The sequence below is a fragment of the Pinus tabuliformis genome, chromosome 2_2 (assembly GCF_031772625.1).
Source record: "Pinus tabuliformis cultivar Carrire ecotype Pingquan chromosome 2_2, CPIR1, whole genome shotgun sequence".
In the NCBI taxonomy this organism is placed as follows: Eukaryota; Viridiplantae; Streptophyta; class Pinopsida; order Pinales; family Pinaceae; genus Pinus; species Pinus tabuliformis.
This window is the reverse complement of record NC_142300.1, coordinates 1189179801-1189245062: the sequence shown is the minus strand read 5'-3', so window position 1 is coordinate 1189245062 and position 65262 is coordinate 1189179801. Positions and strand designations below refer to the sequence as shown.

The 65262-nt window shown below is 37.3% G+C and overlaps 1 protein-coding gene and 1 pseudogene across 2 annotated transcripts; one reads left to right on the top strand and one right to left on the bottom strand.

The window, feature by feature from the left end:
- Positions 1-6372: 6372 nt before the first annotated feature.
- On the top strand, positions 6373-8932 carry LOC149197752 (3-oxo-Delta(4,5)-steroid 5-beta-reductase-like). Of its 2 annotated transcripts, none has more exons than XM_089405945.1 (3): positions 6373-6511; positions 6682-6735; positions 7624-8932. In XM_089405945.1, exons 2-3 carry the CDS (start codon positions 6715-6717, stop codon positions 8776-8778), a joined length of 1176 nt encoding a protein of 391 aa, XP_089262071.1. In that variant the 5' UTR covers positions 6373-6511; positions 6682-6714; the 3' UTR covers positions 8779-8932. The 2 variants fall into 2 exon arrangements, with proteins under 2 accessions (XP_089262071.1, XP_089262072.1); XM_089405946.1 differs by having other exon boundaries at positions 6417-6511; positions 6699-6735.
- A 47548-nt stretch (positions 8933-56480) lies between these two features.
- Positions 56481-56895, bottom strand: LOC149197751 (nucleoside diphosphate kinase 1 pseudogene; annotated as a pseudogene).
- Positions 56896-65262: the final 8367 nt, after the last annotated feature.

Genomic DNA, 65262 nt, shown 5'->3' with positions numbered 1-65262 from the left:
GGGCAGTGTACTATCAATTACTAGAAATTCCATTATGAATATTCCTTGCATGCAGAAGGAATTCTTTCTTCCTTGAGGATTACGCAGTTACTTCTTTTTAAGTTTTGTGAGTGTGATGAGGCCAATTCACACATGTGGCTTCACTGAACCCCAAGAAAAACTGCGCAAGGAAATAGGAGGTTTGGAGGGCTTGAGGAGGACATATACTATGTCTATTCAGTCTGTGAGTTGTATTGTTTGATTGCATAGAGAGAAAGATAGCTTGTGAGCTGATCCTTTTGTAACTTGAACAAGATTTCCACTTGTATGATAATATAAAGATTGGGGTTTTAGGCTGAGGCTTTCCCCGGGTTATTTCTTCTGTGTTATGTGTGATTGTTTTCTCATTCTCAGTTATATGTGTTCTCTTGATCTTTCTCAATTCGATTAAGGTTCCACAAAGTGTTGTAGAAGTAGATCTTATTTTGTGTTTTAGTATATTGCATAATCTATTGATCTACAGTGGAAATTTCTAAATGCCTTCCTCCTTCAATACAACAAAACAACATTGAGAAGAGCAACAAATTGATACTACAATGGTGGCTTGACCACCTGTTAGAAATACTGAGGGGGGGTGGTGAATCAATATTTCATTCTCAATCAATTGTTTCTTAATTTATACTTTTGATTTTCAAATTCATTTAATCCATTATTCCATTACCAACATAATGTATTATGATATGAGAATATTCAGTAAATTAAGAGAAACATTAAACATAAATTGCATGTAAACCATAGAATGAAACACATCATCAACATATTAACACATGGGAACACTAGATTTTTAGGTGGAAACCAAATTTTGGAGAAAACCACCGCTGCCATCAACTTTGTCTTCTTTCTTATTATGAATAAAACATTTTTACATCTTATACTGGTGGAGACTCTTACCAGTACACAAGATCCTATTGGCAGGAGGCTACAAGCCCCACAAATTCTCCATATATGACTGGAAGGAAGATACTACTCCCTGGTCAAATTTGTATGTCCCTACCAAAAGGAAGCTACTACTCCCTCACTGATGGCTCCAACCCGCAGCAACTTTATGGACCACGTTTTAAAATTTGCATACTAGATACACTCGACTCTAACACACATCAAAACTTGTAGGTCATGTTTCATCAAATTTTCAAACTAGACCTACACCCAACAATATGCTCAATTTGAATAACTAAACACCAAGATACCAATAACCTCTATGAATTCAACCAGTGATCAACCAAGCCAAATCTTTTCCAATACCAAGAAGGACTCTAACACTGTTAAATACCAAGCCACATATCAAATCAAATTCTTTTGTCATTAACTAAGTCAAATACCATGCTCATCAAGTACCAAACCTTACACTATACTTAAATCAGTCATCAATATACTCATCCCTCATTAACCAATCACTAACTCAATGCAACCATAACTAAAAAATTGCCCTTAAATCATCTCAGATACATCAGGCCTTTCAAACCAAAACTCTCTCTGAATATACATAGAGATCTTCCATTCTATATGTAACATCATTGTGTTTATATAATGCCAATAGAAGCAAAAAATAGACACATCACATCATATACAAGATTCTGTCATACCATTCTCATGAACCAACAAGAAATATTCTCATACATGAATAAAGAATAACACTACCATTTACTCAACACATATTGATCTCAAACTCAATAAAGTAGACCCTACAAGTTAATGACAATGTTCTACATACAACAAGGCACTGTCACATAGGTCTCTGTTGATCTCGACATACATCATTCAAATCACTACAAGCATATTCAATCAATGTGCTCAAGTACTAATAATCAAGCATACTAGTTCATAAAGAAAACAGGGACAGATTCATCATGTAAGTTAATCACTGAAGCATATGGATTGTGTTGAAATCCTAACAACAAGTAGAAAAATTAAGACTCTTTCATTGCAAAACCCTTCAATAGTCAAGAAATGTAGCAACAAACACAAGTAGCATCATCAATAGGAAACCTTGAAGACAAAAGACTAACAACAAGATTCTTCACATCATATCTATGAGCCTTTGTCCTCTACCCTACATACCACTCCTATCAGTCAAAACTCTCTCAAAATTACACAAACTACCATCATGGAACTTATTAGGATTTCAACCATCTCTAAATGAAATTCACACACTTTTGTCATATCAAGAAAGAAGGATAAATCAACTCCTTAAATAAGATCTCTACAGAAAGCAACAAGATAAACACTTTGTCTTGCACTAGCACACAATTCTACCCTCTTCAACAAAATAACCCTTCACTACATACATTGTTCTCTACATCAAAATTAGATCTAAGACAATAAGGTTATCTTTGTCCAACAATACCCAAATATTTGCAATAAGTTAATGCAGCAATAGTGAAAATAAGGTATGAATGTGACCCTTCTCCTACACAAATTGATCTCTTCCCTAGCTCTATGTAAACCCTTATCTATAACTATAGTGGAGATATTCAATTAAAAAACCTTGCAATCAGTTAGTTGTTATATACACAATCTCTTTCATGTGCATCATTAAATAGATCAAACAAATCTTTGTAATTCATAAATCAAAAGAAACATTCTCTATCTCATACAACCACTCTTCTCTCTGCATTCTTACAATCAGATTTGCAACAAAAACGTGATGTTAGGCCCTTCAAATATTCATAAAATAAATATATCTTGAAATAATAAGCCAAGAATTGAATATATCCTTCAGGTCTCCTTTAGATATGTCATTAAAGGATATATTTGAGTCTCCTCATGCACCTTGGTGTACACTTGTACGAGATAAATCACAAGAAACTCAAAGAAGGAACACACTATCTGCCCAAACTTCTTCTCCTTTTATAACCTCTTTCCCTTGATAATACCAAGAGAAAATCCCATGGATTTGTTGATAGGAAAATTTAACAGTATCAAATGGACCTTCTCGAAGATTACCTTGGGAAAAAACCATGGTTTTGCCCTAAGTTTTTCTTTTTTTGTGCTTACAAGAAGTGACGCACATCTCCCCTTCAGAAAGGGTGTTATAACATATGTCTAGAACACACAACCCGTGTTATCCTAAGGATTAACGCTCCTCTAGAAAAGGTAACCTGTGTTACTATGTCTCCATGTGCTGAAAGATTTCAAAACACAGTTAAACTTTGCTCAAACTTTCTCCAACTTCTAACATTCCTTTTCCAACACATGAGGGTCCTATCAAGCTTTGATAAGGCTTAAATAACACCTCACATACCTCAGTAAACCTTCTCCAACTAGCCATCTAAGTCTCCTTAGTTGTCTTCACCTTCAAGCAACTCCAATCATTATCCATCCTTCTACAACTGATCCAGACCTTGTGCAAGTTTTTTCAACTTATATGCAATCATAAAGACTTATTTGTAATAATTAGGACACCTATAATACCTTTCCTAATCATGCTGGGAAATATCCTCCATCCATGAGCCAGCTAGGCACATCAACTTTGCATGCATACCAACAATGTCATATTGTGACAAAATCATAATGGCATGATGGGACAAAAGTGTGACAAAACCATGGCATAATGGACAAGTTGACATCAAGTACAACACATTAACCATAATGTTAACACCATTATCTATCCAAACCAAACCAAACTTATAAAAATGCCCCACATATAAACCAAGCCAGAGGAATTGAACCAAAACAAATGAGAATAACTTTGATTTAGACTAAATAATTGTAACAACAGACTGCTCGCACCAAACATCAAACAATATGATATATTTTGAATTCTATAGTATGAGTATTCAAGTTGGTTGTGATGCCAAATTTATAGTGCTCAAGCCATGAAGGGCCAACCAATTTTGTTCTTGGGAATTTGGAATTTTAATATATTTGAATGGTTGGGCCGACATTCCATGTAACTAATTCACATGATCTGGACCTTAGAGTCTCCGAACAACTTGTTGATGACATCATCATGATGTCAATGGTCCACATGGAAACCTAAGAGGGTTACCACATGTCCCCCAAATTTAACCTCCTTTTTATTCCAAAACTACTATTGATACTTCCACGTGGTAGCACCCAGTGACGCCATGTCTCACTATGTTGACATTAGCGAATGCCATGTCATGTCCCAACAAGACCTTGCCATGTGTCTTTATTTGATTTGAAGGTTAAACATTGTGCTATTTCTCTTTGATCTCATCGTTGATATGTTGGAAACACCAGTGATTGACCTTGAACTTGCATGTCGTTTAGCAATATTAAATAGTGTACTATTTCTTGAAACCATGGTTGTTGATATGTTGAGTTGACGGTGGATCCACTCCAAACACTCACGATATTTAACATATTAATATTTTGGGTTTGACCCTATAGCTTAGCCTTTCAATTTTTGCTCCAAACTAATACTGATTTTCAACATGCCATAACTTCTCATCTCGGAGTAGTTTTTTCTGAGCAAAACATACCATTAGAAAGTATCAATGAGCACTATGAAACCATGCTATTTGTAAGAGCATTTATTATCTTAGCTTCATCAAAGACCTAAATAACTTCAAGCACCAATGTTCTCATGTAATGAGACGTGGCGAAATATCAAGTTGTCATCTTGCTTTACAAAGAGTCCCACAACTTCATTGATCAGCATGAATCGTGTTGCTACTATTGTCCACACATCTCCTTTGATATCTTGTTGTCATCAATGGAAACACTATGTGCAACAATTTTAGTCCTCATTCTCAAGGTACTTGATTTTATTATTTTTATGGTCAACAACCTCTTGGTGGAGTAAATCCTTACCATGTTGGGTATTTATGTCCTAGGCAAGTATGTGGTCATTCTTTGGATGAATTACCTTGGACATTGTTCTCTACCTCTTCAAGATCAGATTGTTAGATAGTGACTAATCACTGTTATACTCTTTGTACTCAATATATTGGCACACATGTCCATGTTAAAACATTACATCCATACAAATGGACATTTTTTTCTTTGAGTTGATATTCAATGTATTGGTAGGTGTTCATGTTAAAACATTAAATCCATACAAATGGAGATGGAAATTAGATTTAGTAATCAACAAGGCCGCATAGCTTGCATTCCTTGCAGCTTAGTTTAATAAAATATTTTAATACCATGTCATGTTGTATGTTCTCCAAACAATAATAAAATTGTAAAATGAGTTTTTTAGTTTTTTTTTTTTGAAGGTGGAAAAACCTATCAAACTCAGTTGTCAAACCAACAGTGAGGACAACCATCTCTGGCTGCTATCCACGAATGTCGGTTTGACGCATCACTGTTATCAAGAAAAACCACGCCACCTGTAATAACCCACTGGTGGTCCATAAGGGAGCAGGCTATCACTCGTGCTAGATGCCTCTGGTCTTGGGCCGTTAGCCTGTTTCTTTACGTCCGAGGAAGACGAGCTCTTAGCCAAGCATAAGCAGTTTTACCTCCAAGCCGGTAAAATGAGTTATATGAATATTCGTTTAAATTTTTTTTAATTAATTTTTTTAATATAATTAAATTAAACACTTTTTGGGTAGATAAAGGTTTTATATATATATATATATATAATTGACATGAAAGAGAATGATAACAAGTTAATAATTATTTATTTAATATTAAAGATGACAATTTTTTTATATAATGCTCATATTATAGTACATATGTCATGTCATTAGAGTATAGATTGATATAATAGAGTTGTACAAATTGTACACATGTTATTTTTATATATTTTTTCAAATTATTTTTTTGTAACTTAAAAAATAAAACCCATAAAAATTGACTAAAAATTGCCTATTCAATAGTTTACACCAATGATAAAATGCAATTTTTGAATTTAATTACAAACCATTTGTGTTTATGGGACATAGTAATTAATATATAATGTTATTTTTCAAATTATTTATATTTATTGTACATAGTAATTAATAATATAGTACACAAAAGTCAATTATTGTCATCATTACACAATAAGAAGGGAGAAATTTCAACCAATCATATTTAAGATAAATAGAAATAAATTTTATTTAAAAATAATAAATTTAATTTCATAATGTTAAATTTTGGATAGATTTTAAATTTTTTTAGTCAAAGAAAAATTAATAACAACTCAAAAAAAAGTTGGATACTTTATAGCATAAGAATCACAAGTATAACCAATAAAGCGTAAGGCAGTTAATAAGTTAATTGCAGATGAAAATTAGACTTGGTAATCAATTTATGAACCTAACATGTGGGTGTCAACCCTGAAAACAAAACGAGGAATCTAGACAGTGTCCGTAGCATCTAGACTTGGCAACTAAGTCGTCCCTAACGCGTAGAAATGCTTATAAATCCTCGTCACTGGTCTTACAAATAAGTGAAGATCCCTAACGCAGTATTTGTTGCAGAAAAGTGAAGATCCCTAATGCAGTATTTGTTGCAGAAATCCAACAGGAATCTCTGCGCAGCTGCCTTCATTTCTGAACCACAACGCTAATTTCTTCTGGTAATCGTATCTCATTATGCTCATTGTGATAACGTGGAAATTTCAGAATTGGTTCACTGTTTTACATTGATTGGTTCAGACTCCACTAACATGACCTATAATGAGTTTGGTGGGCAAGATTTAATGAAGTAATGTATTATGGAACTTCGCTTTGATGTCTGATTTCGCAGATTGGTGTTTGGCATAGTGTGTAGCGTGTAACAATGAGCTGGTATTCCAGGCAGGCAGGTTCACTTGGCCATCTCTCGTGTTAACCTATATCTATTTCAGTTTATATGTATTTTTTTTGTTTTAACTTTATCATAACTTCGTTGGAATTGCATGTTGATTTATCATTGTTATTTAAAAGAATCACGCTATTATAATGGTAGGAATTGCATGTTGATTTATCATTGTTATTTAAAAAAATCACCCTATTATAATTATTGGCCGGTAGGTTATAAAAACAAGCTTTCATCTTTGCCAAATATTTTGAGGTCTTTAACTTTTAACTTATTTTTTACATCTCAACAAAAAATATGTTTTTAACCAAACAAACACAGTTTTAGAGCATACTGGTTAGTTTTTGTTAAAAACTAATGTTTTATTTTGCAATTTTCTCTATTACTAAATATTAAATTTGTTTAAATTATTTGATTTTTTTTAATTTAGTAATTTGTGTGATAGTAAGTTAATTAATTAATTTATTTTTTAACCCGATCTCAATCACCGCCCAATACCGATATTGTTTGACTTTTCTTTTGTGAAAAAAAATGGTTGTGATTGGAATCTCGTTTAACTGCAGAGGGTAGTGATTGAAATTTAATTTTAAGTGTACTAGGATGTATTTAAAATGGACATTACCCTAAGGTTTATTTTGATATCCATTTCTAAATTGCAATGAAAATGTATATGTTTCGTTTATCCTTTTCTCCCGAGTCCACACAAATGGCACATTTATTAAATAGTAGAATTTGGAAAAGGTGTCTTGAGCTTCAGAGTTTGCACACATAAGCTTACCAACTTTCGGTGTTTAGGTGGGCTACTTTGCTGCATTGGGGATTGCACTGTTGCTTCATTATATTGTATGGCTGCACTTGCATTTTTGGTAACACTTACCTATTTCAATGCAGAGAAAATTTGAAACCAAAGGTGAATGTTCTGAAGAGAAATTGGGGAAACAACCACGAGTGGCACTGGTTATAGGGGTAACAGGAATCGTGGGCAATAGCTTAGCAGAAATCTTGCCTTTGCCTGACACTCCGGGTGGACCTTGGAAAATTTATGGAGTTGCTAGGAGGCCGAAGCCAGATTGGTCGCTAGATACTCCAGTTGAATACATTCAATGTGATGTTTTGGAGAGAGAACTCACTTTGGAAAAGATTTCACCATTGAAGGATGTCACCCATCTTTTCTGGGTTGTTTGGGTGAGCAGGAAAACAGAGGAGCAGAATTGTGAGGACAATGGAAGAATGTTAAGTAATGTGTTAGATGCACTCCTGCCCAATGCAGAAAATTTTCAGCACATTTGTCTTCAGACTGGGGCAAAAAGCTACTTGGGTCCATCTGATGCAGTGGCCAGGAATCGTAATTTTCAGCAGCACGAGCCGCCTTATCATGAAGAGCTTCCTAGGTTACCTGTGCCCAATTTTTATTACACTCTGGAGGATATTGTTTTTGAGGCTGCAAAGAAGAAAGAGAAATTAACATGGTCCATTCACCGCCCCACAATCATATTTGGCTTTTCTCCTTGGAGCTTAATGAATGCTGTATGCACACTCTGTGTTTATGCTGCCATTTGCAAACATGAGGGGCTGCCCTTCAAATTCCCAGGCAACACAATTGCATGGGAACAGCTTATGGATATATCTGATGCAGATTTGATTGCAGAGCAAGAAATTTGGGCTGCAACAGACCCTTATGCCAAGAACCAGGCTTTTAATTGTACTAATGGAGATGTGTTTAAATGGAAACGCCTTTGGGGAATCATAGCAAAAAAATTTGGTCTAGAGCCATCACCATACGAAGGTGAAGGCTTTAGACTGGTTGAGGTTATGAAAGACAAAGGTCCAGTCTGGGATGCAATTGTCAGAGAAAATAATCTCCACCCAACAAAGATGGGAGAAGTGGGAAACTGGTGGTTTGCAGATGCTATATTAAATCGTCGCCGGGAAATGGTACATAGCATGAATAAGAGTAAAGAGTATGGTTTCTTTGGGTTTCGAAATACAGAAACTTCTCTGGCACATTGGATCGACAAAATGAAGGCATCTCATTTTGTTCCTTAAGCTTGATCCATATCTATGTCTCCAATTAAAACCTAGTAGAGGAGCTACTTTACCAGTTCATTTAGAGTTTGGTTTTGTGATTCAGGATGCTTATGCTATATTCTGAATGTTCATTTAAGGCATAGTTCTAGTGGGATGTGTATAATTTGTGAAATTAGGGTTTTGAAAATTTGCTTGATGTTTGATGATGTGTGATTTTGCAATGGACTCAAATAAAGAGCTGGTGGAAATAGTTCTTTGACTTTCAACAAAAGCTGAGTTTCTTCCCTGTTTATGATCTAATGTAGACATTCATAATACTTCTCTGCAACTTTAATAATGTTGTTTTCTCTGAAAAAAATTAATAATGTTGTAGATACATCCAGATGAATATGTAAACATAAATTGCGTCAAACGCAGCGATTGTGTTGCTTTGAAATATCAACTCAGAGTACTGTTCAAGATATCAACTCAGCCTAGATCATTCTCGGTCTCTTTGTATTACATTTCTTAAGAGTACCAGATGCAATAGTCATAATTGGTAAAATGATCTACTCAGACATTTGCGGTCCATATTGCAAATGGCTTTCGCTTTTAAATGGGAAATGTTTCCGCAAACTTAGTTTTCGCTATTCACTTTTGCGGTAGTCCGGAGGAAGTGTCCCAAAAATATGGAAATTCCAGTTATATTGAGAGAAAATCTGGCAAGGAATTTTGTAAATCCAAGTTATAGTTGTTAAACTTCAAAATTTTAAGTGTCTAAAATTTTTTTATGGTGCTGATCCATTTCCACCATAAAAACAAGATTCAAACACTACCTTTACAAAAAAATTTGAATTTTTTACTCAATTTCCTGCCACTCAAATGACGTTCTCCTCCGCCTCGATAGACGACTCCTTCACTTTTAAGCTATAACTTTTCACTTTTAAATGGGCAATGATATCTGAGGTTTAAAGTTAAAATTGCCTTTCACTTTTATGTGGGTAGTGTTTCCTAAAACATAGTTTTCGCTTTTCATTTTTAAATCGGTAATGACTTCTGACGTTTAGACTTCAAAAAATTGGGAGAGGTGTAATGTGGGAGGCCAATGTGGAGGGTAAAACATGGGTGGGATGCCAATGTGGAGGGTAAAACAGAGGTGGGATGCCAATGTGAAGGGTAAAACATAATTTTTTTGGGTAGGGTTCTAGAAATATTTAGGCTGACTTTACACCATTTTTATTATAATATTTTGTAATTGAATAGATATTTTTTTCATAAGTATGTGAATTGGTAATGCAGTATGGAAAGAAGAAATTGCTTAGATCTATTTTAGATCTGAATTTAAAGAGCACTGAGATGATTAAGCCTGAATTAATATGGAGCATATATTTTTAAGTATTATAAGTTTATGTTATTTGGAGCATATATTTTTAAGTATTATATGTTTATGTTATTTACTCTAGAGTTCAAGTTTTTTAAGGAGTTGGATCTATTAATACATTAAAAACACATATAGTAAAAAAAAATTAAACAAAAAGTCCAAGGACCATGTTGGTAGTAAATTTTAGTTGAGATGGAGTAGATATTTGTAACTACCATAAGTTTATCCTATTTACTCTAGACTTCTAGTGCCCTAGAGTTTTTCATGAAGGATTCATTAATACATTAAAAAATTTATATAGTAAAAAAAAAAACCATTTTAAACAAAAAAAAAATCTAAAATTCTATTGATTTTAGCCAAATTGACAATTTCATCCATTACTACTAATTAATAAAAATAATTAAATTTGAAAAAAAATTATATTTTTCATCTCAATTTTATAATTTATATTTTTTTAAATTTAAGTACAACACATCTCTACATTACTCAATAAGTCACACATCATTTCTTGAAAATCAAATGCCAAACGTACTCAATAAGTGGGATAGCTGCAAAACAACATAGTCATTGTCTCCTTTGGTAGTTATGATATTTTTTGTTCATGTCAATCTAAGGCTTGAAATTTACTTGAAATCATGTTATCACCATCATGAAAGTATAATATAATTCAAGAATATAATATAATTTGGAAATAAAAATATAAGACAATATTTTGAGATACAAAATATAAGAAAACAACTTAGCCCCAATGGTTAACTCAATTGGTGGAGTTCTCATTGCTAAAGCACCTTGCCAAATGAGAGATCACGAGGCCAATTCTCCTCGACGCCCTCATTTTAGGCTTTTCTTTCCTAATACACCTATGGGATGTGATCCCTTCTTTTATCTCCCCAATTAATCATATTGAAATATATATTATTTTAGTTTTAAATTTACATATTTTCAAATGAAATGTTTATTACATTTGAGGATATTCTGAAAATCTACAAAGTTCAGGCTAAGGGGTTGTGATGTCCCTGATTTATAGTGTCATTCAATGTCCATCACAATATTGTATAACAACAATTGTTGGTTTTGGTTGCAACTCCACTTATTTACTCTTTGTATCTTAAAAACAAATTAAATGGAAAACCCACAATTTTGGTCTTCCTGATAGTCTTTAAATGTTTTGAAGGAATCTTTTTGATTGGGGTTTTCAGGGGTATTTCTGGTCGCATACATTTTCTTAATATATATGCCCCTTAATGGGATAGACATGCTTTCTGGGACATATTAGATGCATGTGGGATTCTTAAGATTGGTTTGATGATCATTGTTGGGGATCTTAATGGCACTCTTTCAGGCAAGGAGTGTTAGGGCTCGAAATCTCAGGTTGATCCATTAGGAAGTTACCTACGAGGCCTCTTCATTGGTAATAATCTGTTGGATGTTCACCATTTTCCCCTGGCTCTGACATGGGTGAATGGCAGATCAAGTTCATATCATATTGGGAAGAGGTTGGATAAATTTTTTATTCATGAGAATTTATTTGAGACTTTGGGGAATGTGAGATCATGGGTTTTGCATGAAAATATTTTTTATCACTCGCCAATCCTGCTTCAATGGCATGGGGGATTAAGGTGGAAGGGGCTCCCTTTTAAATTCAAAAGAATTTGGCTTGAGGATGAAGACTTTAAAAAGTTGGTTAGGGGGTCTTGGACTTCCTTGGAAACTCTAATTGATGATTCAACAATGAGACTTATTTCAGTCAAATTAAAAAGATTAAAGAGTAAGGTTCAAATTTGGGAGAGATTTAAAATGCATAAAATGAAGGAGGATTGAGTGAGGATTGAGGCAGATATGGCATGCTTGGCAGTTAAAGTGGACCCTCGAGCCCTGTCTCCTCTACATCTTTTGTGCATGCAAGAGTTGAAAAGCGAGAAAAGGCATATTCTAAACATTCAGGAGGCAACTTGGCATCTCAAAAGTCAGACACTTTGGATTAAGGGGATCTAAATACAGGTTTCTTATAACAATATGCCTCTTAGTGGAGGAAAGGGAATTCTATTTGGGAGATAGAATATGCTTGATGTGACAGGGTCTATAATACCACGGAGATCCAGAGGGAGGTGGTTCTCTATTTCGAGAGCTTATTCGTTGTTCATTCAGGCATGCACATTCACGATCAACTATGGGGGTTAGAGGCCTTCCCAGACACGTTCTTTGTAGAACTAAATGATGAAGTGGGAAGGCCTGCTTCCATTGAAGAGGTCTCTGTGGTACTTAAATCTTTTGCAAAGGATAGATGTCCTAGTCCTCATGGCTAGACAGTTGAACTATTATTGTACTTTTTTGATGTCATGGGATTGGATATTTTGAATATGGTAGAGGAATCTCGTATCTCATGTAGGATCTCTAGGGAAATCAACTCCACTTTTATAACTCTCATCTTGAAATCTTCCCACTCGACTTATTTCTCAGTTTTTTTCCCTATCTCCCTTCGCAACATTTCTTATAAGTTGATTTCTAAGATCATTATCTGCCAGTTAATTGTAGCCATTTTAGCTCATATCTCTGCCGAGCAGTTCGGTTTTCTCCCCAACCTGAAAATTCATGATGTGGTTCCCATTTTAGAGGAATGTATGCACTCGATTCATATAAGGAAAAATATACTTTTCTTATGAAATTGGATCTCCATAAATCCTATGATTGTGTCGATTGGACTTTCCTAATATTGACTCTTATAAAGATAGGGCTTTATGTGCTAAATATATAATGGGTTATGGCTTGTGTGACATCTACAAACTTTGTTGTTTTGATAAATGGTTCCCCTTCAAATTTCTTTTGGGCTGGTAGAGGACTCTATCAAGGTTTTTCTTTATCCCCCTTACTATTCATTCTAGTTATGGATGGTCTAAGATTGAAAATTAGGGAGGTGCGCAAGCATGGGGTTTTCTGTGGGGTTCAGGTAACCCGTAGAGTTGTAATCACACATTTATCTTTTGTTGATGATGTTTTAACCTTTGGGCAGGTATCCTGGGCAAGGTGGAATGTATTACACTATATTCTTTTTAGATCTCGTGTTGCTTCTGGATTATGTACCAATGGTAAAAGGTATGTTTTGGTACATTTTTTTGGAGATGTGGAGGAAATCGACAAAATTGCCAAACTTTTTGGGGTTGCATGGTCTAGAATTTGGAAGATGGTCTTTCATATCCGGGTTTCAGATTGAAACCAAACAATTACAAAATTTTAGATTGGCATTGGTTATTGGAGAAATTGTAGAAGAGATTATCTTTATGGTCATATCATTGGCTATTCTTGGGGGGTAGATATACACTTATCCAATCTATTCTGCAACAAATTTTGGTGTATTGGATGCATCTTTTCTTGCTCGATTCAAAAATAATTCTTTGGATTAAAGTTATTTTGTCATACTTTCTATGGTTTGGTGCTAGGTGGGACCATAAATTTCATCTAGTTGGCTTGGACACCATTTTGATTGGCAAGGAGTATGGTGGATGGGGTTTGTTGGACCTAAAAATTTTTGGGTGGGCACTTTTAACCAAAGTCTGTGGAGAGCTTTTTCTAGCAAATGTTTTTGGTAACATATTATATCTCGCAAATATTTGAAACACAAGACATTATTTTGGCAGACATGAGCAAAATTTCAATTCATAATGAGTTGTAGAGAGGTTGCGTTACACATCATACTAGGCTATAGAGGCTATAGAATGAGCATATCATCTCAATCAATATTAAAGGGAAAAATTATTTTATAAAATGGGTATTAATATAATAAACAATATATGAAGAAACACAAATGGGGTTCCATAGATTATATAAAAATAAAACATACAAGAAAAAGAATATCCAATGCATTAAAATGAGGCATGCTACACTCTATATCCTTTGCAATATACACTATAAATTTATGTTAGATACATCACCATTATAAACTAAAATGTGTGAATTTTTTCCATGTAAAGGTCATGTTGGATGAAGTCTACAAGTATTGGCTATGGGCTATCCTAGATCCCTATTATGGATTTGTCATACACTATCCTTTTAGTTCCCATTCTCAAGGTGCTTTGTTTTATTGTCTGTATGGCCTAACTATTGGTGGTATAACTCCCTACCATGTTGGGCATTTATGTCCTGGGTAGGTATGTCGGCATTCTTTGAATATATCTACTTGGACACATGACTTAGGGGAACCCTTAGTTAATTATGTTATTTCTATGTAAAGGTGATCACATTATGTAAGGGTGGAAACACCCATATTTAGCACACCTATTTTTATTCCTCACATGGACCATGTTATCTTATGTATGCACACCTTTGGCCTTGGTTATTTTACATCATCATTTTTACATGGAAATATCACAATTCATGATGCATTTGCACTCCTTGAGGCACCTTCATATTTTCCAAGGAAAGGAAAGATGTCTATTGGACTCTCCAAGGAAAGTTGTGTCATCTCCAAGTCAAAGAATTCAAAATGCCTTCCTCAAAGTTTCATTTGAAGCCTTATTTCTTCTCTAAAGGAGCATTTACTTCACTTATGACAATTGTGAGGGTAAATTTGATGATGTGGCATGTACTTAAAGTGACGTAGAGATGAAAACATGGATAGAAATGATCTATCAAGATTGAATGACCAAGGTCAAGTATGAAAGCCTATAAATCAAGGTTTAGTTCATTAAAGAGAGTAGGAAGAAACCTAAAATATGAAGTCATCCACCTTCAAGATAGTTGATGGGGGTCAAAAGGTTAATTCGAAGAGGATGTTGAGTAAGAAAGGGAGATGTTCATCCTCCTAAGGAATATAAAAGTTATTTCAAGTCACTTCAAGTCAATTTCAAGGGAAATTGAACTTCTCAAGCAATTTGGCTTTCCTCTATGTTTGCATCACTTTTTTTGTTGGGGTTTTTATGAGCCATTTGCGAACTTGGAGAGTCATTCACATTATTCATGGAAGTTCCTTGAAATATTTTGGATTCAAATTTGTTGCTTTCTTTTTAGTTTGCACCTTCAACTAGAACTTGTAAGTGTGGCAATCCTTGTCTTGGCTATTCTACTTCTATTGCATCACCTAGTTCAAATGCATGTGGAGAAATTTGATTCCTATGTGTTCCCTTATCTAGATCATTTTGTGCTTTATCTTCAAAGGATTTAACTTCACTTGAAATATTTTTTTTGCTTTGTGACATAATTAGACAATTTGTAAGCCTTGGATTCTTCACTATAGCAAAAAAATACACATTTTTCACTTATGTCATCTAATTTTCTCCTCATTTCTTTTGGAACATTTGCATAGTCTACACAACCAAAGACTCTCAAGTTTGATGCACTTGTATTCACACAACTCCGGGCTTCAAAAGGAACTCTATCTTTGACATTTTTGGTTGGTGTTCAAAATATAAAATGAACATGCTACTGCTTTTGCCCAATACTCATTTTAAAAATTATGTGCCTTCAACATGTTTCTTGCCATATTCATGATGATTTGATTTTTTTTTTTTCTTTCTGCTACTCCATTTTTATATGGAGTGTACCTTGTTGTAAATTAACTCTTAATACCTTGATCTCTGCAATACATTGCAAACTCTTTGGAATCATATTAAAATCCTCCATCGTATTTCAATACTTTAATTTGCTTGCCACTTTGCTTCTCTGCCATGGCTTTGAATTGCTTGAATTTTTCAAATGTATCAAAATGTTTTTGATGAAGAAGACCCATGTCATTTTGTTGAAATCATAAAAAAATGTTACAAAGTAAAAAGTTCCTCCTATTGACTTGGTTTTGCATTGGACCTAAAAGGTCCATGTGTATTAGTTCAAGTGGACTTTTGACTCTATGGCTGGCAGCATTTGGAAAATTGTTTTCTCGGTATTTGGAAAGGATACAACATTCACATGGATTATGATGGACATCTATCATAGGGATACCTAGAACCATAGACTCCTTTTGAAAAAGATCAAGACTGTTAAAAGCTAAATGGCCATATATAAGATTCCTTAACCACATTTCATCGGAACTTATTACAAATTGAGCATATGATAATGAATGTTTGACATTTCTCATGACTAGAGGAAACATCCTATTTATGGTTATTTGGATCCTTGCTATGGCTCTTTGACTAGGTGGCCTATCAAGAATTGTGTAGGGAAGACATTTAAAATTGACTTCAAAACCATTTTGACTCATTGCAAATTATGTTTCGGACATTTTACTTAATAGGCATCATGGATGTTCTTTTCATTCTTCTTGGTTACAATTATAATAATACATTTTCCTAAGGCATTAACAAAGATGATCATCACCCAAATTAATCTTAGTTTTATCTGTTTCATCAAAATTGAAAAAAATATCTTTGTTACTTATCATATACTTACTACAGCCACTAGCCACTATTCAATAACCATAGATCTTAATTGTTGTTTTCATGAGTTGTTGGATAAGAAAGAAATATTGAAGATGGTATTCCTTCATCAGTTCTTGAAACATTTGCGTTTCTTTTGTTCAAATCATTTTTATGCTTCTTGCATTCACTTTCAAAATGATCGTACTTTTTACAATAGTAGCATTGCACATTTGACTTGTTCAATCTTCCTCTTTCGTTGTTGTTTTTTCCTCTTTATCTTTGATTCTAAGGATGATAATATGGGTATTCAAGTAGACATGTCACATATTTATGTTGCTAGGATATCCTCTTTCTCATTTTCCTTCGCATCTGCTACCTCTTCCCCTTCCTCTACTAATTGTGGCTTGAGATTGAAATGCATTTTTTAATAAGTCATTTCTACCTTTAATTCTTGACTCATGATTCAAAATTGAATATGTGTTAGGGTCCAACCCTAACCCCCTTATTTATGTAATAGGATCGAGTCATAGTTATAGTTAAGTAAAGAGTCAATAAAGCCCATATTAATAATTGTAAGTGGTTAACCCACATTTAATGAAGGGACCAGAGTTAGTTGCAAATGGGCCATGGTATTAGATAGATGGTATTAATAAGAAGCATGGTATTGCCCCATGGTATTGCATGTATGAATCCTATATAAAGGATAGAGACTCCCCTCGAGGAGCATCGTGTCTTATTTTGTAATTGAGCTTAGCTCTATTGGAGGTTGCCCCCTCGAAGAGGCAAGTGAACATTGCTTTCTAAATAATAAAACACTTGTTGTTATTTCTCATTGTTCTATGTTATGGGTATATTTCTTCGCATATTTAGTATTCTGGTATCGTCTTGCAGGTTAAGAGCATAACAAGTGGTATCAGAGCACTTTCCAGGGCCGGTGGGATCTCCAATTTTTAGCAATTTTTTTTTTTTGGCTAGAGACGTGTTCTGGCGTCTTTAAACCACGGGATCTGTCGTTGAGCACATAAACCTACGACTTTGGGGAGGCATGCACGCAGGAAATACAAGAGGTGGTCACGATTGTTGGACTCCCTTGTAACCCCTATGGGTACCCCTTCCAGTAGTAGCACATTAGACAAAACCACGCATGGACTATCTTCCAAGTACCCTCTGGGTATATCGGAAGCTCCCTAGCTCCCTTGAAACCTCACCATAGATAAACCGTAGGCCATCTTGCTACTACAATACACCGAGAACAACACTCGGAGAGATTACTCGCGTGTACGATAGGGTAGTCGGGTTGTACGACTAAGGGTACGATTGATCCTCCTTGGTTAGTGCCCTGAAAAATTGGGCCAAGTACTACTGTCAGACCCTTATGTATAATGCAATCTATAGTACCTGACACTCCTGGAGACCATAGTTCCCTTCTCTATCTCTGAATCACGCATAATCTTTGCCAAATCAAATCTCGCATGTGGGGTTTTGCGCAGCAGTAGCAATCAGTTCCGCCATTCAGATCTATCAGATCAGCCATTTAGATCTATTAGATCCATCAGATCCGCAGTAGCAATCAGTTCCGACATTCAGATCTATCAGATCAACCATTCATATCTATTAGATCCATCAGATCTGCCATCCAGATCTAGCAGTTTGGGCCCTGTAGCCGTCACAACAATCAGATCCGCCATTCAGATCTGACTAATTGTGTTGGTTCCTATACCTAGGCGTGATTTTCGCAGGACTTTGGGTAGCATTGACATTTTTGGGATTCAGCTACTACAGTATTCCTAAGCAAGGAGTAAAACTTCATTCGGAGTAAAAAAAAAAAAAAAAAAAAAAAAAAAAAAAACTGAGACCCCCCGGGACGCTTATTGGAGACTTAGCCCATAAGATCAGGTCGACGAGCTGAGCAAGGAGGTACCATTCAATTATTAGTGCCAAAAATTTCGAGCGGTCCCAAATTTCAAGTACATCGGATCGGTGCATGGTACAAACTAGAGCTCAAGGTATGGCCAATGAGAGGATTGACACCCTTGAATCACAATTGAAAGATGTCATATTGCAGCTGAAGAATTTAAATGAAACACTCTCAAAGGGCAAGGTGGAGGAACGCGCGGAGGCATATATTGGCAATGAAAACATTGAGGGCAAGTCTAGCCAGTCTTTTCACCTCTTTTGCACCCACCAACAATCCCATCCGTGACCACCCAAGCTGGACATGTATAAATTTGATGGCTCTCACCTGGCCGCATGGATAGCACAAATGGAGAAATATTTCACACTGAGTTACATCCCGGATGATGCGACTCAGCTTAGTGTGGGTATGATGTACTTGGACAATGAAAGATGGCAATGGTGGCAATGACATCAATGTTGCTATGGAAGGCCCTTAACTTGGTAGACATTCAAAAAATCTCTTACGGATCGCTTTGACCAGGAATCTAATTTTTTGGGTTGTATCACTAAGCTTTGACAGACAGGAACAGTGAACGAATATATTACAGCCTTTGAAGCCATAGCTTTTCGCACTGGAGGTCTACATGATGAGTTCTACGTGGAATGTTTTGTTAGTGGTCTCAAAGAAGCCATACAAGCCCACGTCCGACTGCACCACCCTAGCTCATGGATGCATGCTTGTAGGATAGCTCGTGAAGTAGAACGTGCATTAGCGGCCCAGTCCAATCGCCCAAATTTCATCGCCAAAGGTTGCCCCATACAGGCTCAAAGCACTACCCAAACACTCAAGGTTCAAAAGGTGTCACCAGCAGAAATGGGAGAAAGAAGAAAGTAAGGATTGTGTTACTACTATGATGAGAAATACTCCCCCGGGCATAAATGCAAGGAGCCCAAATTCTTTCAAATTGATGCTACTAATCATAGTTCATCGGAGGAAGCCCCACCACTTGAGGAACCAAAGGAGGAAGAAGAGGACAACCAGCAGGACAATGTACCTAAAGAACCAGTTATCTCGCTGCATGCTTTGGTAGGGATTTCTTCTCCCCAAACTCTCAAAATCAGAGGTTTTATTAAGCATCACCCAGTAGTAGTCTTGATTGATAGTGGCAGTACACATAATTGTATCCATCAAAGAGTCACGAAAGCAGTGCATTGTTTTGTCTGAGTAGTTTCTAACTTCCAGGTCCAAATTGCTGATGGGGGGACAATGAAATGTGAAGGCTGCTGTGAAAATGTCAAACTTCAAATGGTGGATTATCAATTAATGACCCACATGTTTGCCATACACATGGGAGGGTGCGACATTGTCCTAGGTGCCGAATGGCTTCACACACTTGGCCCAATCATAATGGATTTCTAGGAGTTATATATGAGCTTTAAGCAGAACAACCACACACATACCCTCCGCGGACTCCAGGCAGGAGCTCCCTCTATCATCAACTCAAATCAAATGGAAAAATTGTTACAAAAGGGCCACCATGGAGTTATAGCCCAATTCAATGCCATCCAGGCCTTCGAACCCAATTCTCTTCATATTCATCCTGAGATGCAACAGATCTTAAAGAACAATCTGCCAGTCTTTGACAAGCCTCATGAGCTTCCACCCTCAAGAGGGGAAGATGATCATAGCATTACTTTGGTCCCAGGGGCCTGACCACCAAATGTGTGCCCATACAGATATCTATTCACCCAAAAGAATGAAATTGAAAAAATAATCAAGGAACTCTTGGAATCAGGCGTCATTCGTCCCAACATTAGTCCTTATTCATCGCCGGTGGTCATGGTGCTCAAGAAATATGGGGAATGGCGTATGTGTCCAGACTTCAAGGCCCTCAATAAGTTGATGGTCAAAGATAAATTTCCCATCCCAGTTGTCGATGATTTGTTGGATGAACTAAATGGGGCTCAATTCTTTACTAAGCTCGACCTTCGCTTGGGCTATCACCAAATTCGCATGAAAGAAGTAGACATTCCAAAGACTGCTTTTTGAACTCATGAAGGCCATTATGAGTTCCTGGTCATGCCATTTGGTCTTTGTAATGCCCCATCCACTTTTCAGAGCCTTATGAACCACCTGCTCAAACCATATCTCAGAAAATTTGTCCTTGTTTTCTTTGATGACATCCTCATCTACAGTCGCACCTGGGCCACACATCTTCAGCATGTAGATCTACTCTTGCAACTGCTCCGCAAGCATAAATTATTTGTCAAGATGTCCAAGTGCTCTTTTGGCATGGAATAAGTTGATTATTTGGGCCACATTGTGGGGCGTGAAGGTGTCAGGGTGGACCCCAAAAAGATCCAGGCAATGTAGGATTGGCCTCAACCAAAGATCTTGAAGAGCTTTAGAGGATTTTTGGGTCTCACAGGCTACTATCGCAAATTTGTCCGCAATTATGGTCGCATTGCTAGGCCCCTCACTCAACTCCTCAAGAAAAATTCATTCCTTTGGAATGATGAAGCACAACAGGCCTTTACAGCTCTCAAACATGCCATGTGTTCCACTCTAGTCTTAGCACTACCCAACTTCACCAAATCTTTTGTGATTGAATGTGATGCTTCTGGTACGGGTATTGGGGTGGTCTTAATGTAGGAAGGTCAACCCTTGGCCTTCACGAGCCAACAACTAAGTGGGAAGAATCTGGGACAATATACCTATGAGAAGGAGATGATGGCCATCTTACATGCAATAGATACTTGGCGACCATACTTATTGGGGCGATGTTTCCAAATCCGCACAGACCATCAAAGCCTTAAATATTTTTTGGAGCAACGCCTATCCTCACCACAACAAAATAAATGGCTCGCTAAAATGCTGGGATATGATTATGAGATAATTTACAAGAAAGGGTGCGAAAATATTGTAGCAGATGCATTATCCCGCCAATTTGAGGAGGAAAGTACCCTGCTTGCAATTTCCCTTCCCATTCCGGAATGGATTGGAGAGGCTCGCAAGGAATGGTTTTCACATCCCTGGCTCCCCCAACTCATTAATCAATTATAAGCGGATCCAAATTCCACAACACGCTACTCGTGGCAGGACGAGATTCTTCGCTACAAGGACAGAGTCATAATATCACCAACATCCACCCTCAAAAGCCGCATTTTGGCGGAGTTGCACTCATCTCCCACTGCAGGACATTTAGGCTTTTAGAAGATGTATGCTTGCACTCGGAGATCATTTTTTTTGACAGGCATGAAAAAGGACATTCTTACTTTTTTAGCTGAATGCGATGTCTGTCAGTGCCACAAAGGAGAAACAATTAAATCCCGAGGCACATTACAGCCATTGCCCATCCCGGCCTCAATCTGGATGAAGGTTTCTATGGATTTCATTATGGGTCTTCCAAGTCAGGAAACAAGTCAGTCATCATGGTGGTTGTGGACAGACTTTTTAAGTATGCTCATTTTTGCACCCTACCCCACCCTTTTACACCAACTTTGGTTGCTCAATCTTTCATGGATCAAATCTTCAAATTTCATGGCATGCCCACTTCCATTGTGTATGATCGTGACCTAATCTTCACCAGTAACTTTTGGCAGGAACTCTTCAGGCTACAAGGTACCTAACTACAACTTAGTACTTCCTATCATCCACAAACTGATGGTCAAACTAAAGCAACCAACAATTGTCTGGAGACTTACCTTAGGTGTTTCACAAGCAACATCTCTAGGTACAATGGTTACCTCTAGCCGAATGGTGGTATAACACCAGCTATCATGCCACCACCAAAATGACTCCATATGAAGCAGTTTATGGTCAACTCCCTCCTTCCCCTACTTCTTATATCAAGGGATGCTCGAAGGTACAAGCAGTGGATCAACTCCTACAGAACCGCACAACCATGCTAGCCCACCTTAGGGAGAATCTTCATCAAGCCCAAAACCGCATGAAGCAACAGGCAGATCAACATCGCTTAGAACGCCAATTTCAAGAAGGGGATCAGGTATTTTTAAGGCTGTAACCATATAGGAAAACATCACTCAAAGACAAGGGTTGTCAGAAATTATCTCCAAAATTCTACAGACGGTATCAAGTACTTCAGTGCATTGGAGAAGTCGCCTACAAGCTAGCTTTTCCACCCACTGCAAAAATCCATCCAGTATTCCATGTCTCATGCCTCAAGAAAGTGATTAGGAACCATTGCAGAATTCAAACCAGTCTACCTGGAGTGGATGATGAAGGGTCAATCTGGCTCCAACCTGAATAGGTTATTGACACACGAGAATGGCACCTGCGTGGCCGCACGATAAAGGAAGTCCTCGTCAAGTGGAAAGACACCTCTACGGAAGATGCAACCTAAGAACCAACCACTATCCTTCAGCAGTGTCCGCAGCTTCAGTCTTGAGGACAAGGCTATTCTTATGGGGGAGGGCATGTTAGGGTCCAACCCTAACCCCCTTATTTATGTAATAGGATCGAGTCATAGTTATAGTTAAGTAAAGAGTCAATAAAGCCCATATTAATAATTGTAAGTGGTTAACCCGCATTTAATGAAGGGACCATAGTTAGTTGCAAATGGGCTATGGTATTAGATAGATGGTATTAATAAGAACCATGGTATTGCCCCATGGTATTGCATGTACGAATCCTATATAAAGGATAGAGACTCCCCTCGAGGAGCATCATGTCTTATTTTGTAATTGAGCTCAACTCTATTGGAGGTTGCCCCCTTGAAGAGGCAAGTGAACATTGCTTTCTGAATAATAAAACTCTTGCTTTTATTTCTCATTGTTCTATGTTCTGGGTATATTTCTTCGCGTATTTGGTATTCTGGTATCGCCTTGTAGGTTAAGAGCATAACAATATGTCATTGCTTCATTTGAAAATTGGGTCAATTGTTTACTTTATTCTATGGTTGTCACAAGAATACCAAATGAGGTGTTAGACTTGAGAATTTTTTCAACCACCTTTTGATCAGTGAGACTCTCTCCATGAGCTCTAAGTTGATTTACCACCCCCATGACCTTAGTCATAGATTAATCCTCTTATTCAACATCTCTTATTTGCAAAGTTTCAATTTTCTTCCCAAGAATGTAAAACATGGAATTCTTGACCTTGTTTGTGCCTTGGTATTCCTTTTCTAAAATAGCCTAATGTTGATGGCATTGGTTGCTTTGACAATCTTAAGAAATATGGAGTCTTCAACTCCATTGCACAAATTCCATCGTGCTCGTGAATAATTTCTTTTCTTTTTTGTTGCTACATCTCTTTGGGCACTTCTCATTATTGTGATTCTTCATATTTTGTGGCTATTGCTTCCCAACAATTCAAATTCTTCAAAAAAACTCTCTATCTTATTGCCTACATTAGATAGTTGGTTCCATTTAGTATGAGACCTTTCAAATTCTTCAAAAAACTCTTTATCGTATTGCCTACATTAGATAGTTGGCTCCATTTAGATGAGACCTTGTGAGTTTTGATCGCTTGTGGAAACCATGACTAACTTCTGTAATATGTCCCCCTTAGTTTGGATTGGAGAGCTACTCTTTGATTTTGAAATAATAATAATAATAATAATAATACTCAAAATACCAAAACACCCCATTATAGTAATCAAAACACTTTCCACCAATTCTTTAATTTATTTTGCAATAATCATTCTTTGATTTTGAAATAATAATAATAATAATACTCAAAATACCAAAACACCCCATTATAGTAACCAAAAAGCTTTCCACCAATTCTTTAATTTATTTTGCAATAATCACTTTTTTATTTATGAAAGAAACAAATATCCTCTATATATATATATATATATATATATATATATATATATATATATATATATATATATATATTTTAAACCTTAAATTTTTTTATTTTTACTTTTTTTTCCTAAAAAAAATAAATAACTAAATCACGGACTCCAAAATAAACCACTTTTACCAGGTAAAAAAAAAAAAAAATAGTGTTCTCTCACCTCTTCCTTTTTTTGATTCGTAGAACACGGCTTTGAAACATGAAACAAATGAACCCAAAAATGATTTTGATTTTATTGTTAACCAGAAGGATTCACATGTATGTTTCTCTACAAATTGTGGAGTTTGGGTCCAGTTTTTTCTTCCTTATATTGCAGAGCTTTCGCATAGATGGCGGCCCTTCCTGATTTCTTTGTGAGAGTAAATAGTGGCTCTTGCAAAAAAAAATAGCCCCTCTTGACTTCTTTATACGATGGTGTGTCTTCCTTCAGCGGATGTGGCTTCGGGAAAAAGTGTTTCAGCGACTTTGCATTTTTACAGTCTCGACTGTTTCCTAAATCATGGTTACAATGCTTATGGATTCAACAACAGTGGATGGTTCTTGATTCGATATTTATCTTGCTTGTGTTGGCCCTTTGATACTTTGATACAATAGTTGGATCCACAAAAACTTTATGCTACAACACTTTATCAACTAATTATGGTGGCCACTCCTTCTCTGGGCAGCGGCCAGATCTAGCTACAACTCTCCCTATGCGTAAGCAGCCCTGCAAACTTTTTCCTCGCAAGATTTTATTGGCAGATGGGCAGATCTACCGATCGGCTCCATGCCAAACCCAAGACAAAAAAAAAAATAAAAAAAATAAACTGGATAGATGGAAGCAGTGCTTTGATACCATATTGAAATTAACTGGCACATTACACAAATGAAGACAATACAAATACACCACGGTATAAGATATAAGATGATGAAGCTATAAATTAGCAAAGTTATAGGCAGTAGATGTTTTATAGATTGATCGAGTATTTTGTAGATGAGTGTTGAACTTAACTTGGTCGTGGTTGCAGGGCGCGGCCCGTTTCTTTTGCCGCTCGACGGTGTCTTCCGGTGCATGTGTGGGGTTCGCTTGCTTCGAGGTGGCCGTCGTTTTTAATGAGTTGGTTTGCAGCCATTTCAGATACTTAACTGATCCACTCTGGGTTTTGCTTCCACAACTCCTTTGGTGGCCTTGTGCCATTTTCTTCAAGTTTTTATGCTAGGGCTTTTTACCCGTTTTGTAGTGCTTCGATGCATGTTTTGCGCTTTTGAGAGATGCTCCTTTTGAGGTTTTTATTGGCGGGCTTGCGTGTCCTCTTTCATTTTTTACAGTTTTTCCGGCTTAGGGTTTAGGGTTTTGGTTGCTAGCTTCGATTTACTTACTGCATGTTTGATTTTGTTTTTGAAGTCTGTAGGAGTATCTCTAGGCCTTTTTTGCTAGTTAGAGTATTGTAGTGCTTGTTATAGTATCTTCTCGCTTTCATGGGGTGAGATTATTTTGGGTTGCTAGAATAATAAGTAGATGGTGGTTGTTGGGTTATATCTAATGTTCCCTATGTGTTTCTTTAATGGGCTTGCACGCCTTGTATTTTATTGTCAATACTATGTAATGGAGATTATATTGTTACATATGCTCTATGCATGTCTATGTAAACATCTTTTTATTTAATAGAAATTTGTTGGTTTTTTTCTTCGCGAAAACTTAACTTTAGTGTAGATTTTAGAAATATTTTAAAATATTTCAAAATAGAAATATGATTTTTCTAAAATTTCAAGACTCTAAAAATTTAAAATCAAAATAAATTAATATATTTTAATAAGATGATTAAGTGAGCTCATGAATTGTCCATGAATCTGAATAAGAGCTCTGCAACTAGGTTTTAGGGTTTGATCAAGCTTCACATTCTGTAGCCATAGATTCAGTGCCCATGGCACCCCCATGGGGGGATGGGAGTGGAAGCAGACCCACTTTCAAAAACATAGTCGCCAATTGTTCAGCTCAGCTACATACGCGTAAGTTTGGCAATGCTACATTCAACCAATCAACCATCGCTTCACATGTTGTAGGTCCAAGCAAGTTGTAGTCCTGCAATCAACCCATATATCAGGCATGAAAATCAACTCAACCAACAATTCGATGTCTCTTGCAGGCCAAAGAATTCCCCCTTTTGGAAATTTTGCCTACAAAGTTGGGCTCAACAGTGGAGCATACGAAAGAGCATGCAATTATTTGCAAGTTCATAGGACCCTCGCCCTCAAAATGGCTCCTCATTAACTGGATTAAAAAAAACTGGACAATCAAGGGAGAAGAAGAACTCAAACTAGGATCTAGAGGTTTTTTCACGGTGGTCTTCAACTACATGGATGATTGGGATCACATTTTCCAAGGAGACCCATAATTCATGAACTTGGTAAGTGTGTTTATGCGACCATGGGTTCCAAGATTCAATCCTGAAAAGGAATATTTATCCTTCCTTCTGGTCTAGATCTGATTACATTCCCTCCCTCATGAATATTGGGATCCAGAAATAGTAGCTCACATAGGCAAGAAAATAGCGCAATTCTTCATGATGTCAGATGCCACCAAAAAAGGAATATGTACTTCATATGTGTGGCTTTGTGTTTACTTGGATATCACAAATCCTTTCATGGTGAGAATCCTTCTGAGTTGCAAAGACATAGTTTGGGAGAAGCATATTGATTATGAGTAGATCCCCTTCTAGTGTCATCATTGTCATGCCTATGGCCACATATTTAGGGATATCCCTACAAAGCCACCCTAACAACCTGGCATAGGAAATGCATTGGCTACTCAGCCTCCGTCGTAGGATGGATTCACCATAGTGACAGGTAGAAGAGTTCTTGCATGTAGATGAGGAGAAAACTCAACCTCACAGGGTGACCAAGGGACAAATTGATTTACAATCCTCCAACACCCAGTGGAGGAAAATATGTCGAGTTAGGAAGCACCATATTCATATCATCCTTTGGGACCACCCTCTCAAGAATACATGCCAAATGAAAAATTAGATCTAGTCCCTCGTCATCAAGGGCCATGGTCAACAAATAATACATCCGATCTAGAAACCCCTTCTCCCATGGAGGAAGAGGATCTGGTGGATTCAGATCTAGAAAATATGGAACTACAACAAATTGCGAAAGAATGGGAGAATAAATATCCTACTTCTATTTGAGAGGAACAAATTCAAATGATTTCAAAAGTGTATCTCAAGCATCAAGACTTGTTGCTCCATAAGGTAATTGCACGTGATACCATGTCTTCTCTCTCCTCTTCTTTTCATCTCAAGGGATCAAGTGCAATGCCCCTCAAGACTCCTCCATTGTAGCCAAAGAACCTAAGAAAAAAGATTGTAAAACCAACAACCAACTCCTTCAAGATCTAGGAGAGTTTCTGGTTAATTTGGGTAGAGTTCCTCCCATGACCGCGCTCTTCCCTCGTATTTCTAAATCTAAATGAAGAAGGTCATCTCATGGAATGTGCATGTCCTTAATGGTAAATCCAGGCAAAAACTCTTAAGAAACCAAATTTCCAAAGAGAAACTCGATATCTTAATTCTTCAAGAGATGAAATGCACTCATAATAGTCTTAGTCAACTTGTCAGCTCATTATGGAATAATTGTAGTTTCATAACCCAATGTGCTATGGGTGCCTCCACAGGCCTCACGATACTGTGGAATCCATCCATCATCACCCTTGAGGATTCATTTTCTTTTCCCTGAATTTTGACAGCTTGCTTCCAACCTATTGGTTCCTTGCAATCTAGCTTCACCTCGAATGTCTATGGCCTCAATACTCCTCTAGAGAAAAAAAATTTAATTTCCAATCTTTCTATAATAGCTCGCTTAGCCCACCTGGAATAATGGATCTTAGGGCCACACTTCAACTTGATTTGTTCTATGCAAGAAAAGTAGGGAGGGGTTAGAAGGTTGGAAGAGGAGTCTTCGCTCTTCAAATCCTTCATCGAAAATTCTAAGATGGGAGATATTGAGACTTCCTATGGTGTCCACACTCAGAATAATAAAAGGGGAGGCTTATATCAGGCGGCCTTAAGGCTAGATCGATTTATCATCTCTTAATCAGTTCTTTTACCAGGGATCAACATGAAAGCATCCATTCTCCCAAGTCATGGATTATATCACTAGTTGATTGTTCCTTTGCTGGGCAAGACTTGTTCAACCCATAATAAAACCTTTTGGATTGAAGCCTTTTGGTTGCACCATCCGAATTTCCTTTCAATATGGAAACTTGGTGGCATGAATCAACTTCCATTTTTTGGCACATAATGTTTCACTTTTAGTAGAGATTAACATACATAAGGCATAAATTGAAAACATGGAATGTCACATACTTTGGCAATATATTTCGAGAAAAGCATAAGCTAGAGGTAAAAATGAAGGAGGTTCAATAATCCATCATTTAAGAGGGAAGAACTGAATAATTTTCAGCATCAGAAAGAGTCTTGAGGCAGAAATTAGAAGTAAGATTGGTACAGGAGGAGATTCTTTACAAGCAGAAATCAAGAGTAAAATGGCTAAAAGAGGGAGAAAAAAATACAAATTTCTTCCATAAATCAATGCTCACTATAGGCAACAAAATTGAATTCACTGCATTTTTTATCATCACAACTGATATATGGAAGAGCATGAAGACATCTCAAGAATCCTCTCTCGACACTTTAGCTCCCTCTTTATAGAGTTGATTTATGATAGGAGAGTTGACATACAATCGATCATTGAGCCTATCCCCAAGCTTGTCACTAAGGATTAGAATGTGATGCTTCTAAAAGAAATCACTTTCCAATAAGTGGAAGAAGTCATCATGAGCATGCCAAGGGATAAAGCCCCAGGTCTTGATGGCTTCATAGTTGAATTATTTTAAGTTTGTTGGGTCATTCTAGGAAGAGATGTCTGGAAAGTAGTAGAAGACTCATGTAGCTCGTCCTCTAAGATTTCAGCTTTTGATGCCACTTTCCTTTCTCTTACGCCAAAATCCTCCAAGGCCTCATGTTTGGTTGATTTTCATCCCATATCCCTCTATAACACCATATATAAAATCATCTCTAAAACCATCGAAAATATAGTCAAGCTACTTCTTCCTTCTCTAATCTCCCCTAAGAAAATTGGATATGTAGAAGGAACACAAATTTTATATAGTATTATTCTAGCTCAAGAGTATATCCACTCATTCTATACCTCTAAGCAACCAGGAATGATATTAAATCTTGACATGTCGAAGGTTTTTTATAAAGTCAGCTAGAAGTTCATCTATCATACTCTTATGACTTATGGATTTCATGAAAAATGGGTATCGTGGGTAATGGTCCTCAACACCAAAGCATTCTTTTCAATTTTGGCCAATGATTCTCCCTCCTCTACCTTGACCCCATCTAGGGGCATAAAGCATGGAGACCCCATATCTCCTTATATCTTCCTGTAGGTTGCCAAAGGTCTAACCCATTCCATCAACCATGTTCTCTCCTAGTAGCATCTCAAAGGTATTCCCCTTGGCCCTAATAATCGGTGTTCTGCTCATCAACAATTTTTGGATGACACCCTCCTAATGGGTTATCCCTCCATTCAAGAGGCATTGAAATTCAAAAATATCTTAGACACCTTCCTTGCAGCCTCTGGCACTAATATAAATAAAAGAAAATCTGAAATATTTTTCTTTAATACCCCTTAAATCATCCATATCCATATTTCTCATCTTTTTGGCTTTAAAAATAGTTCCATTTCGTCCAAATACTTAGGGACTTCCCTCTCTTCCAATCCCCTTCGATTATCATTTTGGGAAGAGCCAGTTCTTAAATTTGAAGCAAAAATCTCCAAATGGACCTTCCGAGCCTTGAATTTTTCTGGGTGCTTCAACCTCTTGAAATTCATTCTACAATCTATGCCTACTTACCTTCTATCATCCCTAGCTACCCTTAAAACTATTCCAAAAAAGATTTGCAACCTCCAACACTCTCTAACACCCTCCTCCCACATTTACCCAAGCTAACTTGCCCAGCGGGATAAACACATGAAGAGAGGCCACTATGATGTGATTCAACTCCCCATGTATAGTTAAGGAAGTGAATCGACAAAACAAAACCATTATGACCTTCCACACATGCTACAGAACCTTTAGGAGCCAATTAACCCTTCCAGATGACCAACCCCTGAGACAACTTGACATTTCACTGATATGGACCCTCAACCACTCCAATGAAAAGCCATGCTACTGTGGACTTTTTCAGCTAGTTTTGAGCGAGTGACCCCAAATTCTATGCCAATTTTTCAGGTCTAGGTCTCAGGCCACTACCTGAAACTTCATGAAACCTTTAGAAATGATAAATAACATTAAAATAAGATTACTAATGAAAAAATATGATCAATGACTTGAATGGACCCCTATTAGCCATGACAAACATTTCGTTAAACATATCACAAATATGTAATCTACAAGTCATAACAACAGATTTGAGCATAGGGGTCTAATACTTATCTGAGATTCGTAAGGAAGTATTGATTCCTTATCACAATAGTTACATTATCATTTATTAGGCCATATATTCATTTTTCATTAGTGCGCTAATCAAAACATGGTGAGATCCATACATCAAGATTGTCATAAAACATCCTCTTAACCAACATATATTAAACAAAAATGACACAGATATAACAACCATAAAAAACAAATATGATAAAGGATATTGACCCATCAAATAAAAGAGGAAAGGAGCTCTTATTAACATATACAAAATGCAACAAGGTCTGGGACTTCCATGTATAATCTGACCATAAATTGGGTTGAACCAAATCTCTCTTCTAGCCAATCACTCCTATTTCATATTCCAAGCATGAAAGTGGGATCTCATGGAACAAATAAAAAAAATCAAACTAGGGCTTCCAGAGGCCAAAACCACCTCAACCCTCAACCAGTGATTCCACCTCATGGTCGGACATCACTAACCATCACCAGATTGGTCTCTACCCAAGTTGTTCAAGGCTCTAGAGCTTTTTTTCCAACCAGGGCTTCCAGGACTAGTAACTCAACCCACCAAGGGTTTTCAGAGAGTTTTCCAACCAAGGCTTCTAGGACTAGTAACTCAACCTAAGTTGGTACAGGGCTTCTAGAGTGTTTTTCAAACCAAGGCTTCCAAGAACTAGTAACTCAACCCACAACCATAAGGAACATTAGGACCAACCAAAAAACAAAAGGAAAGAAAACCTACAACACCATGGATATCTAGGAAATGGCAAGGCTAGGAAAAATCCACCATCAATCCTAGCAATTCTCCATGCAATTGACAAATCATAACCAAGAAACCACATGCATGTGCCATGGATGCCAAAACTAGCAAGGAAATCATACATGCAATTAGGTACTTGCAAGCAAAACTCATTGTAGTTGTTGATCCTGATGTCCTCTTACGATTTCTTCCTCTTCTTTTGCCTTATTTCTCCAAATCCAATGTATTCCACACTCCTCTAAGAGTGGTCCAAGAGAAATCTAAGTGTCCAAGAGTATGGGAGAGAGAATATAAAATGAGAGCTCCAAACCTATACAGACAAAAGTCAGTCAACTGATCCTCAAAAGTCTTTTTATTAATGAGGCCTCTAGTTTCTTCAATTTTCCATTATTTTCCTTCATTTTCCTCCTCACATAAAACCTATTACCTTTAACCTCCCTTTTCTCCTATTTTCCATTGTTTTCATAAATAAAATTCCAATTAATGTCACTTTGCCTTTCCAAATACTTTTCCATTGTCTTTGCCAATTTCCATATCCATTAATTAATCACAAGTGATGCCCATCACTATTTTTTTGCCCAACATTCATCTTGGAATACGTGTCCCATGACCATGGTTATTATTTTTCCTTTATTAAATTTATTACACAGATTTTTGACCAAGGTTGTTACAGAACCCTCCCCTTTGGGGAATGTCATCCTCGGTGTTTAATGACACCTACAACCAGCGAAACTACTGCAAAGAAAAACATACTACCAATGGAGCTTTATAACTTAGCTCGTTGTAGTATTTACAATGATCATCCTGCTGAGAAGCAAACCAACATGTGAAACATAAAAATATTACAACCATAACGACATGACATCCATACCTCTTATTGGAGATTTATAACACAACCCATGGTAGTATTTACATCCATATACATATATACATATACCAAAACATATGCCAAAAACATTCTCTCAACCAATGAATTGACAAGGATACATAGACTGCATCTGATTCACCATCTCCCATGTAGCTTCATCGGGCCCAAAGTGCTTCCATTACACTTTAAACTACTCAATTTCTTGGTTCTGAAGCATGGACATCTTAGTCTGCAAAATGCACTGAGGTTCCGATTGGAATTATCCTTCTGGTTCCACCTGTAATACAAACCAGTCATTCACATGATCAACATATTTAACATACTTCTTAAGCAATGACACATGGAAAACATCATGGAATTTCACTATTGGAGGCAGTGCAAGTCGATATGCTATTGGTCCAATCCTTTCAAGAATCCTGAAATGTCCACAAAACTGAGGTGCCAACTTGGCACATGATCCAATCCTCAATGAGCTCTTCTTGCACTTGATGCGTAAGTACACTCATTCCCCAACCTGAAACTCCTTAAACAACCCATTCCGATCTACATAATTTTTTTGTATGTCCTATGTTTTCTTTAGATTTTTCTTAATTACCTACATTTCATGTTCCATCTCTGCCAACATTTTTGGTCCTATCAACACCCTAATAACTGGATCACTCCAACTGATGGGAGTATTACAACTCTTCCCATACAGTGCCTCGAATGGACTCATCCTTAATGACTCCTGATACCCATTGTTGTAAGCAAACTTAGACAGTAGAAGATACACTTCCCACCTTCGTTGCTAATGCATCACATACATCCTCAACATGTCCTCCAATATCCTATTCACCCTCTCTATCTGTCCATATGTTTGCGGATGATAAGTTGTGTTGAAGGCCAACTTTGTATCCAAACCTACAAATAACTCTTTCCATAATTTAGAAGTGAACTTGGAATCCATGTCTGACACAATATTCTTCGGTACACCATCCAACCTCACTACATCTCTGATGAAGACTTGTGCTACATCATTAGTTGAATATGAAAACTTTACTGGGATGAAGTGTGCTACCTTTTTCAACCTTTCAACCACGACCATAATAGAATCATGATGTCTATATGTCCTTGATAAAACTGTGATGAAGTCCATGGAAATGACTTCGCATTTCCACTATGGAATTGGAATCCACTTTAGTAGACCACCTGGATGCTTACACTCTGCTTTTACCTATTGGAAATTGAAACATCTAGCCACAAACTTGGCCACGTTGTTCTTCAATTTCTGCCAATAGTATAACTTCTTCACTGTTGTCAACGCCTTTTTATATCCCGGATGACCTGAGTACGACTTAGCATGAAATTCCATATAAGTAAGATTCTTGAACTCACTGTTATCTGGCGCATAGATCATGTCCCTAAATCTGACCAAGCCGTCTGTTGTGAGATGATAGTCCCCATTCTGATCACCTATACCCTATTGTAACTTGTGCATAAGCTCCATATACATGTCATCATGTTGTCATGTCTGGAAGATCTGATCCTGTAAAGTTGTCCCATAAGAACTCATAGTTGTTCTATGATTTACCTATATCTTCTTGCTGTTAGAGCCTAGATTGACCTCAGGCTGAAGGGAGGCAATCATAAGATAACCATAAACCAAGCTTAACTTGGTAGCTAGCCTTACCAAGTCGGGAGAGGGCTCTCTCCTTGTGAATTTCAGTCAAGATGACTGAATCAAATATGGATTTTAGGCTAGGTATAGTAGCTCAGAGGATTTGATTGGATTTGTTTTGGGTCGAAATAGCAAGAGAAAGGATGATTTGGACTATGGAATCGATGTCAGTTTCTGCCAGCAAACCTGGGGCAACTTAAGTTCCATGTTCAGCCAGGGATGAATTCTGCTAAGAAAACCATTACAACTAATAGAAAAATCATCATGAAAGGAGCATCATTACGAATGAATTCCTAACATATCACTTAGATAATGCTGTAATAAGGCAGAAAAAACATACTAAACATACTAAACATCAACACTGTGATGAATCCCAGATCCAAAGGGAAAAAGACTACTTTATTAAAATGATATTTAGGAAAAAATTTAAACAAAGCCAAGACAACCTCTCTGCTGCCAAAATCAAACCTCTACACTATGAAATTCATAAAATTTATACATTTACCTCATCCCTGTATTAAGGGAATTGAGCTCAACCATCTTCTTCAAAATAGAATCAGTTACATTAAACTTGGACCGAATTTCTAAAAATAGGTGTTGAAGATGAACTCGTATCTCCTAAACCATAGCACCTGTTACAAATCTGAAAGAGTTTTTGATACATAAGGTCATGTTGGAGACAAACCTCTCTCAAATTTTTGAAATTTGTTTCCAGTTGCTTGGAATCTGTGCCACAAACTCATCTCTAAAACAGAAAATCATTAAAAATTTAAATATGTGGAAATGAGCTATAAAGATCTAGTAACATATCCAAATTCATGACACCTGTGAATAAAATGAAAAAGGTTTTTGTTATATGGCTCATGGTTAACATAAACCTCCTTGGGTTTTTCAAAGTTACTTTCCATATGTTGTAAAATGGCATCGCACTAAAATGACTAAAACAGTAAAATAAATGAAAATTTTTCTTTGTTTTAATGTAGGCTCCAAATATCATTGCATATCTCCCACATAGTAATGCCTGTACATGAACTGAAGGAGGTTTTTTTTACTTGTTATGTGGTAGAAAAAAGCCTCTTTCACTTTTGTAAAATTCCTGTCCAAACTGATTTTGTTGTAAACTTGTCCCCGTGTGCAGCAACTGACTTCAAAACATGCATAACCAAGAATCAATAATTAATTTTGATAATATCTTATAATCTGGGAGCTGGTTATGGGATTGTGATATACCGTTGGAAAGAATTTTTTTGAGATCCTTCTGATGGAAACACTTGTGACATGTTTTGTGCTGAATATCATGTGCAAAACATATAACCAAACCAAACCTAGTAAGAGCTCATGTTGATCCCTGGTGATAGGCTACGAAGACTGGAACTAACATCAGCCTTATTGGGGATGGCAACTCCTTGGAGGTGTCAAGAACACCGTAGAACAAGTGCCTCATCCATTGGGCAATACGGTCAAACAACTGCAAACCCAAAACAACTTATACCAATCCATAAAACATACACATACTGCAACCTGTACATAAACAAATACCGAAAACTGAAATGTTGCCTCAGGCAACTTATTGATATACAAATCTAATCTACTTTGCTGCAAAATTGATAGATCAAGTAACGCTGTAATGCCAGATCAACCAAAAAAGTAACTGTGACAAGGATTCTACTTGAAAGTGCTTCAACCAGGACACAAATGTAAATGCTAACAACCATCCATGCACAAATTGAATTTGGCTGTGTGAAAGACATTATGACTTATCATTAAAACTGAAAAAATACTCCATATATGTGCCAATAGGATCAAAGAAACCAAACTCTATTTTCTGCCCTAACTCCTTAACACAGACCTCCAACTACAAACTGTTAGTGCAAACATCCATGAGAAGCTCTATTGTTTCTTGTTTTGAAGGAGGGAGAGTTTCCAAGAACCTTTTGGGATCTCAGAATTCATATGATTGGATCTAATCATTAAAATATTGAATCTCTTTCTCAAATTTTTCGACAGCTAACTCAAAGAAACCATTTTTAGCTTTAGGAGGAAACTTTGGAGATGTCAAATATTGAAGCACGGTAATGAAAAATACTTCATCAATTTCAATATCCACTAACTGATCTCTAACTTCTTTTAAAACTTCACAAAACATAGGGTTTGCCACATACCCTACCATTTTATTTTAGTGCATGAATGGATCAGTGAGCGCTGGAATCTCTGGATTGAGTTGGAGTCACTAGGTGAATGTTTCAGCCTTCATATGTGTCTAACTACTATCCACCATCAGCAATCAGATATGCAACTTGAATGATCTTTCCCGGAGAAGATCTGTCACCTCTTCCCTAGTATGGTCACCACTATGTTAGAGCCTAGATTGACCTCAGGCTGAAGGGAGGAAATCCTAGGATAACCACAAACCAAGCTTAACCTGGTAGCTAGCCCTACCAGGTCAGGAGAGGGCTCTCTCCTTGTGAATTTCAGTCAAGATGACTGAACCAAATATGGATTTTAGGCTAAGTATAGTAGCTCAGAGGATTATATTGGATTTTTTTTGGGTCGAAACAACAAGAGAAAGGATGATTTGGACTATGGAATCAATGCCAGTTTGTGCCGGAAAACTTGGGGAAAATTAAGTGCCATGTTTAGCCAAGTGAAGATTGTAAATGTGAGAAGTATAAGGGAGAAAGCTGGCCGCCCTGCAAGCATTGGACAAAGGATGAATCTGCAACAACTTTAGATGAAAGAGAATCACGAGGTTGCTCAACAGAGCATCTAGCCAAGGATGAATTCTGCTAAGACAACCATTACAACTAACAGCAAAATCATCATGAAAGGAGCATCATTATGGGTGAATTCCTAACATATCACTTAGATAATGCTATAAAAAGGCAGAAAAAACATAATGTGTAAATGAATTACAGGAAAAACATACTAAACATCAACACTGTGATGAATCCTAGATCCAAAGGGCAAAAGACTGCTTTATTAAAATGATATTCAGGAAAATTTTTACACAAAGCCAAGACATCCTCTCTGCTACCAAAATAAGACCTCTAAACTATGAAATTCATAAAATTTATACATTTATCTCATCGCTGTATTAAGGGAATTGAGCTCAACCATCTTCTTCAAAATAGAATCAATTACATTAAACTTGGACTGAATTTCTGAAAATAGGTGTTGAATATGAACTTGTATCTCCTAAAAAATAGCACCTGTTACAAAACTGAAAGAGGCTATTGTAGATAAGGTCATGTTGGACACAAAAATCTTTCGAATTTTGGAAATTCATTTCCAGTTGCTCGGAATCTGTGCCACAAAATCATCTGTAAAACAGAAAATCATTAAAAATTTAAATGTGTGAAAATGAGCTGTAAATATCTGTTAACATATCTAAATTCATGACACTTGTGAATAAACTGAAAGAGGTTTTTATTATATGGCTCATGGTTAACAAAAACCTCCTTGTGTTTTTCAAAATTACTTTCCAGCTGTTGTAAAATGGCATCGCAATAAAATGACTAAAACAGTAAAATAAATGAAAAATTTGCTTTGTTTTAATGTAGGCTCCAAATATCACTGCATATCTCCCACATAGTAATGCCTATACATAAACTGAAGGACGTTTCTGTTACTTGGTATGTGATAAAAAAAATTGTCTTACACTTTTGTAAAATTCTTGTCCAAACTGATTTTGTTGTAAACTTGTCCCTGTGTGCAACAACTGACCTCAAAACATGCATAACCAAGAATAAATCATTCATTTTGATCATATATTCTAATCCGGGAGCTGGTTACAGGAGTGTGCTATATCGTTGGAAATATTTTTCCGAGCTCCTTCTGATGGAAACACTTGTGACATGTTTTGTGCTAAATATCATGTGCAAAACATCTAAGCAAACCAAACCTAGTAAGAGCTCATGTTGATCCCTAGTGATAGGCTGTGAAGACTGGAAATAACACCTACTAAGAGCATCTGCAACCTTGTTCTCTTTACTTTTAATGTACCTAATCTCAAATTCAAACTCACTGATTGTGGCCAACCTTCTAGGTTGTCTGGCATTCAGATTCGGTTGGTGAAATAAATATTGCAATCCATTGTGATCACTCATCAATACAAATCTCCTACCAAGAATATAGTGCCTCCACATCTTCAATTCATGGATTATTTTTGCCAACTCAAGATCATGTGTCTGATAATTCTTCTTGTGCTCATTTTTTTTCCTTGGTTCATAACATACCTCCTGCATAATGACTCCACTAAGCCATCTCTTGCAAGCATATGTACATACCACAAACTCTTTGTCCAAATCTGCAATCTTTAAAACTGGAGCATTTGTCAACAACTGCTTCATTTTCTCAAAACAGGCTACGCATTCCTCTGTCCATTCAAACTTCTTATCTTTTCTTTTCAATGATGTAATAAGATAGTAAATCTGTGAGAATTTCCTGATGAAACTCCTATAATAACATGTTAAACCCATAAAGGACCTTACCTCATCCACATTCCTATGAGTTTCCCACTCCATGATAGCTCTTATCTTTTTTGGATCCACAGTTATGCCTTCCTTGTAAACCACATGTCCCAAATAATGTACCTTTGTTTGAAAGAAGTTGAATTTGTTGCGTTTAGCATACAGCTAATGCTCTCTCAGCAATATCAGTACTGCTGCTAAATGTTCGACATGTTCTTCCTCATTCTTAGAATATACCAATATATCATCAATGAATACAATAACAAACTTGTCTAGATAAGGACACAACACACTATAGATCAAGCACATAAAAGTAGTTGTAGCATTAGTCAAACCAAATGGAACTACAACAAACTCATAATGCCCATACCTGGTCCAGAAAGCATTCTTGTAGATGTCCTCTTCTTTAATGTGTACCTGATGGCATCCTAGTCTCAGATCAATCTTCGAGAACATTGTTACTCCCTTCAACTAATCAAACAAGTCATTAATCCTCGGCAACGAATACCTGTTCTTGATGGTCATCTTGTTCAACTATCTTTAATCAATGCATAACTTCAACTATCTGTAATTAATGCATAACCTGAGAGTACCATCCTTCTTCTTTACAAAGAACATTGATTCACCCCAAGGTGATAAACTTGGCCTAGCGTATCCCTTTTCAAGCATATCCTTCAACTGCATCGTCAACTCCACCAAATCTGGTGTGCCCATCCTGTAAGGTGCCTTTGATGCTAGCACTGCCCCTGGTACAAACTTAATAGAAAATTCCACTTCCCTGTGAGGTGGAAACTATGAAATCTCTGCCAGAAACACAACTTGAAACTATTATAGAACTAGGTACCTTCTCAAGACATCTGTATCATCAACTTCCTTACCTTTGTCACTAGAAATATGCATTGCAAATAACACACACCCTTTTCTACGACTACACTTTGCCTGCATAGTTGTCACCATTCTAATTGATGTTTTTCTTCTTCTTATCTTACAAGACTCTTTGTTCTCCATTTTCATCCAAACACTCAATTGCCTTCTCATAACAATCCAGCTTGGTCCTATGAAGATACAACTAGTCCATACCCAACAACATACTATATGATCCCAATGGTAGTACATTTAAATGTGCTCAGGTAAGCATATCATTCAACTCAAATGCACAAGCTCTTACCCAGTGATGAACTCTCTTCTTTGTACTTGTAGCCAATTTCACTAACTAAGATTTTGCATGCACTTCTTTATTCAAACCACACATATCCATGAAGTCAGGATTAACATAACTATAATTAGATCCAAGGTCAATCAAAATAGAAACAACTTGATCACAAATCTTACCATCCATATTGGTAATAGACACCTAGTGATCTCCCTGCCTATTATCTAGCACTGCATAAATCCGATGAATACTCTGTCCAACATCCCCCACTATTTGTGCCTCCTCAGCATTGTAGATATGTAGTCTACCATCCTGATGTTGTGGACAATCTCTCTTAAAATGCTCTCCACCACAAGTCGAACACTGTAAAGGTTTCCAACCTGCACCCTTGTTCTGATCCTTACTGAAATTACTGTCCTCTGTGAGATGCATTGAACTTCTTATGTGGTGTCGTATTCTCTTTGTTACTTGTGTCCTTAGGTCTTGTTTGCTTCATGTCCCATTTTCCTTTATTCTTCGCATTGCCTTTCCAATTCGTCATATTCTCATGTCTTCTCTTTGATTGCTCATAACAATGCTTTAACTTCTGGATGGCCTCCTCCATTGATCTAGGCTCATCAAACTCAATCGTGTCTTTTAATTCTACCGACAACCCACTGATAAATGATTGAATCTTGGCCTTCTCCCCCTCGAGGTAAGGCACATATCTCAATAACTCCAAACATCCACTAATGTACTCCTCATCAATCATAGGTCCCATCTTGAGCTCATAGAATTGTTTCTCCCCATCATCATAGTATCTCTCTGATAGATACTTCTTACTGAATAGTCTCTCGAACTCACTCCAAGTCAACTCCTCTTCATGAATACCCCTGACATTCTTTACATCTTCCCACTAGATATCTATTTTACCTTTAAGAATGAATGTAGCTATTCTAACCTTCATGTTTGTTGAGTAATCATGCAACTTGGAGAACTTATTCACCCCAAGAAATCGTGCTTTGACATCGTGTGACATCTTCATTTCCCCATCAAATGTAGGTATCTTTTCCTTCTTGAACTCATCTGACAGATATCCCTTGTTACTGCTCCCGTAAGGATGATAACGATGATGACCATGATACATGTCTGAACTAGAACTAAAGTAAAGCCCATGTCCACTACCTCGTCTATCAGGTGTATCCAAAAATATACCATCTCTGATTGTGTCATCTCTATCCAGCATGTGCCCACCATGAGACATACATCCATATGCCTTGTTATTCCTATCCTCCTTTCCATGACTTATCCTAAGTCATCCCTGCCTTTGCAAGTCTGACAAGCTCTGAAGAATCACCACAGACCTCTTCTTGTTTCTCTTGTGCCCTAGAAAGTCTCTCTTATGATTGAATGACTCAGTCATTGTCTTCTTTGAAAATCCTTATTTCTTCCTTCAATCTTCTCAAAGTTTCTATTATGTGAGGGGAGTACTCACCATCATGTTTCTCATTTGATCTATAGGGATAATCCTATGAACTGTAGTCCACCATCTTGCTACTCATCTTTGTTATTATCTTCATACAAGGTATATCATGTCAGCTAAACCATATTATAAACAAACCAATGTACCTTATTTTAGTTAAGTGGAGGATATCTCATCTGCAAGACCAACCTTATTAGTGAAATACATATATAAACATAATCATATCAACATTTAATCATAATTTTGACCATTATTTAGTCATCAATGCATGAATATACCAACCACATACCATGACCTCATGGATGACAATTATCACCATGTAAATGTATTCATAACAACATATAAACACTGGAATGCATGACCAATGCACAATTGGCATGCACTCATGACGACCACATTCCGGCAACAACACTATCAACTTCTGCATGACATCACAATGACAACCGTGACCACCACCATGCATATGCAACAAGAACATAGACCACAAGCATAAGTAACCCTTATGTAATCAACATGTATGCATGACCAACGCACACCGCCAATCTAGTCCAAGGGGTGAAACATGCTCTGGTACCACTCTGTAATACCCTCCTCCCACATTTACCCAAACTAACCAGTCCACCAGGGTAAACATGTGACGAGATGCCACTATGATGTGATTCAACTGCCCATGTACAATTAAGGAAGTGGACCCGACAAGACAAAACCATTATGAGCATCCACACATGCTACATAACCTTCAAGAGCCAACCAACCCTTCCAAGTGACCAACACTTGAGAAAACTTGACATTTCACTGATCTAGACCCTGATATGCTCCCATAACAATCCATGCATGCAACTGAGGCCTTCCAATTTCTCCCACAACAAGGCATGGCAACAAATGTGGACTTTTTTAGGTAGTTATGAACCAACGACCCTGGATTATGTGCCACTTTTTCAGGGCTAGGTCTCGGGCCACTACCCATAACATCATGAAACCTTCAAAAAATATTACTAATGAAAATATTTGACCAATGAATTGACTAGTCCCCTACTAGCCATGATAGACATTTCGTCAAACATATCACAAATATGTAATCTACAGGTCATAACAACAGATCTTAGCATAGGGGTATCATATTTATCTTAGATTCGTAAGGAAGTATTGATGCTTTATCACAAGAGACAAATTATCATATATTAGGTCATATATTCATTGTTAATTCTTGTGCTAATCAAAACATGATGAGATCCATGCATCAAGACTGTCATAAAACATCCTCTTAACCAACATATCTTCAACATAAAATACAAAGATATAACAACCATAAAAACCACATATGAACTGGTATATTTACCCATCAAATACAAGGGGAAAGGAGTTATTATTAACATATGCAAAATACAACTAGGTTTGGGACTTCCACATACCATGCAACCATAGATTGAGTTGAACCAAATCTCTCTTTCATCCAATCACCCCCATGCCATATTCCAAGTATGAATGTGGGATCTCGTGGAAAAAGAAAAAAAAAAATCAAACCAGGGCTTCCAGAGGCCAATCCACCTCAACCCTTAACCGGTGATTCCACCTCACAGTCGGGCATCACTAACCATCACTAGATTGGTCTCTACCTGAGCTTGCTAGGGCTCTAGAACTTTTGTTCCAACCAGGGTTTGTAGGACTAGTAAGTCAACCCATAACTGTTATCGGGATTCTAGAGCAATTTTCCAACCAGGGCTTCCAAGACTAGTAACTCAACCCACCAAGGGCTTACAAATCATTTGTCCAACCAAGGCTTCCGGGACTAGTAACTCAATCCAAGCTATTATAGGGCTTCCAGAGCGTTTGTCCAACCAAGGCTTCCAGGAATTAGTAACTCAACCCACAATTATAAGAAGCATGAGAACCAACCAGAAAATAAAAGGAAAGAAACCCACAACACCATGGTTATCTAGGAAATAGCAAGGCTAGGAAAAAACCACCATGAATCTAGGAAATCCTCCATGCCAATGAAAATCATAACCAAGAAACCACATGCATGTGCTATGCGTGCAAAAACTAGCACGGAAGTCATACATGCAATTTGGTACCTGCAAGAAAAACTTATTGTAGATGGTGATCCCAATATCCTCTTTCCCTTTCCTACTCTTATTTTTCCTTCTTGTTCCAAATCCCAAGTATGCCACACTCCTCCAAGATTTCTTCAAGAAAACTCCAAGTGTCCAAGAGTATGAGAGAGAGAGAGAGTAGAAAACGAGAGCTCCAAAATTGAATTGACAAAAGTCTATCAATTGATCCTCAGAAGTTTTTTTATTATTGAGGCCTCTATTTTCTTCAATTTTCCATTATTTTCCTTCATTTTTCTCCTCACATACAACTTTTGAACTTTCACCTCCCTTTTCTCCTATTTTCCATTATGTTCATAAATAAAATGCTAATTAATGCCACTTTTCCTTTGTCATTTACTTTGCCAGTTTCTGTAGCCATTAATTAATCACAAGTGATCCCCATCGCTATGCTTTTTCCCAACATTCATCTTGGAATATGTGTCCCATGATCATCATTATTATTTTTCCTTTATTAACTTTATTACATATATTTTTGACCAAGGTTGTTACACACTCCTTCCTTTGGGGAGGGGCTATTTTTGAGAAAAAATGGTCCTTGGCTACCTAGGACAAGATGTGACTTCCTAAATCAGTAGGGGGTCTTGGATTAAGAGAAACATGGATATTAATCAAAGCTTTGAGTGTTAAAACAGGGTGGAGATGGCTCAAAAAACCCTAAGCTAAATGGTGTCAAATGTGGACCAAAAAATATGCACATGGCCTTCACTCTTCTCAACTGGTTAGAATGTTAGAGACCCCCCATGGATCTCACATATGGAACACTGATTGGAATAATAAATCCCTGATTCAAGATTATTTCTTCTGGGATCTTTGTAATGGTATGACAACACTATTTTGGGAGGACTCTTGGAACCAATCACTTAAGTTTTCTTCTTTAGCCAACTCCCTTAATATAAAAAACAATTGTCATTAACGAGGGATTACCTTGGTTGCTCATTATTGGTATTCATGCTCTTTAGATTTGGTTTGGTGTCCTTGGAAAATTTAACTACCAACATATGCATGGTCTCATTTGGAAGAGAAAAAACTTATGTAGCTAGTGCTAGAATCTCGAAATATCACAATGCAAGAAGACAATGATATTCTACATTGGGGTTATGATCCATCTAGAGCCTTTAATATCAAGGAGGCTTGTAGGATTCTAACTAAGCTCACTTAGCAAAGTAGAACCATATCTGAAAGCATCTTTGGAAGCTCAGGCACTCGCCTGAAATCACTTTCTTCCTCTCATTACTTCTCATAAGAAAAACATTAACTTGGGACAAGCTTCAAAAGTTAGGTTTTTTGGTTCCTTCCATATATATGTTCTGTACCACTCAAGAGGAGGATCATACTCATATATTTCTCACATCATCCTTCTCCTCTAGGCTTTGTGAACAAATAAAAATTGCATTCATAATATATAATCTCGTGCCCCATTTCATCTTTTCCGCACTGGATAATTGGAAAGACTCCCCTTTCTACAATCCCATCCTTAATCAGGCTTAGATGTTAATTCCAGGCTTTATAACCTAGAACTTTTGGAAGGAAAGGAACACTCAAGTTTTCAAAAAATCCTCATCTTCATGGAAAGAAATATGGCATATTATTCTCTCCTCGCTTCAAGAGACAATTTCCTCAATGCATTTGGCTTCCTAGGATTGGGAATGCCCTCTAATACAGAAAATCATATTGAGTCATCTTGGGATTTGTCCCTTAAACCACTCCTCTCCTAATTCCTCCTTATCTCCTAAATCTATCAGTCCTTCAAATTGGTCCCCTTGTCCCTCAAGTTTCATAAAGCTTAATTTTGATGGGGTATATAGGGGCAATCTAGGGCCAACCAACTTTGGTGAAGTATTTAGAAACAACACAGGCCAAATCCTCAATATATATGCTAGAAAACTTTTCATCACTACTAATAATGAAGTTGAGTTATGGGGGCCTCAATAGAGCCTAATGATTGCTTTGAAATACAACTATTCATCAAGTCCTTATAGAGGGAGACTCTTCGCTCATCATCTCTATCTTGAAAAAGCTTCAATGTGGATCACTTATCTCCAAAATATCTAGCTATGCAGCACATTGAATCACACATCAACAAAGCAGCCTCATTTCTCAAACACATACATGCCCCATTTCTTTCACATGTTCATCATTTGGGCAATAAGCTGGTAGATCATCTTGCAAATCATGTTTTTGACAATGAAACTTCGTATCTTGAAGACTTATAGTCTCATGCTCTTCTTGATCAATTATGGAACTCATGCATCTCCATTACACTTCAAGACTACCTCCCCATGGAGGGTGCCAGTGCTATCCAAATGTCATAATCATGATGTGTATATATGGTTATACAAGCCAACTATTCTATTAAATTCTCAATCCAATGTGTGGGTACACTCTGATAATTCCTCACATGAAGTGCACTTTAACGAACATAGTGTTGAGGTGAACTCGCTCAACTTCGACTTATAGGAAAATGATGGCGATAAATAATTATTCGGGAAGGGCTCCTTGAGGTGTGAATAGAGGGCGGCGTTATAGTGAGGCGACTTCCTTATTTAGATATGCTTGGGTTTCTGTTAAATAGTAATGACTACCTCTTTGTGTCACTGACTATGCCTCCTTTTAGACACCGTGATAATTATCTTCATAGACACTGCACATACATCTGCTATCCCATCTTTGGGCACTTTCTATTTCTCTAAAACGTGGTGACTCTGTGTATCATTATATCTATTATTTCATCCTCAACATCCTTCAGCATTGCTTCTGGGAAAACTAGTATCCATTCAGAGCTGCTAGTCCCACTAAGATGGGTAGCTATCTTAGAAACAAACAATTCAAAGTTACTTGTGTTTTCCTTTATGAGAGATATATGAGAGAGAAGCAGAGAGTACCAACCTCAGTCTTTCGCTTGGCTCCTTGCTTGTTTCCTTTCTCCTTTGATAGATCTTTTACCACTCTTTCCTCACTTGTCCTACTTCAAAGAACACCTGTAGAGTCAAAGCAGCAAAATACCATAAAATCATAGAGATATATAACCATAAACAATATAGGATGAGATGTATATTAACCATACACATGCATAAACAAATAAAAGATTCAGAGATGTACAAGCATATGGAGGAAAACTCAAGTAGATTTATTGATGGAAGTAGTAGAAGAGAGGATTACAACCTAGCTATCTGATCCAGCGCCATCCTCCCAGCATGAAAGCCCTCTTCACCTCATGAAAAGACTAGATCACCCAACAATACAATGCTTCACAGAGAAACCAACAACACTTCCTTACAAAATACAAAAGTCCAGCCTCTAGATCTGTAGGATGAGGGATCCATATATAGATATTTGAAGGGGGGTGAGTTAGCTTCTGGGATTTTGATTAGTGTCATTTCTTTGATATTTCTTGGTTCCACTTGGAGATTTCATGATCTCTTACTCATCCCTGGGTGAATTCAGAGAGGCAAGTGTCAAATGAGCAGTTTGTAGAAGATTCTTTGGGTTTCCACCTGGCAAACTGCCTCTGCCATTTGTCTACTCTCGCCCATCACACCCTATAGAATTGATTTTCAGTATGCATCGCACCCCCCGTGTGCAATAGGTGAGATGCATCGCACCCTGACCATGGAGCAAGTGCAATGGTCCAGTTTTGACCAGTTCTGAGCAACTTTTCAAGGAGAACTTCTGGGAAATGATGTAATCAATTGACCTTGATCCTTTAGGGTATGAAACAACACTTTTATGGGTTGAGAAGCCATTGGTTTATGGACATATGTGATTGGGGTTGCAGTGCCCAAATATGTCTATAACAGTTTCCCCCTAAAGCATGAGGTCGTAAATCTTCTGATGTCGGGTGAAATGCTTTATCATGAGGATCCGAGGTTTTTCAAACTGGAAGGTGACCTGTAATAAGATGCAATAAAATACATTATCTTCATAACATTTTCATGATCTAGCTGAGGCGGGCATTCCCATGCTTAGCTTTATAAATTCATTTTCATGTACATAGGACAGACAATCGTCTGTGTGGCAGACTAATGATTCTGGTAGAGCCATCATCCCTTAGCTTGGATGATTATCTGTGCAACTATGGAGTACATTTGATGTCTTTATTTTCCTAAATATATCGCAGCCTGGATGGATGAAACTAGATCCGGGGTCTTCAAACTCGTTCAATCTTTGCCCAAAGTACAAGTCGACCCATGTGAAAAGATGTTCTGGTGTCAAACATGGAAAGACATCGCCTGATTACCAGCCAATGATGTAAGCTGTTAACAGGCGCGAGAGGAATCACCGATAATGATAATGACCCTCAAGGTACTGTAGTACAATTCATGTGGTGTGAATATGGGACTTGACGTTGAACACCACGCAAAATATTTTGGTCGAAGGCCATTGATGTAAACCTGTCGCCGGAAGTGAGAAACTTACCATTGAGGCATGCAAGCTTCAAAGTACTGAAAGGGTTGTTCCTAAGTAAAATTCTTGGATAATGCGCTGACGTTGACAAGAAGTTACCCATCGTAGGAGGACCTTAATGAATCCCACATCTACGACACAGAATGGAGAGAATGATTTTGTGGAGGTGAAAACGATCTGATGATACAAGGTTCAAGGTGGCGGTCATGAAAAATGGAGAGTGAAGGTATTGCAGTGGATGAGGCGTAAGCTGGGTTGGTGAATTCTCTGAGTGACTTCTCTTGAGCATATCAACGACACTGAAAATGGATTGGTAGCGTTAACCCCAAAAATGGATGGTACGGAGGATCAATGGTGATATGACCGGTGAACGGAATAACCCAACCTGACTCAATCATGGTGACAGAGTGAAAGTGTCATGTTCAAGAGCGACTTGCTACCAATGAAGTTCTTCAAGTTTTCTTCCCATTTTTCCTTGGTCATTGCTCACCAGTACTTCTTTATTTTTGTCAAGCTTGAGGAGGATAACATATGCTTGTTCTATAATTTTCCCTTACGGCAAACCTGTCGCTATGTTTTAGCGAGCCTAGCAATAGTGAAACTCACTCTTGTATGTATTGGACAAGTTCATCGCTATTGTTTTAATGAGTTTAACGACAAAGATAACTCGGTCCTTTTCAGTTTTAGAGAGTCTGAAAAGAGACAGAAAGTAAACTCCAGTAGTCCTTTTTCGTAGTATAATCCCTTAAGTCCGAAAAATTATAAAATAATACGAAAGGGATGACTTTTCCAATCACTTTAGCGAGCCGAAATAGACAATCGCTCAATCTTTTTGTGTAATGATCCCTCAGGTCCAAAAATATTAAAATACAAGAGGGATGGCACTTCCAATCACTTTAACGAGCTGGAGAGGCTAATTGCTCGGTAATCTTTTTATATTTTACGACTCTAAAAAGAGATTAAAAGAGACTCGTTATTTCCAAACACTTTAACGAGCTGGAATGCTCGACAATCTTTTCATATTTAATGAGTTTGAAAAGGGTTTAAAGAAAACTCATTACTTCCAAACACTTTAATGAGCTGGAATGCTCGACAATCTTTTCATATTTAATGAGTATGAAAAGGGTTTAAATAAAACTTGTTTTTGAGGAATGAGTGATCATTTCGAATAGCAGCTGGTTCTAGGTAAGTTTGGAACTTTTCAATCACGACAGTGTAAAGGTAGCTAACAGAATCACTCGTGCAACTGTTCCTCAAAAGGGTAAACAATAAAGTGGAGGTGTATGATCGGCTAAAAAGTGGAGGTGATGGTAAGAACACGACCAAGGCTCAAAAGCTGATAGCAATGCGATCACAAAGGTTATTTACCGAAGGGTGGGTTCATTTTTTAATGAGCTTAAACTCTGGGGGAACATATGCTCATTGCTAGGTTTATTTTTTAATGAGCTTGAACTTCGTGTAAACCTGCTCGTGGGTGGGTTCATTTTTTAATGAGCTTGAACTTTGGGGGAACATATGCTCATCGCTAGGTTTATTTTTTAACGAGCTTGAACTTCGTGTAAACTTGCTCGCAGCCTGGTTCATTTTTTAATTAGCTTGAACCATGCGACAACATATGCTCAGATTTGGTTTCATGTTTACACAAGCTTGAAACGAAAAACTATGCCTGTTATAAGTTCGCATGCACCCAGCATAGTGATGCAAATCGAGGTGCATGCCCCCCAAGCTTCATTGCATTCAACGAGGTGATTGGAATGAAGGTTTACCTTCGAGATCTTTGAAAGACTTGACTTGGATTTTACGAGATCGTAATCAAAGACTCGATTTGGAAAGGGAGTTGTTTAATTTTTTAATGAGGTTGACACAGTAAAAGAACTATCCTCATAACCCTTGTTTCATTTTGTAATGAGGTTGACACAAGATAAGAACTGCCCTTGGTGACCCATAGTATCAAAATGGTCAGAGTTATTCTTAATCTTTGATGATGTAGAAGATATCATATGACAGGTTTCCACTGTGGCCACTTCCGCCAGATTACTTGGAGGTGGTAGGGAAAAAGTACCCATTAAGGTAGGGTCTTTTAGGAGGCCTACTCTGATATTTTGAAGCAATTGAGAGCTTCCATGGATCACTGGAATGCTTCCCGTAACTTGTGAACTGTTTGGGAGGAAGTTTTGTTGGTCAACGATTGTAGTTCCTCCTTGGAAGGGAAATGCAATCTTTCTAAAATAAGTTGACACAACAGCAGCCATAGCATAAATCCAGGGCCTTCCCAGTAGGATGTTGTAATTGAGGTTTCCATCGATAACTTTGAAATCAATTACTATTGTTCTGCCCCCCAGTTCAACTTGCAAGTTACTTAAAATCCCGTACGGGGTGTATGTTTGTCCATCGAATGCTTTTAATGTCGTTGATGATCTTGACAAGGGTGGTGAGCCTAAAGTTTTCCAGCAACTCATTGACATAATGCATGTAGATGCCCCCTCATCAATAATTGTTCGATGAACAGTTTTGTTGAGGGCTTTCACTTGTATGAGGAAAGCGAGTTGAGTTGGTAACTGAGGTTCATATACTTTATGATTAAAGGCCACAAGATTAGAATCTGCTGGGTCAATCCCACCTATTGCTAATAATAGAGCCTACTTTTGGGAGGGGCAATTTTGCTGTACTTCAAGCATCGACATAGCAGATGGCGATCGGGCTAGATCCTCTACTATATTATAATTCTATGCTGCTCGAGCATGAGGATTAAATGTCAATTTGTGTACTACTCCCTTTGGCGGCTTTATTGTTAGTTCAGGGATAATGGGTGGCACAACTTTGGTTGAAGTTGATGTCAAACTACTAGGTTGATCTGCAGCCTTGTTGTTCGACAGCTGTGGATTCCCGTAATCTTTATTCCTTGTCGATATCAAAGCATCATTTCGCTATTTCGAAATGGACAACATAAGCATTTGGGATGGAGAAGCATTGTCGCTAGCAACCAGATTGGTTTCTAGGTTTGGAAACGGATCAATCAATACCGTTGAGGTTTTTGAACTCTTAAAGAACTTCTTAATCTCAGCTTTATGCAAACAATCTCTCGTCCAATGGTCCTCATCGCATATGAGACATGGTCGACTAGGTTTCTTTTGCCCATAAGGGTTTTCAGAAGATTTTTCTGGAGACGAATCATCCTATTTCTTCTTTTTGCTTTTCCTTTTGTTCTTGCCCCTTGGTTGCTTCGGTTCTTTGCCTTTGTCGGTCGACATAGCATTGACCTGCGAGGCAAGAAGTTTGTCATTTACTTTTTTACTGGAAATTGCAAGGGCTTTACCAGATGTAGCCTTACGGTTTGCGTACTTGAGGTGCCAATCACGCCATCGCCGACATGAGAGTCCCTGTTCGATTTAGGAGGAGGAACGGAAAACTCTGGTCTAGGAGCATCAGGAATTTTGTTGTAGAGCATGCCAGACTGAGTATAGATCAAGTCTAGATATTGCACACGAGCAATGACTTTCTCTTCAGTGAAAACTCCTCCCTTGGCCACATCTTCTTTAATAGAAGGTAAAAATGACTTAATAAACCATTCAGCTGGAAGCTAATCAAGAACATATGTCTTTACCATTCGACAACGACGCCACTACTCATGAATATGATCAGATATGTGAGTGGTTGTTGTCTTCTTAAAATTGGTAAGGAGCTTCGTTCCTGTTTCGTACCTTATGGGTAACTGAAAATGGGTTAAAAAGGTGGTGGCGAGGGCGTTGAAGTTATCGAATGAAGCTCTAGGCAATTCGATGTACCATTTCACTGCTAGACCAGTTAACGTTCTCTGAAAAAGGCGAAGCCTAATCGAATCATCATTGAGGGTGTTGGACGAACACCATAGATGAAAGGTCATCACATGATTCGATGGATCCTCACCCGGATTTCCATTGAATTTAGGAATATCTGACGGAAGTTTATGAGGAATCGTTGGCCACCAAGGGGCACAAGCAATTTGATCATTTGTTAGCCAATTCAGATCTGGTAATTCTAAAGTTGCTATGAAGGGCAACTGTTGATTCAGGTTTGGCGAAGCATACCCAGGATAAGATGGGATCACCTGAGCAGTGGGTCTTTGCATACTAGCATAATGTATTTGATGCTGATAACTTTGATAAGGTTGATGGGCATAACCATTATAATATGATTGTTGATAACCGTTTTGAATATATGGCTACCCATTACCCGCAAAGCTTTGTTGCTCAGGTCCTCGGTAAGATTGCTGGAATTGTGGTTGTTGATAATGCACCAGCCATGGCTGTGAGACCATTTTCTGTTGTCCAATACTGGATGTTTGAGCAAGATGAGGGGTAATAGTGCCTATTTGAGCCCGAGTCGCTTCAGTTAAGGAGCCACTAATCGGCGGTTGTGATTGAGCCGTGGAGACAAGAGGTTGTTCTATTACAACCTGAGATACTTGAGGTTGACATACAACAAGAAATTCTTGTACTTGCGACATCGTCACAATAGCTGGTGTAGTGGGAATGTTCGACACAGGTTGATTTTGTTGCATTGAATATACAACTCTTGGCTGCTGAGGCAGTATTGGTATCCAACCACTGGATGCAATTCCAGCTTGACCCAAATTTTGTTGTGAGCTCTCATATGGTTGCTCTCCCGAAGGGAACAATGATAAGGCATACTGCCCCCCATATGGCGGAAATCCAGTGTTCAAAGGGTAAAATGGTCTTTGGAGACTAGACTGCCCAAATTGATGCTGTTGTGAAGGATCAATTTGTTGAGACTCAACATAAGATATTCTAGATATTATTCCAGACGAATAAACAGGAACAGACCATGCTGTCGAAATAGTCCCTGGGTGGACTCCATCTAGCTATTGAGAGCTAGTTGGGATAGATGGTATACTAGCGAACATTGTCGGAGTAGTAACAGGAAGTTCTGCTACTACTGTGTCAGATGACACAGTCCTAGATGTCAATGGTTGTTCAGACATATCGAGTCTATCCAAAATATTTCCTAGCGATTCCACAGGAACTTGCAGTGAAGGGTGACTAACTTCTATAGTAGAAGGATATAGGTGGATCCCAGTTCCAAAATGCAATGGGGTACTGGATGGAAGATCCTCCACAATCTCTTCTATAGCAATCAATCCAGGTGGAAGAGGTAGACTGTCAGGTCTATAAAATATTTCTGGTGATGAAGAAGGTATAGACTTTGTAGTGATAGATGTTGGAGGGGTGACACCTTCCGAATCAGCCCTATATGGAGCTGGTTCAGGAATAAGAGTGTTTATTGTTACACTAGGATCAGTTCTAATGTCCTCTTGTAACTACAGAACTTCTTCTGTAGAGGCAGGGGTTCCATAATTATTTGGAGTAACCGGAGTCTCTCATGATATTGAAACATAAGTTTCAAATAAACCAGGAGACTTTGACCCGGTTAAACGAGATCGCTTGGCCCGGAATGGTTTCATTTTCAGAGTCAAAGACAGTTGACTCATTAGTCTCCGCGAATGATGGGGTTTTGATTGACTTTCTTCCACGATTGCAATTTACTTGATCAACTCAAAATTAAAATGGGAAAAAGTTATTCTGAAATAAATGAATTTTACGACGCTTTGACACAACTTGCTTTTTCAAATTTTAAGAGTCGAGAAAAAGCTAAAGGTGACTTTAGTCACCTTCGATTTTTAATGAGCCTGAAGTGACAATTGCTCAGATGGACCTTTTCTCTTAAGGAGTCTGAAAAGGAACGAAAGTGACTACTCTAAAAATCTATACAGAGGGATTACCAAACCAATTGAAAAATTGTAATATACTTTTACGTACGGCAGCCAATCTTCCTAAATGTTGTGTTTAGTGCATTGCGATCGATAAGGCAACAGACACGACTTCCTAAGGATAAAGGATATTAGCCTATTGTGGTCTCCCAATATATACTTGACGGTACGTGGGAGCATAAGTCCATATTGGCACTTGTCGTATCAGAGGAATCACCCAACCTACGATGAAAATGATAGTTACCAGGCTTTACGATGCCAGAATACGTCTGTAGCCTAGACTTCTAGATGTTGTGCATTAGGTTCCAAAGCGTTTTTATGTTCATTGAGATTTATTTTATAGTTGATCTTTCTTAAGAAGTTTTTCTTTAAGGTTCACCGCGTGATGTAGATATACAATTCTTAAATATGCAATCTAAGATGATAAACAATCATTTATTTTCTTTTAGCAATGAAAATCCTAGCTACTAAGGAAAGAAGAGAAAAATTCTTTCAACATAGAGGAGAGAGCACACATTAAATGCACTTTTCCTAAATCAATTTCCGCATGTAGTCTAAATGCAAATGCACATGCATGTATTTGTTTTTCAGTTTCCTTAATGTGAGAATGACAAAAATAAAACTAAGTACAGATCTGAACTACTTTTCTTCAAAGCGACACTTTAACAAATTCTTTTCAAAAACGAAAGGAAGGGTAAGATGACACTTTCAATTTCGAATGGAAAACTGTTTTCAACACTTCAAAGAATTGCTAACTCAAATCAAATACAATGGAAAAAATGTAATCGACTATCTAAAAGAGGAAGACTTTACGACACTCTTTTTCTTGACTGAAAATGACAGTTGTGACACTTTCAAATCAAAGACAACATTTCGATTAAGCTACTATTTGCAGGAGGACTATAAATGAGTAAGTGTTTAGTTAAAACAACAAAATTTCTATTTTGCATTAAAATCATTTATAACAAAAATTTACACAAATAGCATCAATTGACTTTTGTTTGTTATGTATATTCTTAAATAACTAATGCATATACAAATTCTTATAAGTCTTTACCTTGAATTATTTGACAACCTTGATATTTCAAGGCTTTATATGACTCCTACACAAGTTGCCCACAAAATCAAGATAGCTATTAAAGGTAGGTAAAAATGATTGAAAGAAAAATATTTAATACCATAAATTCAAACTAGCTATTAAAGGTAGGTAAAAATGTTTGAAAGAAAAATATTATATAACATTAAAGGAACACATAATTAATTATGAAAAGACATGTTGACTTAAGGGCATACCAAAGAGCTATAAAGATTTATAATGTAGGGGACATTTTTTTTTCTCATGAATACATTATATTATTTTGAAATATGTTGATAGGAAAGAAATAGTTTAGTTTTAGCCATTTTATATTTTTATGAAAAAAACAATAGAAAAATATTTATAAGTATTGAGAGACTTTAAGTTATTAATAGATTAGATAGGTAATAAATGTAAAATTGAGACTATATTATGAGTTCCAATTAAAAGTTAATTTATGAAGGAAAAAACAATTTGGATAATTTTTTCATATATGTATATATAATTCAACTCAAATGGTGATCATCTATCTAAAGAATTTATATTAATCTAGGAAGGGACTCAAATGCAACAATAGTTTAGAGAAAGAAATTACATTTAAAAAAATATATTTATATTGATATACCAAGTAATAAAAACTTTCAAATGTTTTAATTGATTTTTTATTTTTTTTTTGTAATTATTGCAATAGTATTGGAGTCCTAATATTATATTCTTTGTACAGTTTTTTCTTCAGGTTGACATTCTAGGTCTAGGTTTTTGGACAATGGAGCTGAATTTAGACATAACATGTAGAACATCCGGAACAAAATATGTGGGTGTTAACCCTCAATACAATCCACGGTCCCCCACCACACTAGTAAACATGGAGGAATCAAGACAGTGTTCGTAGAATCTAGACAGTGTACGTCCTCCCTTTTAACTCAAAATTTTGGACGTTGAACTTCCCTTTGATGTCTGATTTCACAGCTTGGTGTTTGGATTAGCATGTAGCATGTAATAATCAGATGGCATGCAGGTTCGCTTGGCCATTGCTTGTGTTCACCTATTTCTATTTCAATTTATTTCATCCCTATCATTCGAAATGAGTTCAAACTCAATGCAAAATCAGTTCTGGTTTACATTTGAGTGAAGTGTTCGAATTCTTTTTAATGTTTTTGGGTGTAATTTATTTTAATTATGTTGATAAAAATAATTAAAATTGTAATTTTAAATTATTAAATTTATATAATTTTTATATTTTTAGTGTTTTATTTTTGCCAAGCTAGTATATATTGTTTTTTATTTTGATTTAAAAAAAATTTGGCTTTCAATTATTTTTGAAAATTTTAAATAGATTTTATAAAGTTTATTAAAGTTTTGAAAAAAATAAATATTAAATTTTTATATAAATAACTATTGGATTGAAAGGGAGTGGAGGCTAGGATTTTGACTTATCAAAACCAATGAGGTGTTTGGTGGAAGAGACGATGATAAATGAGAGCGAGCTCACAAAACACAGGTATGCTTGTATTAGCGATCATACTTTCTTGAAATGGGAAACGTACCTACATCATTGATCTTATGCTCCCAACATGCCTTTGCACAAAAATTGGTTGCCTACAAAAAAAACTGGCAAATTGGTGCAAATGTGCCAAAAAATAATCCTAAAGGGAATGGAACTGTGCAAGGATTGTACCCAAGAACACAAATCTGCATAGAAACTGGTTTCCTGTAAAAGAAACGGAAAGCTGGACACTAATTGGAAAATGTTCCTAGAAGGAATTCAACTCTACAAGGATCATACATTTTTTTATAGATAAATATCTGACATTTTAAACAAGAAATAACCTTCAAGAGTTACTTCCTTTCACCAACTTTGGCCATTTAATTTGAAAATCATATGAAGCCTAAATTCAAAAGATCAAGGGAAACCCTCCAACACACATTTTTTAGGAACTTCTAAATTCTTAGGAAAGTTCGGATAAGACTCCAAATAACAAGAAGAAATGCTAAAGATTTGTATTTGAAGTCAACATCGAGTTCAAACAACATTAGAGATCAGATAAAATTCAACCAGGAGTTACGCAAGCTTTTTCTTTTGGATCATAATTTAATCATAAACCCAAGAATGCAAGTTTCTCTACGAGTCCACCACACTTTCAGGAATCCAAAGTGTTATTTCCTTCTTTTCACTCTGAATTGCATCACTACCATGGATAATGTTCCTTCCAACCTCTACAACAAAGTTGCCTCTAATAGTTCTAGGTTCATATGCTACAGGATTTGTAGCTCTAAAGATTTTCCTACTAGTTGAAACAACACCTTCCCCCTCCCAGACCATCTACCAATCCACGGAAAAAGGTCTTTGAAGACAAATCCTTATAGTGTTTCTCCACAAATGATCTATCTACAACCACCATCTTGAGACCTTTTGAAATAAATCCCTCCTCAAACCTAGATATATTTTCTCCCACCAATCCACGTTACACGTTTTCGGGCTTAATCATGATGAAGGAATGCTCCATAATGAATATGATCTGAGTTCAAATAGAAAGCAAATATTAGGTTTCTCGACAGAGACAAGGATACATTTCATGCTGACACACAATTAGAATGTTGAATGCTACAAGAATCATACCGAGGAATACTCACTAAGATAAGTTGATGAACTGATCCATGACTCTAACAAATGTTGTGGGAACTTAGAATGAAATGACACCTAGAGAAGGGGAGTTTTCATATGTCTAAGGAATGTGGTCTATCAAAAAATAAAAAATGTGTTACTTTGCAGTGAAATGTGGAAAATGCGTACTATGCCAAGGTTGCATTATGGTTGGTTTTGGAATGATTAAGACAAGATTGTGACATATAAAAATGTATGTGTTGCTTGCCTTTCCTGCTCTTTTAAAAGTTCCACCCTAATGGATCGAATTATTCCTATTTAGATAACACCTTAGCATTTATTCGGAAGGGAAGTAATAGGATAGTTAGAAGATCTCCTTGGTTGGGATGGATTACTGGTTGTATAACATTTTTGTTATTTATTCTTTTGTCTAAAAGAAGAATGTGGAAAGATCATCTCACTTGTATTTGAAGTAAATGGCCTCACTTAATGACAAAGACCCATCACCTAGCACCCATTCCTCACTTTTCCAATTTCCTGGTTGACGATTTACTACTTTTTACTGCCCCTTAGACCCTTCTACTATTAATTAAAGAGAAAACTATTATTTCTTCATTGGGCATGTGCCATTGCTTTATTATTTCTCTTTCTGAAAATTGCTGAGATACTATTTGTAAAATCCTCACCATATAATTTAGGATAGCTATTTGTTCCAACTCAAAGTCTTTGTTTATTATTTTTTTCATTGATCTCCTCTATATTTCAATATGACACATGTTATCACTCAAAATTTTCCTTAGAAGTTATCAGAAGAAGGAAGAAACTGAGGTAACCAAAAACCAATGTTTTAAGTATAGGCTCTAGCCAACCTATGACTCAGAGAGGGCTGTCTCTATATAATTTAGCTTTGTTTTTCTATGGGATTTTAGGCTAGTTCTTAGTGTTCTTTGGGATTTTTTGTTTTGATTTGAAGGTTGGGTGGTGGAATTCTTTGGGCAAATGGATAGAGCTAGGTCTTCAAGCCATTGGGCTATGGAGTCAACAAATGTATAATAGGACTGGATCAATTCATTAAAGGGAATGTTCACAGGGCACGCTAGTAGAACAAAATGAAAATCTTTAGGCCTAATGGGTGAAGTAATTCTAACTAGGGTGAAAGGGCACTCAAGAATCCTTAGACCGGGATCATAATGGAGAACAAAGAATAATCATGAACAAAGGGAAATCAAGAATCCTTTGTTACAAATCACAAGAAGTCACCTAAACTAAGGAGCAATTGAGAATTCCTTAACTTAGATTTGTGAAGAAAACATATAATAATGCATAACAGTCAAGATAGAGTGCATTTAAGAAATTTCTGAAATATCATTCCATGTTATAACATTTAGATTTTCGAGATACATAAAGATTACGAAAAACTTGAAAGAAAACAACATTGAACATAAGAGACTACTTATTTGTATTTCGCTTTACACAAGAATCATGTAAAATATCTGATCTTTATTCCTTGATCCAATAAGCCAATCCAATCATTGATACAATAGAATTTTTGATTTGAGAGAAATAGTCTATAGAAATGTTTTGGAATCCACCCTACATAATTCAAATTGTGAAGTATTTATACAAAAAACGTATGACAAAATATCTCAAAACAACTTCAGATTTATTCTAGGAAATACAAATATCTTCTAGAAAGAAGATAGAGACATCGAATGAAATGTTTATTGTTGTCCCTTTAATTATGGTTGTGCTAGCCTTTATGGTTGAGATGTAGCCCTTTATGCTGGCTGATAGTTGTGACATTTTCACGCTAGAGTCTTATTTACTTTGATCTTTCATTTAATACTCTTTGACCCTGTTGTGTTGTTTTTACTTGTTTCATCCTGCTGCCTTCATATTTACTGTGGGGTAACTTTTAGTTGTTAATTTATCATAGTAAATCTATTATTGTCTCCCACTATTCTGCACTTGGTAATTTCACATTTACCATTCTCCTGTAGATCTCATCTGCTTCGGTATACTTTTCAAAATTGGGCTTGGTGAGGAACAAATGTTTTACCTCATGCTCAAGGAAAAACAAGTTCTCAAATGTGTCATATAATACTTTGCCCGTTGGCAAGGCTTTAATGGATGAGGAACTAGCTTGATCCTGATATGATAATCACCCTATGAGTGATCTCAATTAAGATTCATTACATGAAGGTATTACAAACTCATGTGATGGTGTGTGTCTATGTTATTTAGGCAATGGATCGATCATATTGCAAACACACAGACACTTGAAATGGAGAATAGTAGAGAAATATAGTAAGAAAATATAGGAACACAAGAATTTAACAAGGAGTTAACCCTATCCTCCAGGGCTACATCTCCGGTCAAACTCTCAGTGGTGGCCTTCTTTTATTGTGTCTTAAAGCAGAGAATTACAAGGAGTTCACCCTATCCTCCAGGGCTACATCTCCGATCAAACTCTCAGTGGTGGCCTTCTTTTATTGTGTCTTAAAGTAGAGAATTACAATGAAGGAGCTCAATATGAGTCTCCTGAAATAGAATTTGCTTGGCAGGGTGGCTCCTGGATTCCCCAGGCCACTAGAGTGCACAAACTCTTTTCCTCACCAGCTCTTTGACCTCTCTGGTTTTGGATGGAAAGAGCCCAGTGTGGTGCTCAGTCCTGACAGATACTCTCAGGGATGGTTTGAATCCCTTAAGCTCTCTGGTGCTTGACGCTGCCTTTTGTTAGCTTGGCCCTCTGTCTTCCTTCTGCTTCCTTTGCTTAACTGTCTTTCTTCTGTTTCCTCTCCGTCTCCCTCTCAGTGTTCTGTGTCCTCTGTCTTCTTTTTTTTTCTTCTCTTTCTTTGTTCATGGCTTTAAAGCCATTCGATCTCATGGTTGTTCAATTCCCCTTCCACTTCCGTCAAATCGCCTGCTGCAGCTTTGCTTGGAATTCCCTACTTCGACATCATCATCAGGCTCACAGAGAGTGGCCACTTGTCCTTCTGCGACTATGCCATCTCGCTTCGTCGGTTCAGTTTTTCCGTTACGTTGTGGAATGAGTCATCTGCCACCTTGGCGGTCAAATCGGACCTCAAATTCTTATAGATCGCATCTAAATCCCCTATTAATTCCGGTTGGGAACGATCTTAGCCGTTAGATCTGGGGCCTCCAGATCCGACACCATTCGCACATTTCGCATGGTTGACTTGCTTGATTGTTAGCACGTGATGAGCGGTGGTTTTCTCTCTCCTCCACTTGCCACGCATCAGCTGCTGAGTGGAATTGCTCCATTTTCGCTAAAACTGCTTACCGCCCAAGGGTGCCCCCAATAAATACCACCGATTTTTGGAGCGCGGGTCCCGCCTTAGCCTTTAGCTTTTTCCCCACAGTTTTCTCGGCTCCCATGCGACCAAGCGCTCGGGGCCTTTCCTTCTTGAGGGGTTTTTCCCAACGATGCGCGACTAGCGCTAATCGCGCATCAAAAAATGCCTCCTTTTCCCAATCCGGGCTTCCCAGGGGCTAGTTTCGCCTCCTGCGTAGTCTCCATGGGACTTGGTCAATGCGCTTTGACCGAGGTCCTCGTCATTCCATGTTGGCTGCTAACTGCCACAGTTCCGAGGTGTTTTTGATCGCTGCTCTTAATTCTTTGAAGCCTGTCGTGACCTGATACAGTCATGGTTCTCTGATAACTCTTCTTGAATCGAATTCGGATCATGGACTTCCCACTGAAAATCTTTGGGCCACCAAAAGTTAGTTTTCAAGCATCCACTAAGTGAGGGTACTGTTTTCTCACTTGTCCAATCTTAATCCACTTTGCATTGCTCGGCTTTGAACCTTTGGGCCCTACTCTGAGGTACTCAACATCTCCTCTGCGTGTCGTCCTCACCTTCCTGTCCAACACTGTGTCTTCCTGTAATTCATTAAGATATTCAGGTAGCAGGTCATCAATAGAAGGCAACTGACTCTACTCTTTAGGATCCTCAATCAGTGAGGGTTCAAATAATCTCAGGCAATCTGCATTTACGACCGAGTAGATGTGCATGTAAGCTGGTAGATCAAGGCGAAAAGAATTCTCACCAATCTTCTCAAGTATTTTGAAAGGTCCATACTTGATAGGCTTTAGCTTTTTACCTTCACCTTGCATCCTGTCCTTGCTGATATACAGCCAGACCTGGTCACCAACTTGAAAACTATGCTCCATCCGATGCTTGTCATGCCTAGCCTTATATTTGGCTTAGCTCTTCTCTAGTTGTTCCTGTACTGCCTGGTGGATCTCCTGGATTTTTTCAATGAACCTAGTATGCCTTGTCCACATCATTGTGTCCATAAACTATGGTATCTTTACTAAAGACAAAATCTAAAGGAGACCTTGGTTTGAAACCAAAACAAGTCTCAAAAGGAGATCTCTGTGTAGAAGAATGTTTTGCTCTGTTGTAAGCATGTTGCACATAACACAAATGTTCATCCCAAAGCTTAGGATGTTTGCCGCAATATCCTCTGAGTAACTGGATAATTGTCCTGTTAACTACTTCTGTCTAGCCATCAGTTTATGGATGAAAAGTTTTGTTTTTCTTTAGTTTGGTGTCCATCAGTTCCCATAGACTTGACCAAAAATTCCCCACAAATCGGGTGTCTTGATCAGATATAATGGAAGTGGGTAATCCAAAATGAACCCATACATGTTCAAAGAACAATTTTACAGTCTGTTCAGCTATAACCTATTTATTGCAAGGTGTCAAAATACACATTTTGTTGAACCGATCCTCAACAATATATAGATAATCATGACCTTTTCTAGATTTAGGCAGTCCCCCAATGAAATCCATGGAAACACTCTCCCAAGGGTGAGATGGTACTGGTAATGGAGTGTACAAGCCTAGTTTTATGTTGCTGGGCTTGGTTTTAGCACACATAGTACACCCTCTTACATATCTAGAAACTGTCTCATTCATTTTTGGCCAATAACAAAATCTTTGCAGTTGTGCAACTATTTTACTTACCCCAAAGTGACCTGATATCAGAGAAGTGTGTGTTTCCCTAATTATTTTTATTCTCTCATTTTGTGGAGTGCAGAGTTTCTCACAATGGTATAAGAGTCGGGCCTTCACATGGTAATCCAATTCTTCTACCCTTTTACCTCAAATCAAAGTTGCATATACATCTTTAAAGTCTATATCTTGAGCATATTGTTCAATGTAGCTTTCATGTAGTACAGAATTATGCTTAAGTATAGTAGATGCATTTATAATGGGTCTAGATAACATGTCTGCAACTTTGTTATGTATGTCCTTTTTATATCTGATGACTAAATGAAACTATTGTAGAAAACCCATCCATCTGTAGTTTCTATATTGCTGCAACTTAGTTTGTGAGTGTAGATATTGAAGTGGTTGATGATCAGTATGTATTACTATCTCTTTGCCCATTAAGTAACGTTTCCACTTTTTCACACTGAACTAATGCATACAATTCTTTATCATATGTAGGATAGTTAAATACTGCAGGATTAAAATTCTCAAAATGATAACATATGGGTTTACTATGATGTGTCAACACTGCTCCCATGGTATAGTCACTGGCATCACTTTGGATATCAAATGGTCATTGTAGATTAGGCAGTGCTAGTACAGGTGTTGTACTAATCTTTTCTTTCAAGGTGTCGAAGGATTTTTGATCTTTGCCTCCCCACTAAAACACCTTGTTCAATCCTGTTAAAGCATGTAAGGGAGCTGCAATTGAGGAAAAGTTAGAAATGAACTTCCTCCAATATTGTGCTACTCCTAAGAAGCTTCTCACTTTTGAAGCAGACTTGGGTTTAGGCCAGTTTACAATGACTGACACTTTAGAGGGATCTATCTTCAATTCACCACCCCCTACTATATGACCCAAGTAATTTAGAGATGTTTTGCCAAATTCACATTTTGGGAGTTTAACATAAAGTTTTTCTCTTTTCAAAACATCTAGTATCTGCTTAACATGCTTTAAGTGTTCTTCCCACGTTTTACTAAAAGTCAGAATGTCATCTAGATACATAATAACAAAATCATCAAGAAAAGGCCTGAGTATATCATTCATTAATCTCATGAAAGTAGCAAGAGCATTAGTTAAGCCAAAGGGTATAACCAACCACTCATACAATCCCTGCTTTGTTTTGAAAGTAGTCTTCCATGCATCTTGTTCTGCAACTCTGACCTGAAGGTATCCACTATGCAAGTCTAGCTTTGTGAAATAAACAGCTTCCTTCAATTGATCTAAAAGATCATCTATGCGTGGAAGGGGATAATGATTTTTTATCATTATCTTATTCAGTGCTCTGTAATCAATGCACATTCTCCACAAGCCATCTTTCTTTCTCACCAAAACGATTGGTGACCCACATGGTGATGTGCTAGGCTTGATGAACCCCTTCTCGAGCAACTCCTACACCTACTTCTTGATTTTAGCATTCTCTAAAGCAGACAACCTATACATTCCAATGTTAGGCAATGGAACATCTTGCTGCAAAATAATATCATGTACTATTTCCTTTTTAGGTGGCAGACCTTTAGGTTCTTGAAACAAGATATTATACTCTGAAACAACCTTTTCTATATCAGCTTGCTGTTTAGCATTACAGCCCTCAAATACATTGGTTTTATCAGGTTTCTTTTCCTTTACAACCATCAGTAAGAATTGTTTGCATGAATTTATCATTCTTTTCATCTGCCCTGAGTTTATGAGAGTATAATTATTCTTCAGCTTATGAGCTCTTACAAAGTATTCGATTCCATCTTTAACAAGTAGATACTTGTTCTTAGCTCTATAGAAACTAGCCTTTCTATCATACAAGTAAGGACTTCCTAAAACAATTCCACATATATCCAAAGGAATTATGTCTAACTCCACCTCATCTGCAAATTCTGACCCAAAAGAAAACTTGAGTTTGCACTGTCTAGTCACTTGTAGTTGTGCTTTATCATTCAACCATCCTAATGGGTATGGTTTCTTGTGAGGTGTAGTTGCTAATCCAAATTTCTTTACAATTGCTTCAGAAATTAAATTTACTTGTGAGCCACTATCAAACAAAGTATCAATCTTTTGATATTTGGAAACAACTCGAATATGGAAAAGCTCATGTCTTTTTCTCTCATTCTCTTCATCAATAACAGATTCTGCAGAATTACTAGTAGATGCTTCAGAATTCTTACCTTTGATACCTATGGCTATAATCGTTGTTTCATCTCCCGAGTCCGACCCTAAATCTTTCTGAATAGCTGCAGCAGTCTTCTTCTTCTTGCCCTCAAACTTCTTAGGCCTCAACTCTGGATGCAAAATCCAACAATGCTCATCATCATGCCCATCCTTTTTACAGTGAGTGCATGAAGCTTTGCTTTTCTGTGCAGTGTTAGCCTTCCTTGCTTTCCACTTCTGCTTTCTTTTCTCCTTTCTCTTGCTTGCAGTGGGTTGGGATGGCCCCCCAACTTCTGGATTTCCATTCTTTCCTCTAGCTTCTAGGTGAGTAGCTTGTATAGATACCTCATCTATACTAGTGGGATTAAACATGAGGACGGTATGCCTCATGTAGCTGTGTAGACCACCAATGTACTTCAACAGAGTTTCTAGTGAGTCTAATGAAATTCCTAGAATCAATGCTCTTTTTGTAAATTATTGAGTGTACCCTTGCACACTTTTCCCTTTCAACTACCGAAGAGTTTGCCAACTCATCATGGCTTGTTGCATGTAGGCCAATGGATAGAACTACTTTTTGATTGCAGAAACAAATTCATTCTAGATAGAGATAGTCTTACCATGTATTTTCATATCAGCTTGGGTTCTGCCTTCCCACCAAACCAAGGCAATGCCTCCTAGGTGTAAGCTCGCTAGCTGAATCTTGCTCTTGTCTGAGTCGATGTTGTGTACTCTGCAATAAACATCAATCTGTCTAATCCAATTGTCTAGCTTTTCTGCATTTAACTCTCCATCATATATAGGCGAATCAATTTAACGTCTAGTTTGATTAAAGATGCTTTCTTGTTATGCATAGGGCTATTAGGAGGTGTGAGAAAGCTTTCCTCTTTCCATTTTCCTTTAGAGTGGTCATGGATGTGAGACTCATCTTCTTCTTTGTCCTGTTTAGAGCCTGATGAGTCTTCATCCTTATGTTTTCTAAAGTCCCTATACATTTCTTCTACCATGGACTTTACAGCTAGGAAACTTTCTATGAATTGAGGTTCTGGCCCCACAGAACCTTCCTCTGACATTGTCTTTTGAGGATAGACTCTCCCAATTTCAGGAT

What these genes read in the sequence shown, in the direction of transcription:
- LOC149197752 (XM_089405945.1), top strand. Translation starts at nt 6,715, where the DNA reads ATGAGCTGGTATTCCAGGCAG. An exon ending in TGAGCTGGTATTCCAGGCAG is followed by an intron (nt 6,736 to 7,623) that starts GCAGGTTCACTT and finishes ATTTCAATGCAG; the next exon opens with AGAAAATTTGAAACCAAAGG.